Source organism: Abramis brama, assembly GCF_963993115.1.
Source record: "Abramis brama genome assembly, chromosome: 18".
Taxonomy (NCBI): domain Eukaryota; kingdom Metazoa; phylum Chordata; class Actinopteri; order Cypriniformes; family Leuciscidae; genus Abramis; species Abramis brama.
Genome location: NC_139980.1, coordinates 22,416,202 through 22,477,149, shown reverse-complemented (window position 1 = coordinate 22,477,149; position 60,948 = coordinate 22,416,202). Strand labels below are relative to the sequence as shown.

Below are 60,948 nucleotides of genomic sequence, written 5' to 3'. Positions count from 1 at the left end.
TATGATATCATGGTAAAGATGAACTTTAACCACTGATTCTTCACATGCTCATCCTTGGGCAGTGAAAATAAAACTGGCTTTACCTTCACATTGTAGAGCACACCATCTTCTCAACATGATGCTATCCAGCATCCACAGGGATCAGCTGTAGTGTTTGAGGGGTTTCAAGTTTTCCCTGGTGTCGCAATATGCTAATGTTTCGTCTTGACGTCACAACTAAATGGCTTATGACTCGTTTGAAAAACCTCAGAGGCCTTGTTTACACTGCAGGCCTTGATGCCCAATTCTGATTTGTTGGCTATATTCGGACCGTCCGTTTACACGTTCTTTAAATTGTGACCCATATCCGATTCATGTGTTTACAATTGCCATACTATCTGAAACATTGCGCATGCTTAAAGGGTTAAATTATCTTACACAGATGGACAAACATGAAATATGCTTGATGCTAGCTCTGCGATGTATGCAAAGTTCGCCAAACATCACCATGATTATGAGGCGGAGGAGGACGAAAAGTGCCATCATTGCAGCCTGTGCATATGCTTCAGTTATTGTGTGCGAGAGAGATCTCAGGACTGGTGGTAGGAGCATATTGTGGCGAGCTTTAACGAGAAGCAGTGGGTCCGAAATTTTAGGATGAGCAAGCCAACCAGGTATATGACCTGCGTGAAGTTGGCCCCCCACCCAACGCAAAACGTCGTCAAACTATGCTCAATCGTTTGTGCTCCGTTTGTGCTGGTTTGTGCTGTAAAATTTTTCGTTTGTGCTGTTTCGGTTTTTTAGATATTAAAATAATATTTTTAGGTCATTCTGAGGTCACTCAGCCCCCCCACATGCTCCAAATTCACCCAAAATAGTCTCGTTCGTTTGTGCTTCGTTTGTGCCGGTAAAATTTTCGTTTGTGCTGCGTCGGGTTTTAAAATATCAGAAATTAAATTATAGACGATGACGTCACCAGCCCCCCCACATGCTCCAAATTCACCCAAAATAGACGCAATCGTTTGTGCTGGTTTGTGCTGTAAAACGTTTTGTTTGTGCTGCTTCGGTTTTTTAGATATTAAAATAATATTATGTGGTCATTCTGAGGTCACTCAGCCCCCCCACATGCTCCAAATTCACCCAAAATTGTCTTGTTCGTTTGTGCTTCGTTTGTGCTGGTAAAATTTTCGTTTGTGCAGCGTTGGGTTTTAAAATATTATACATTCAATTATTGTTGATGACGTCACCAGCCCCCCCACATGCTTCAAATTCAACCAAACTATACTCAATCGTTTGTGCTTCGTTTGTGCTGGTTTGTGCTGTAAAAAGTTTCGTTTGTGCTGCTTCGGTTTTTTAGATATTAAAATGATATTTTTAGGTCATTCTGAGGTCACTCAGCCCCCCACTGTCATGACGCACTGGAAAAAGGAAGCAAATGCAGGCGATCTCAAGAATGTATGTTTATTAAACACTTAAACACAGAAGTTCAGACTCAGGCAGATGGTGAGGGTCAGACGGCTGAAGCAGGGTGGCGCAGGGACTAGATGGTCGCGATGAATCCGGCGGTGAAATGGCGTGAAGGTGAAGACAGGATCCAGACACGAAGAACACACAGCACAGGACTCCAGGAAGAAACCAACTCACGGGAAACAGGAAACACAGCACAAACATCGACCAACGATCTGACAATGAGAGAAGAATTCAGTGGGTCTTTAAAGGAACTGGAGATGAGTGGCAGCTGGCGCCGAGCTGATTACAGATGAGATGATTGACTGATAATTGATCCCGTGACACCCACACACACACGCACATGGCACACAGACAATAACAAATGCACGAGACAAGCAGGAAGCAGCGCACTCATGAACCGTGACAGTACCCCCCCTCCTAGGGACGCCTCCTGGCGTCCCCAGACTCCCTTACCTGTCGATGGAATTCATCAATAAGGGAGTGATCTAGTATGTCTCTCGCAGGAACCCAACTTCTCGCCTCCGGACCGTAACCTTCCCAGTCCACCAAATACTGGAATCCTCGTCCCCTCCGCCTGGTGTCCAGAATACGGTTAACCGAATACGTCGGTTCCCCATCTACAAGACGCGGCGGTGGGGGAACCGGTACAGGCGGGTTAATTGCTGATCGAAACACAGGCTTAATTTTGGAGACATGGAACACGGGGTGTATCCTCCTGTACGCTGGAGGAAGGTTGAGGCGGACTGCCACCGGACTAATAATCTTGGTGACAGTGAACGGGCCAATGAATTTGGGTGCTAACTTATTCGAGACGGAACGGAGAGGAATGTTCTTAGTAGAAAGCCACACTTTTTGACCGACGACGTAAACGGGAGGCTTAGACCGGTGGCGATCGGCGTTAGCCTTAGTGCGCGCCCCCACCTGGAGTAGAGTCTCACGGGCTCTAGTCCAGGTGCGGTGGCACCTCTGGACAAAAGCGTGTGCGGAGGGAACCGCGACTTCGGATTCCAGACTGGGAAAAACAGGTGGCTGGTATCCTACACTACCTTCAAACGGAGAAAGGCCCGTGGATGACACTGGTAACGTATTGTGGGCGTACTCCACCATAGACAGTTGTTGACACCAGGAAGTCGGATTCTTGGAAACCAAACACCGTAACATTCTCTCTAAATCCTGGTTGGCTCTCTCGGTCTGGCCATTGCTCTGAGGGTGAAACCCAGAGGACAGACTAACAGTCGCGCCCAGTAATTTACAGAACTCTTGCCAGAATTTGGACACAAACTGGGGACCCCTGTCAGAGACCACGTCAATCGGAAGGCCATGTAAACGAAAGACGTGGTCTATGACGGCAACCGCTGTCTCCTTGGCTGACGGCAATTTGGGCAAGGGAATGAAATGAGCCGCCTTCGAGAACCGGTCCACCACGGTCAAAACAACCGTGTTGCCCTGGGAGGGCGGGAGGGCGGTAATAAAATCTAGAGCGATGTGGGACCAGGGTCTCGAAGGGACTGGCAGCGGTTGGAGTAACCCATCTGGCGCGCGATTGGAAGTCTTACCAGTGGCACATACCGAGCAAGCCAATACAAAATCGTGAATGTCGCGGGCCATCCGTGGCCACCAGAATCGCTGCTTAACCAAAAACCTCGTGCGATTGATTCCTGGGTGACAGGCTATGTTGGAACAATGACCCCACTGAATAACCTCAGACCGTAGTTCCTCCGGCACGAATAAACGGTTCGGTGGGCACCCGACCGGGGGCGTTACCCCTTCTAAGGTCTTCTTGACCTTCGATTCGACCTCCCATACGAGTGTGGAGACAAATAGACTCTCCGGTAAAATGCACTCGGGAGTAACCAGGCGTTCGGAACGATCAAAAAGACGCGATAAAGAATCGGGTTTAATATTCTTGGAACCCGGGCGGTACGAGAGAGAAAAATCAAAACGACCGAAAAAAAGTGCCCACCGAGCCTGCCTGGAGTTTAACCTTTTAGCAGTACGAATGTATTCCAGATTCTTATGATCGGTCCAGACAATAAAAGGTACCCCCGACCCTTCCAACCAGTGGCGCCACTCCTCCAACGCTAGTTTGACGGCCAACAACTCTCTGTTACCAATGTCATAATTACGTTCGGCAGGAGACAGACGGTGTGAAAAATACGCGCAAGGATGCATCCTCTCGTCCGTGGGGGAACGCTGGGACAACACTGCTCCTACCCCCACCTCTGACGCGTCGACCTCCACCACGAACTGACGTGAGGAATCAGGGGCAATGAGAATTGGGGCCGAAACAAAGCGGTCCTTGAGTTTGGCAAACGCGGAGCCAGCCGCGTCTGTCCACCTGAACGTAGTTCGGGAGGAGGTCAAGGCGGTCAGAGGTGCGGCTAGTTGGCTGAAATTACGGATGAAACGTCTGTAGAAGTTGGCGAATCCCAGAAACCTCTGCAGGGCCTTGCGGGAATCTGGAATTGGCCACTATCACAGCCTTAACCTTGTCAGGGTCCATGCGAATCCCCTCGGACGAGATAACGTACCCCAAAAATTGAACCGACTGTGCGTGGAATTCGCATTTCTCCGCCTTGACAAAAAGCCCATTCTCTAGCAACCGCTGAAGCACTCGTCGGACGTGCTGCACGTGTTCCTGGAGAGATGAAGAAAAAAATCAATATGTCATCCAGGTAAACATATATGAACTGATCTACCATATCTCGCAGCACGTCGTTGACGAGTGCCTAGAAGACCGCTGGACTGTTGGAAAGCCCGAAGGGCATAACCAAATATTCAAAGTGTCCCCGGGGGGTATTAAAGGCGGTCTTCCATTCATCACCCTCCCTGATGCGGACCAAATGATAAGCATTGCGTAAATCCAGTTTCGTGAAGAGAGTCGCTCCCTGCAACCTCTCGAAGGCTGAAGACATCAACGGCAAAGGATAAGTATTCTTTACCGTGATGTTGTTCAGTCCCCGGTAATCAATGCAAGGTCGCAGGGATCCGTCCTTCTTCCCCACGAAAAAGAACCCCGCCCCTGCAGGAGAAGAGGAAGGGCGAATGAACTTGGTTGCCAGAGAATCAGAAATATATTTCTCCATGGCCTCCCTTTCTGGAGCAGAAAGTGAATACAACTTGCCCTTAGGCGGAGATTTACCTGGCAGTAGATCTATAGCACAGTCGTAGGGACGATGAGGAGGAAGAGAAGCAGCTCGAGACTTACTAAACACCTCCTTCAGGTCGTGGTACTCCTCGGGCACGGTTGACAAGTCCGCTGCTTTCTCCTGTAAGACAGACACGGAAACAGACGAACAGGCAGACAAAAGACAAGACTTATGACATTCAGTGCTCCACTCATTGATAGTTCTGTGTTGCCAGTCTATTTTGGGATTGTGTTGAGAGAGCCAGGGGTGTCCAAGTACTATGGGGGCCAGGGGGGAGTCCATGATGTAGAAGGTGATGGTTTCAGTGTGGTTTCCGGAGGTGGTGAGTGTGAGGGGAGCAGTGGACAGGGTGATAACGGGGAGGTCTTGGCCGTTGAGTGCGTGGACAGAGATGCGTTGGGTGAGTGGTTGTAGAGGAATGTGGTGTTTGATGGCGAAGTGATGATCCAGAAAATTACCTTCGGCCCCTGAGTCCAAGAGTGCATGACAGTGGTGTTGGTGATGCGACCATCTAAGTCTAACCGGGAGGAGAGTAGATGTCGCTGATGGTGTTCCTGAGGTCTTAGCAGCGGAGATCCCACCCGACAGTAGCCTCATAGTTATTGCCGGGCTGGGCCTTTTAACGGACACGTGTTCAGAAAATGTCCAGATCCTCCACAGTACAAAGGCCCAGGGATCTCCGCCTCTCCTTCTCCTCCCGGGAAAGCCGAGCTCTTCCCACCTGCATGGGTTCGGTGTCGTGGATGGGGCTGACCGCGTCGGTGCCGCTGGACCTCGGGAAGTCGAGGAAGTGGACTGGACGTTCGGTTTGCGCGCGTCGACTCATCCGGCCAAGCCTGGAGTCCACCCGCAAAGCCAGCTTTATCAGACCATGGAGGGTCATCGGGAGGTCCAGGGCGTAGATCTCCTGATGTACGCGGTCAGCCAGCCCATGCAGGAACATGTCCCACTGCGCCGTGTCGTTCCATTGGCACTCGGCGGCCAGGGTGCGGAACTCAATGGCGTAGTCCGATACAGAGCGATTACCCTGTCTGAGTTCCGCCAGCCTCCTAGCAGCCTCCTTCCCGGCCGCCGCGCGGTCGAAGACTCTCTTCATGGCTTCCGCGAGTGCCTGGAACGACGTGCAGCAAGGGTCTCTATTCGCCCACACCGCCGTGCCCCAAAGGGCCGCCCTCCCAGTCAGGAGAGTGAGGACAAATGCCACCTTAGAAGTTTCCGTGGCAAACGTGCGTGGCTGTAGGGCGAAATGCATCTCACAACGGGTAATGAAAGCACGACAATAATCAGGTTCTCCAGCATACCTCTCAGGAACTGGCATACGAGGCTCGGACTGGGAGGGCGGATCAGCAGGAACGGGGGGCACGAACGGCGTGGGTGGCGCAGTGGGCATGCGCAGATGTTGAATTTGCTGGGTTAGCTCGGACACCTGCGCCACCAGTGCCTGTATGGCACGTCCGTTGTTGTTAAGGCCCTCCTCTTGAGCGTCCATTCGTTGAATGCTCGTGCCGATGAAAGCTTCCATTGATATCTGGGTCTCGCCTGCTGCTTCCATCGATTGGTCAGATCGTTCTGTCATGACGCACTGGAAAAAGGAAGCAAATGCAGGCGATCTCAAGAATGTATGTTTATTAAACACTTAAACACAGAAGTTCAGACTCAGGCAGATGGTGAGGGTCAGACGGCTGAAGCAGGGTGGCGCAGGGACTAGATGGTCGCGATGAACCCGGCGGTGAAACGGCGTGAAGGTGAAGACAGGATCCAGACACGAAGAACACACAGCACAGGACTCCAGGAAGAAACCAACTCACGGGAAACAGGAAACACAGCACAAACATCGACCAACGATCTGACAATGAGAGAAGAATTCAGTGGGTCTTTAAAGGAACTGGAGATGAGTGGCAGCTGGCGCCGAGCTGATTACAGATGAGATGATTGACTGATAATTGATCCCGTGACACCCACACACACACGCACATGGCACACAGACAACAATAACAAATGCACGAGACAAGCAGGAAGCAGCGCACTCATGAACCGTGACACCCACATGCTCCAAATTCACCCAAAATAGTCTCATTCGTTTGTGCTTCGTTTGTGCTGGTAAAATTTTCGTTTGTGCAACGTTGGGTTTTAAAATATTAGGCTATAGCCTACATTCAATTATTGTTGATGACGTGACCAGCCCCCCCACATGCTTCAAATTCAACCAAAATAGTCTCATTCGTTTGTGCTTCATTTGTGCTGGTTTGTGCCGGTAAAATTTTCGTTTGTGCTGCGTTGGGTTTTAAAATATCAGAAATTTAATTATAGCCGATGACGTCACCAGCCCCCCCACATGCTCCAAATTCACCCAAAATAGTCTCGTTCGTTTGTGCTTCATTTGTGCTGGTTTGTGCCGGTACAATTTTCGTTTGTGCTGCGTCGGCCTTTAAAATATTAGACACTGAATGAAAGCGAATTATAGACGGTGACTTCACCAGCCCATTAAATGACTTCAACCAGCCTGCATCTTCGTGAACGCACCACAGAGAAATGCACATTTCATACATAAGCAGAGAGCACTCTGTTTTCTTTCGTTTTGAATTGTTCTGTTTAAAAGTAGACATGTCTGTGATGCAAGTAGGCCTAGGCGCTGAGTTTCGGTTCATTTATGAGACCAGCTGCAGTTCAGGCGCCGGCGCCTCTATTATCTATTGTCTGATATAGGCCTATTTACTTCTTATTTTGCCTATTAAATCCTGGCATTTGATAGATGAAACAATGATTAAAATTAAGATACAATTAATACAAAACGAATTTCACCTTAAAGAAAGGCTAGTTTTCAGAGCGGTCAGTCCATAACGCAGTTCTCCGTCCGTTACATTGTTTTTTCCTCATAAATGCAAACACGAAAAATTAAATAAAATGAATAATTTATGTTCTGCGGAGAGACAACGCTTCTTCATCCGGTGGGTAGGCTAGTATTACTTTTGGTTTGCGCAGTGTAATTCATAGAATTACTAAAAAAATGTAACGCACATGCTATTTCCCTCATATTAAATATAAACGTATGAGTATATTTTTCTAATGTCTGGACTCCTTTATTAAGGGAGAAGCCTATGGATATATAACAGACCTTTCAATATATTGGTATTAAGTGCATTTTCTGATCATTTATACTTCAAGTTTTGACTTGCAAATGTCACGTCCATAACGCTGGAATTGACCAATTTTAAAGAATTTATCCTCAACTATTTTTGTGGTGTAAATCTATGTATTTTATAATGTTAACTTCAAATAATAGTGATATGAAGATGTAGCATTGGATCTGGACTCTGGAGTTGGAAGGGGTGTGTCGCGTTCTGCCTTCTCACACTGCAACACAGGTTCGTGGACGATGGAGCGTCGGGATTTCGGTTTCATATTGCATATTGTTACACAGCCCTAGTCGTTTGTTTTAGAAATGTTAAGTTCTACTTCTGTAGTTATTTTGGTGAAAGTAACTGGAGTAGCTAATGCATTACAATTCTGAGACAGCCTTTATTGTAAGGTAAATAATTACCTTTAAATAAAAGTAACAAAGTAATCTATAATGTATTACAGTTTGGAAGTGCTGCTGATATTGTGAAAAATGATTAGCCTATAAATAGATATTTTCATATAATTAATATTTTAATGTTTTAATATAATTCAAATGTAATTTATTCCTATAATGTCAAAGCTGAATTTTCTGTATCATTACTCCAGTTTTCAATGTCACATTATTCTTTAGAAATCATAAGATGTTGATTTTGTGCTCAATTATTATTGGTGCTCACTGCTCAGTTAAGAAAGGCTCTTATTTTGTATTGTATTTTGTATCATTGTAATACATATTGCGTGTTTTTTTTTTATGTTTAATATTTTTTGTGGAAAATTAAATTTTTGATAATTTTTTCACTTTTGATTAATTGAATCCGTTTCGGTCTTACCTTGTTACTTCAACTAGCTACTGTAAAAAAATAAAAAATAAAAAATAAATATATATATATATATATATATATATATATATATATATATATATATATATAGGCCTATGTATACACTTTTTGCAGCACACACGAGGACAAACGATTGAGCATGTTTGGGGTGAATTTGGAGCAGGTGGGGGCTGGTGAAGTCACCGTCTATAATTCGCTTTCATTCAGTGTCTAATATTTTAAAGGCCGATGCAGCACAAACGAAAATTGTACCGGCACAAAACAGCACAAACGAAGCACAAACGAACGAGACTATTTTGGGTGCATTTGGAGCATGTGGGGGGGCTGGTGACGTCATCGTCTATAATTCAATTTCTGATATTTTAAAACCCAACGCAGCACAAACGAAAATTTTACCGGCACAAAACAGCACAAACGAAGCACAAACGAATGAGACTATTTTGGGTGAATTTGGAGCATGTGGGGGGGCTGAGTGACCTCAGAATGACCTAAAAATATAATTTTAATATCTAAAAAACCGAAGCAGCACAAACGAAACTTTTTACAGCACAAACCAGCACAAACGAAGCACAAACGATTGAGCATAGTTTGGTTGAATTTGGAGCATGTGGGGGGGCTGGTGACGTCATCGTCTATAATTCAATTTTTGATATTTTAAAACCTGACGCAGCACAAACGAAAATTTTACCGGCACAAACCAGCACAAACGAAGCACAAACGAACAAGACAATTTTGGGTGAATTTGGAGCATGTGGGGGGCTGAGTGACTTCAGAATGACCACATAATATTATTTTAATATCTAAAAAACCGAAGCAGCACAAACGAAACTTTTTACAGCACAGGTTTAGTATGGAACGCCGTTGGGGACAATACTTATTATATGCAACGCGTGAAATTTGGACGCATTAACACGCACAGTTTGTACGCGTAAATACGAAGTATATGTTCGGGTGTCGCGTCAGACCGCACAACAGCCAATAGCGTTGCTCTATTTAGGATTTCATTTGCATTTGTGATGCGATGGCACGTTGCTGTATACATATATAAACATCAGAGGACATTTCTTTCCGTGAGGGATGATGTGCTGTTAGGTAAGCAAATACCTATGCAAACGTCACACGTAACATTTGTTCGTGAATGAGATCGTAATTTTACGTTGGCATGTACATAGGCAAGCGTAAAACTTTAGAGTCAATGATGCATTTATACGTTGGCTGTGATGTCAGTGCTGTGTCATGCTGTGGCATCTCATCCCGTTTGTACTCATGCAGGTTGGTAACGTGGAAAAGTGGATTGCTCTCTACGATGGCTCTTAGAATTTTTTTATTAAACTGTCAAAGAACTTTTACAGACTGCATTCAGTTTGCATCCTCTTATACAGTGGGAGGTCCCGGAGCGCAGATCCGGCGACTCAAAACGGGGGTTGGGATCAAAAAAAATAAAATAAAATAAAAATTACACTGCCTACGTAGCTTCTCTGCAGGGACAGCGCCAGAGAATTTTTAACGCATGTGCTGAGTGGGTGCTAGATTTGACGGAGAGCCGCGCAAAACTTGGCCACTAAATATTTAATATTCAGTTATGTTAATGATCACAATTAAAGTTTTAATTTTATTAAATTGAACAAGGGCAACTTTCAGCATTCAATCAAATAGGCCTATTCTAAAAGATGTAGGCTATTATTAATAATAATGTTATTTCAACACAATATCTCGTTATTTCGAAATAATATGTGTGCGTGCATCTGTAAATCCGGTGATGCCTGTATTGATTTTTATTAATAAACAAGTGTTTTCTCTAAAAGTGTGGACTCGGCTGCAAAGATGAAGTTGACGTTCGCCATCTCCGTGTGAACGCGCTTATAGAGAGAAATGCACATAAATAAGACTAATGGATTACATAATCAGAGAGTAGCCTTTTTCTTTTTTCGTTTTGAATTATTTCGTTTAAAGACATTTCAAGCTTTGTGTATTTGATGTATTTGTCATGTCTGTGTGAGGCATACACTGAGTTTCGTTAAGTTAGGGTGTGCTCTAGTTCACGTGCAATGGAAGTGAGCGCGCGGGCGCCTCCGTTATATTTGTTTCGTAGGCCTATTTATTAAATACAGGCAATTGGTTGATGAAAAATTGATTAAAATTAAGATACAATTTATACAAAACGAAATTCACTTTAAAGAAAGGCTTTCTACAAAACAACTTCAACTTCAACGGTCAAAATCATGTCTGACCCGCTCCATATCTCATATTGCGCATCCTATCTTACTCGGTCCTGCTGTTCACTTTTCATAAATCAACATAAATGAAAAAAAAAAAAAAAAACATTATAATATTTTAACAAATATGAAACTAAATGCACTTTTTTAATGGCTAAAACAGTATAGTAGGCCTACATACTTTCTATGTGTACAAATTTCTGCACATTAATTTAATTCTGAATTTTGCACACACAAGTTGAAAGGCATTTGTTCAAATCAAGTTCACGGATAATTGTGCGTGCATTTATTAATCATTATGATACTAAAATCCTAACAAATAGGCTATGCTATGTACAAAAATCAGAAAAGCCCAAATCAGAAAAACAAATCAAATGAGCCCAGAATGCAATTACACGTTAAGCATTTTCCTCCCATAGAAACCCATTATAAGAACGCTTAATGTGGCTTAATGCAGATTAGAATGTCCCCTTATTATGTCGAAATAACGAGATATTATGTCGATACTAGGCTACTGTGTCCACCGTGGTCTCCTTTTTGATCAGCGGAAACGATTTTTGCTTGTTTGGGATCTGACTGTCCAGCGTATTTGAAAAAGTTAAGCAAACTTTCCTGTCTTTTTGACATTTTTCCCCTGCGTGAAACGATCGAGGCTAACAGCAATCTCAACTCGTACAACAAGCGCGCAAGTCATGTGTCACAAACATTGAACACTACACAAACAGTATTTATTTATTTATTTTTTATTTAGGCAATTAATTTTAGTGACACAGTAGGTGCCGGATCCAATAAAAAAGGTGCCGGATCCAATGTCGGAGGTGACGGAACATGTTCCGGCGTGTTCAGGCTCAAATTAAGCCCTGTGTATAACATATGTTAACGTATACAACATACAACACTCACTGTTAGACCTTACCGGGTTTTTTTACAGTAAAATACTGGCAACACTGTTGCCAGTAAAATACTGTTAATTGTACAGTTCTTTACTGTAATCTAGTTTGTTTCTGTAAAAATGCACTAAATTTATAGTTAACTAATTATACTTGCAGAAACCGACTGCCTTAAATTGACCAACTGTCATTTAAATGTATTAACTTAAATTTATAATGCATTAATAATGTGAGCAAAGTATTACTGTGAACTTCTTTCATTTGAGACCACTAAAAAACTATTGCACATAAAGAGATTTCCACTGGATCAGCAACTACACAATCACCGCCTGTTAAATAAAGCAACATGCAGCAAATCATCAATGTTTGTAGATCTTCTCCTGGACTGAAGCACAGGCTCTACTCTTCTGCACAATGGTGACCCAAAAAATTAATTTTACAGTAAACTACTGGCAACAGTGTTGCCAGTATAAACCTGTTTTATAACTTACAGTTTATTACTGTTAAAATACATTTTGTGGGTGTGTCTTTTTTATCTTACACAGTTAACCCTTTCAACCCCACAGGAAAATCCACACTACGAGTAAAAAGTAACGATGCAGTGAGATAATTAAGGGAATATGTAAGTGATTGCAAGCAGAATCACTGAAGAAAAGAGAAACACAAGAACAGAAAATAGAGAAACACAATTACTACGACTGACTTCCAGCCATTACACATTATTACACTTATTATTAACCAGTATGACTTTATTTCATTCAGTCATACAGAAGTTGTTATTGAGATGTTTAATTGAATGTTTGGTTTGTAGTTACCATTATAGAGATCAGTGCTTGCTTTAGTTGGGATGCTGATGCTAAAACATTAGTTTTTTCCTTTGCTGCTTGAGCTGTGTTTTTGTGCAAGTCACACTTGTGCACACACACAGTTTATGAATGATTGCGGTTATAATGATTATGATGACAAAATCATCATATTGCCTGTTCATTCACTAAGGAATTCATTCTCACTTATTCAGAGTTTAATCCTCAATCGAAAGTGTTACATTACCACCACTGTGAAAACGCAGCAATAAGATACAATGACTCTTTTTTTTTAAACACATGATGCATAACCAGAGAAACAGAGCTACACTGTGTTTTAGAAACACCGAGATATCACAATTTAGCACATGAATCTCAACAATGGTGGCAATATTTCTTTTTTATTATTATTATTATTCATGCAGCAGTGCATGCTGGGAGTTTTATATTATCCTGGAACCCAGCATGCATTGCGACATGAAACTTTTCACCATTGTTGAGATTCATATGCTGATTGTTGATGTCTGTGTGTGTCTGAGCCAAGCAGGAGTAAAATAAAATTGAATGCACTATATGATTACAATATTTTTCAGAAGACTTGATTACAGAAATATTGATTTCATTTTGTAGATTCACAGATATATGCTAAATATGAGATAACTATAATTTCAATGATTATATACAGGAAAAATCTGAAAATCAGGCATGTCCAGGATGATTGTGACATCATCGCAAAAAAATAAAAATCATCTTCCTCTTGACTTTTTCTTGCCATAACAAATGTGTTTTATAAACTCACTGTTACAGCAGCCAGAGAGAGATGAATGGTAAGAAGTCCAGGGACAAGAGACCAACTAAAGCAAATACTGATCTCCATCATGGTGACAACAAACTTTATTAATAACTAAATCTCTGTTAATTCTCAACAAGAACTTTTGTACATGTATGAAAGAAATAATCGTAAACTGGTTTGTAAACTGGTTTCACACTCAGTGTGGCTGGAAGTCAGTTGTAGTTTTTGTGTTTCTCTTTTTTCTGTTCTTGTTTCTCTGTCCTTCAGTGATTCTGCTTATCAGGTGTTCATCAGTGTCTCAATTCACTCACTTCTTTTCATTCAAGTGGACTATATTAGTGAACTAATGTAGGGAATAGTGAATGAGGGTATAGGGTGTGATTGGGAAAACAGCCTCTGAGTGTCGACTTTGAGCACTGTTAATTCACAGTATATTCCTGTAGGCTACTTTTATTTTCTACGGTATATTACTGTTTTAATGGAAAATGGTATAATATTGTCAGAATTTTACAGCAAGGGTTAACAGTGTGTATATGTCAGATAAAAATAATCTAATAACAACAATATATTGTAACAATCACAAATTTAACAATTATATTATAACAATAAGGCAAATACAAAAGCAGAAAACAAAGCACCAGTAGCCTATGACAATTTACAAATCTTTATTCAACATTTAAACACAGACACAATCATACGACACATAAACATTACAGAATCACTACAGCAGGCGGACCACGTAAACTGTGGGGCAGCCAGTCCAAGTCCAAGTGTAAATAGCAACAGTTGTGGATTCAGTAGACATTTAGATGCTATTTACTTATAAATAGTGACAGATAACGTTACTATTTGCTCATCAGTATTGTTGTGCATTAAACATCCTGCAATATAACTGACAGTAGATTATTAGATTTATAAAACAATATTAAAATCATGGTAACTTATTGAGATATTAAAGACTAGAGCTACCCCTAACCTTACCCTAAATGTAACTTTTATGAATTAAAATGAATTTTAAGTCAAATCATTTTTATTGAAAACAATTTTGCGTTTAATAACTGTAAAGTTATAAAAAAAAAGCGCTGTCAGTGGGAATAGAACCCCGGTCTCCCTTTACACGTTACGCCACAGAAACCGCTGACTAAAGAGGTGACTTTTTCCACATATAGGGTAGACTGGCCTAGTGTAATTAGTTCTGCCAACAAGTAGGCTATTTGCAGTGGTCCAAATAGACACCTCGAATGCATTAACCAGAGGGGAAATAGGCTATGGTCGTTGGATCACAGAGACCACTCACTTTTCCTACAGGACAAATTCCTTTAACGTTACAAAAGAATATAATGTTAATTCATCCAGTCATTGAATGTATTTAATCATTGACTCTAAATTATCACCAGTTTAACTAAAACAGAAAAATTTGTATGTCGCACATCAAATAAGACTCAGAAATATTACACATTCAAAAATGTCATGTTTACACGACGAAAACGTTCGTATAGAAACAGTAACAAAAAATACAAGGCCAAAAATGTTGCGTTAAGGCGATACAAACGATCGTGTCTTTAAATAACATGACAAAAAACTTCGCGTTTAGACGTACAAAACGTTCGCGTTTACACGGACCAAAAAGACGCGTACAAACTGTGCGTGTTAATGCGTCCAAATTTCACGCGTTGCATATAATAGGTATTGTCCCCAACGGCGTTCCATAGTTTTGAACCTTGTGTCAATGTTTGTCCACATTCCTCTCCTACGACGACACAACGTTTCGACAGGCCATCCGTCCCTTTGCGGATGCGCATCGGGGTTGCTCTTGTCGGAGAGTTAGGAGAAGTAACCTAATGCCTCAGAAAATCCGATCAGCCTGTTTACATGATTTATATATGATTTATTTCCACATATGAATGAGGCCTGAAACCGATCTCGAAATATCTGAATGCATGTGGGTTTTTTTTCTTCTGTTTACACTATCATAGAACACATCCGATCCGTGTCACATATGAGCAAAACATCAGAATTGGGTTACATTTCACTTGTAAACGAGGCCTTAGAGCTGTTACACACTACATGAAAGGTCATTTTCAAAAATCCATAATCCATAATTGCTTTTATTTTGTGATTATTTTAATTCCTTACTGTGTAAAGCACTTTTAATTCACTCACCAGAGTGAGTGAAGGATTGCCGTTAAGCAGTATCTCTGGTCGTACGATGTGTATGACGTCATTGACACTTTAAAAGACTTTTTAAAGCAAATAAGTGACTCTAAAAAATCGAACACCCCGCAGTGTGTAATTTCTTTGCATCTTCTTTCGAATACAACATTCAAATTACTAGACAAAAAATTATATCCTGAGAAAAGTGGATTTTGATGTGTATAGCGCCATAGACCTCCATTCATTCTGCACTCGTCCTGTGAGCGCCCTCATATGGAATCAGAGTGGAACTGCAACCAGTTCAGAAGCCGGAAGTGTACTGAGAGTGAAACTTCTCGCCTTATTAGACATTCTCTGACCAATCGGATTGCTTGGGTCCTCAGCGCTCCCTCACGCTGTTCGAACCATAGATATCATATATAAACGTTTATATATGATATCTATGGTTCGAACCCGAATGAAGAAGACGTTTTAAAGAATGTCCCATCCGGTGTAATTTACTTCCGGGTAAAGATAGGATCAGTCAAATGAAATACAATAAACGTACAAATAAATATTACAAATTAAAAAACGATCGGAAATGTCATCCAATTTTCTAATACTATTATTTGATGACAACAATACATTTGGAAAACAAAATAGCCTACAGCCATTTCTGCTTTTTTTTCTTTTAAACAAAAAACCAAGCTGCACCCTTTTTTAAATTTCATTCCGAAATAGAATAATGAATGAACGAAAAAGTACATATAATTTTATTTTTATAATATTTCTTCTATTTTTTAATGCTATTTTTTGGAGGGTTTTTTTTTACCTTTAAATGACTATGTTTTATTAATAAATAATAGAATTTAAGCACATTATTCACATTCTTTTCAAATTTAAATTTAAAATTAAATTCAAAATAACTCCAATAGCTTACATGCAACATCCAGCTCAAATCAGCTCAAAATATCTAACATTTTGGTGTCTGTCGACCTCTTGTGGAAATACGTATTCGTGGTTCAAGTGAGACAAAAGTCCTATAGGTCTTGGACCACTGCGTTGAACACCACATTTTTTTAAATTTCAAAATGACCCAAGGTTAGAGTGAAGGTTAAAACACTTCCACCCATGCAGACATGATGCAATTTGTGTATTTACTAGCCATATCAACACTATATATATAGAAAAAACATTAGCCAAAATTCAAAATCTTTGAAAGATATCGCTGAACATTTATTTAAAAATAGTTTATTCAATCTTCAAGTTTAGATACCTCTTTAATGCTTCTAACAAGCAGACGACTAGCCAGATGTACATCCCAGTTGCACAGGTGGGGCGTGTTGTAACACTGCGTTACTGCCCCGCTATTAAAATGACGTTAGCAACAATAATTCACATTTATTACTTTTGAGAAATTTATTGAGAAACCATGAGAAAGATGTAAATAAAAACTGAGAGTCAATGTTCAGAAATCATTATTTAAAGAAATGTGTTCTGGCTCGTCTTTGTCATCTCTTCTTGCGAGCTGTGTTCAGTTATGCGTTTTTCTGAATGTCTGAGTGTTTCGTCATCTTGCTTTTGTTCATTGTCAAAAAGTGAGTCATTTTTAATTATTAAAAATACGATTTGTATATGAAAAATATGTAAATGTATTTTATTGACAGACTATTAGTTTATCTTGTGTATTTTTTTAAATAGATCAGATATATAACATTTTAAGCTGTCATATGTTAACCTACAATTTTTAATTTCTCTGTCACTCTCTCTCTCAGCTATTTGACCATCAACCATTCAATATTTTATGAGTTGTTCCCTCATAGCATATTGCACACGCTTCTCTGGTGAAAATGTGAAATCCTGCCTAGTTTAGCGTTGGATTTCAGATCGCCCCGTTGTTCTCTAACTTGATTGGATGGCTCAGACTTTTCGCTGCGCAATATTTGCATAAAGAGAATGTAGAATTCCCCCAATTTGCATATAAGTGCACGTTTCCTGAACGAACCGAAAGCAGGTGTGACGCTGTCCAGGAAGAGACACGTATAATCTCTGAACAGGTAAGAAACCGACAACCCTGTAATCATTAAACGAGTCTATTCGTGCATATGTTTGATCTTAAAACTATTGATCTATTTAAAATAAAAAGTTGCATTGAACTTTAGAGTATTGTAGGCCTATGTGCTTTGACGATTGTTTCATAAAGAGAGGTCAGAGTTTTCAACTCTGGACTCACAAGAGGCCTCACGAACTATAGGCTAAGTTGTACTCTTTTTTTACTGAAAATGCCTTCTATTGATTCATATCTAATTTTCTGAAGCGTGTTGTGTGGTTTTGTGTTATTTACACCATCAGAAATCACAGTCTGAATTCAAGAATATGGAAAAAGCAATGGAATCTTTTCAAGGTAAATCTGTTTTGAAAAGCTTTGTTTTACACTATTCATTGCAGCAGCATACTGTATCACATGACCAAGCCTGTATTATACTGTATGAATATCCCCAAGCCTTCCAGAACATGCCCGGGTCAAATTTCACCCCAAAATAACAATAAAATATTTCCGATAAAAGAAAACCTGTTTTACAGGAAAATTAGTTTGTTTTACAAGTTCTGTGAAACAAAACTGAGCATAATTGGAACTACAAACAAATGTTAAACATTCAAAATAAAACATTAAAACACAATATGGTTTTGATTTGTTGAGAATTTTGTGGCAAAATATTCTTGAATCTTGATCCTTGTATGGTATTGTAACTGAAACCAGCTTTGTGCAACAAGCCACAGAAGATGTTAGAATCTGGCTCATATTGTAATCGAGATCTCTATGGGACATTGTCGCTTTATGGCATAAAAGGCCAAGCATACTTTATTTCTCCGTTTATTCATGGTGGGGTTAAATTTTCCAGTGGAAGTGATTTTTAGATATAGACATTGCCAATGTTTAATCTCATTTAAAGTCGACATGGAAGAAATAGTATTTTTTTCCCTGGCGAGACTTGATTTTGTCCTTTGGGAATTGATTGGTTTTTAGTTTTTTGTCTTTGTTATTTATATTTATATATATAAGATAAATAAAGACCGATAAATAATTGGCCAATAAAATGGTGTGTGTAATGACGTCAAAAAACCCGCATTGTCGCATTTAGGCCAATACTCACATTGAACTCAGTTCTGATTTTAATTTCTGAAAAGCCGCTTTTTGTGGTTTTCCCCAGCACCAATCCTTTGTATCACCCAGCAGATCTTTGAGTGGGTGTGTGTAGGATGCAAGGTAGAGACTTGCCCAAAGAATTGGCCATCTCTAACTACCCTTATGGAACAGAAATATATGGCAATATACTGCAAAATATAATGCAATATATTACATAATAAATTTCCATATATGGAAAACTAGTGCTTATATTTTTCATATATTAATACATATAAAATATTTATAAATGAAGACAAAAATAGCATCACATGTAATATTCACAAAGTTTTAACCTTTATCGTGTACCTATATTGCACATACATGTTCCCATATACATGTGAATGTATGTACACACATACACTCACCTAAAGGATTATTAGGAACACCATACTAATACTGTGTTTGACCCCCTTTCGCCTTCAGAACTGCCTTAATTCTACGTGGCATTGATTCAACAAGGTGCTGAAAGCATTCTTTAGAAATGTTGGCCCATATTGATAGGATAGCATCTTGCAGTTGATGGAGATTTGTGGGATGCACATCCAGGGCACGAAGCTCCCGTTCCACCACATCCCAAAGATGCTCTATTGGGTTAAGATCTGGTGACTGTAGGGGCCATTTTAGTACAGTGAACTCATTGTCATGTTCAAGAAACCAATTTGAAATGATTCGAGCTTTGTGACATGGTGTATTATCCTGCTGGAAGTAGCCATCAGAGGATGGGTACATGGTGGTCATAAAGGGATGGACATGGTCAGAAACAATGCTCAGGTAGGCCATGGCATTTAAACGATGTCCAATTGGCACTAAGGGGCCTAAAGTGTGCCAAGAAAACATCCCCCACACCATTACACCACCACCACCAGCCTGCACAGTGGTAACAAGGCATGATGGATCCATGTTCTCATTCTGTTTACGCCAAATTCTGACTCTACCATCTGAATGTCTCAACAGAAATCGAGACTCATTAGACCAGGCAACATTTTTCCAGTCTTCAACTGTCCAATTTTGGTGAGCTCGTGCAAATTGTAGCCTCTTTTTCCTATTTGTAGTGGAGATGAGTGGTACCCGGTGGGGTCTTCTGCTGTTGTAGCCCATCCGCCTCAAGGTTGTGCGTGTTGTGGCTTCACAAATGCTTTGCTGCATACCTCGGTTGTAACGAGTGGTTATTTCAGTCAAAGTTGCTCTTCTATCAGCTTGAATCAGTCGGCCCATTCTCCTCTGACCTCTAGCATCAACAAGGCATTTTCGCCCACAGGACTGCCGAATACTGGATGTTTTTCCCTTTTCACACCATTCTTTGTAAACCCTAGAAAAAATCCCAGTAACTGAGAAGATTGTGAAATACTCAGACCGGCCCGTCTGGCACCAACAACCATGCCACGCTCAAAATTGCTTAAATCACCTTTCTTTCCCATTCTGACATTCAGTTTGGAGTTCAGGAGATTGTCTTGACCAGGACCACACCCCTAAATGCATTGAAGCAACTGCCATGTGATTGGTTGATTAGATAATTGCATTAATGAGAAATTGAACAGGTGTTCCTAATAATCCTTTAGGTGAGTGTATATGATATATTATATTCACAGAATGAGTTACGGCAGATTGGGATGGGATCTCTTCAGATATGTCTAAATGAGGCATCATCATCATCATCATTATCATCATCATCATTATTATTGTTGTTATTATTATATGATCTCTCCTATGTATATTTTTAGTGAATTTTTGTTTTTATAGCACTACTGTATATAAATAGAGGTGACTTGACTTGACGTATCAATCTATTTTGGTCACACATCTTCGTGTGATATGAATTTCACCAAATGATATGAAGTTCACCAAACTTAAACTTTGGAAAGTGAAATTCACATGAGCTTGCATGTCCTGTCTCCTGTATTGGCATATGTATGAATGTAAGTCAGTTGATTGAAAAATGTAGTGTGACTGTAACCACCCCTTGACCACGTCAGGGCACATGCGCAGTGGTGAAAGGGTATGCATTACCTGTGCTTCTGTAATGTAGTCTATTTCTGATATTATATCACACAGGATACACATCCTTTAAAGTTACCAACAAAGTGTATGGGAAGGATTTTCTTTTTTAATGTTGATAAGCAAGTTTATTATGCTATTAACAGTGCATCATTATATGGCAGGTTGCGTATTATTTAGCATAGTTTGTCCCTGTTTTCTGTGACACTAGAACAGACATGTCACCTTTTTAGGTCATGGTGCCACCAGTTGAGAACCACTGCATTACAGTACTTATTAATTAAAATAATTAAACAAGTCAATGCCTCTAAAAGTTATTTGTCTGAATCAACCAACTGTATAGACAACATTATTGCTTACTCCTTTCATTCAACATACATAAACCTCTCTCTTTTTTTCTCCATTTGTCCAATTGTTTTGTTTTCACAGATCACTGTCCACATCTTAGTATGCCTGTAGAGACGGATGAGTCTATGACCTCGTCTTCTCTCAATCTGGCCTGGCCAACATGCCAGCAGTGCCAGACACACAACTCTAATGAGGCAGGCAAAAGTGGGAGATTCGGCCCTGAGATATGTGTCTGCAATGTAAGCAGGCAGGATTACCCAGATGGTTGCTGTGGGCTTACTCCTAAAGTTTTAAGGGTTAGTCACTTTACCAAACTTTCCATAAGTGATTCACAACGCACAGTGAGTCCTGCAGGCCTGCCCAGTCTCTACTTGCCTCAAAGTTCTGGAAGACACCTTCAGAGAGACTGTAGAACCCACATAGAAGATCTGAGTGAAGATTTCTCAGGTATCAACATTCAAAACCGCTGCAATTCCCCTGTCCTATATTCACATGCCCGAAACCCTGTGAGTGAGGATGAGGAGAGTCTAGAAAAGCCTAGTCCTCTTCGCTCTGACCTGGGTGAAAATTTCTGCAGATATTCTCCACCAAAACAGCCAGGATTTTACGGTATGTCTGTTATTGGTATGTTAAGGGATCATGATATGAGGAATCAAATTTTCTTTAATCTTTTGACATTTTGACAAGTGGTCATTTTGCTATAAAAATACTATAGGTTTCAGACCTCGAAAATTCCTCTTCACTCCAAAAAGAGCAAGAGAAACCAAGCTGCTAAAATAACTTATTTTATACTTTCCCCACGTTATTCTTCCACACTGTGGTAGACATTTGCATCTGGCCGCCTCCACAACAACACATCAATGCTTACTTTACCTTGTTACTTCTATACCCCATCTAGCAGTGGTGAGGAGTGAGGTGAAAAGGAGAGGGATACAATGTTTGCCAATTATATTATTTATAAACCGTATATATTTACTGATGAGACTGAGGACAGAATGAGGTGGGGAATATTTATGTGTTGCAAATAGGGATGTCCCGATCAGGTTTTTTTGCCCTCGAGTCCGAGTCCGAGTCATTTGATTCTGAGTATCTACCGATACCGAGTCCCGATCCGATACTTCGATAAAAAAGAATAAAGAAGAGCAAAAAAATTTTTTTTATTTAATTCACCTTATTTTAACATTTAACAACTCTTACAAACACTGCAGAGCACTTCTGTGAGGTAGCTTGAACAATCATTTATGTAATAAATAACATAAATTCTTCACCTTTGCAGGGCTTGAATTTTCGGTGCGTGAATGCGGGGGTTGTGCATAATTTAAACCATTCCCGCAAGGTTAGCTTTTATAGTGCGAGAATTTCCCGCACAAATATATTTGCTTCATCTCAGAGCAATTGATTTAAAAAAAAATCACAGATGCGAGAAAAAATGTCAAACTGTCTTTTATTTTCGAATTTAATTCGAATTTAATTCCTCAATCAGCGCTGGACCGGCTTTCTCTGTCTTCCGCTGAGTCCTGGCCGTAGACAGATCATATGTTTCACGCTGTCAATGCAGTGGTCTGCGTTGCGCTGATCTTATTCACACTATCGAGTGTAGGTGCAGCATTCTATCATTTTGAGTCATAATGAGCTGTTTGTGAAGAAATTACAGTATCCGCTTCCAAATTATGCCATTTTAATCAAGAAACTGAAACATTAAAAAACATGTTGCTCTTTATGGTGTGCGAGTGATAGAGCGCGGCAGCAACGAACCAACTGATCAGCTTACAGCGTAACAACATTGAATGCTCGGCCGAACAGCTGATCATAGCTGTACAGGGCGACTTATTATTTTTCATCTCCATAAATATATCTAGTAGTAAAGCTAATGCAAGGGCTAGAAATCTACTTTGCTGATACTTCCTTGTCATCATGGAGAGCGCAGTTCATGGTTGCATAGCAACGACAGACGCCACAGAGAGCAAGCGCTTGAAGGAGACAGCGGTGCGCCCGCGCTTTCACTTGGTTAGTTTACACATCATACGTCTTTGCAACAAAGTGATGTCATGCCGCACGCGTTGCTGTTTCTGTGTGGATTCTAACTCTGTGCCACCGCATAACTATAGATGTGTTAAAAAATAATGAGAATATATACATATATATCCGAGTCCTGATCGGGAGGTAACGTCCGATTCCGATCGAGTCTGAAACCACGTGATCGGGCCCGATTTCCGATCACGTGATCGGATCTGGACATCCCTAGTTGCAAAGATAAGCGAATAAACTTGACTAACATTATAATTGAACTTAAAGGAACATATTAAAATATGTCATGACCCCTTTAACACACGTCTGTTTGCATGTAGATTATAAGCATTTTGTTTTCATCAGATATCATCCATCGGCCAAATTCAGTTTTAATGGTTAAATAAAATTTAATCTAAAGACATGCCTTATGAAATATGTTTTTCCCCCTAAATTATGTTTTCTTTTTTTATAGATTTTTTGTCTTGTTTTTTAATGGTTTAATTAAACTTTAGTAATCAAGCATGCCTAGTGAATTGAATTCATAAAACTTTAAAAACTCAATGATTTATTCAAATGTTTAATATATATATATATATATATATATATATATATACAGAAATTCTATTGTCTGTTTTTTCTGGATTTATCAAATAAAAGCATAAAACTTTAACAATTAAGTTAAAGTCTTCTAAAATGAAATTTGAACAATTCCTTTTATGGCATAACAATATGCTGGATAAAAGGTTTACTGTTAAAATTAAAAAATGGTGGAATTTATTATTATTATTATTATTATCATCTCTTTGAGAAGTACATTATACTGTGCAATAGTAGTCTAATATATTTCTGTCACAATTTCTTCAAGTTAAACCAAACTTTTATTTTGAAGGGGTTTGTTTTGAAGATCTTTAAGTTATTACTCTAGAGCAGTGGTTCCCAAACCTGTCCTGAAGGACCCCCAACACTGCACGTTTTCTTTGTCTCCCTAATCAAACACACCTGATTCAACTCATCAGCTCATTAACCCATGTGATAATGAGCTGATGAGTTGAATCAGGTGTGTTTGATTAGGGAGACAAAGAAAACGTGCAGTGTTGGGGGTCCTTCAGGACAGGTTTGGGAACCACTGCTCTAGAGGTTTTATATTAGAAATAAGGTAAAAGAAATCTCCGTTAAAACTTTCTATGAAGTCTAGGCTTATAATGAATTATAGCCCCATTTATTATAAGTATTACTATTCTATAAATATATTTATTAAGACTTATTAAGATTTATACTGCATTATAAGAACAGTTATAGTTACATTTATATTATTTGTTATAATTACTTATAATTCATGCATTTGCAATGTGCATGCTCATAATGCATTATACACTGATTTATAAATGATCAAATATAAAATAGTTCCAGAGACACTTGTTTGCTGTACCAATTAGTTATCAATTATGTCTTTGATGGCTAATGTTTGCATTAGAGGTCATGCATGATAATTTTGATTTGTTAAAATCTCCTCAGACATACAGTGAGGAAAATAAGTATTTGAACACCCTGCTATTTTGCAAGTTCTCCCACTTGGAAATCATGGAGGGGTCTGAAATTGTCATCGTAGGTGCATGTCCACTGTGAGAGACATAATCTAAAAAAAAAAAATCCAGAAATCACAATATATGATTTTTTAACTATTTATTTGTATGATACAGCTGCAAATAAGTATTTGAACACCTGTATATCAGCTAGAATTCTGACCCTCAAAGACCTGTTAGTCTGCCTTTAAAATGTCCACCTCCACTCCATTTATTATCCTAAATTAGATGCACCTGTTTGAGGTCGTTAGCTGCATAAAGACACCTGTCCACCCCATACAATCAGTAAGAATCCAACTACTAACGTGGCCAAGACCAAAGAGCTGTCCAAAGACACTAGAGACAAAATTGTACACCTCCACAAGGCTGGAAAGGGCTACGGGGAAATTGCCAAGCAGCTTGGTGAAAAAAGGTCCACTGTTGGAGCAATCATTAGAAAATGGAAGAAGCTAAACATGACTGTCAATCTCCCTCGGACTGGGGCTCCATGCAAGATCTCACCTCGTGGGGTCTCAATGATCCTAAGAAAGGTGAGAAATCAGCCCAGAACTACACGGGAGGAGCTGGTCAATGACCTGAAAAGAGCTGGGACCACCGTTTCCAAGGTTACTGTTGGTAATACACTAAGACATCATGGTTTGAAATCATGCATGGCACGGAAGGTTCCCCTGCTTAAACCAGCACATGTCAAGGCCCGTCTTAAGTTTGCCAATGACCATTTGGATGATCCAGAGGAGTCATGGGAGAAAGTCATGTGGTCAGATGAGACCAAAATAGAACTTTTTGGTCATAATTCCACTAAACGTGTTTGGAGGAAGAAGAATGATGAGTACCATCCCAAGAACACCATCCCTACTGTGAAGCATGGGGGTGGTAGCATCATGCTTTAGGGGTGTTTTTCTGCACATGGGACAGGGCGACTGCACTGTATTAAGGAGAGGATGACCGGGGCCATGTATTGCGAGATTTTGGGGAACAACCTCCTTCCCTCAGTTAGAGCATTGAAGATGGGTCGAGGCTGGGTCTTCCAACATGACAATGACCCGAAGCACACAGCCAGGATAACCAAGGAGTGGCTCTGTAAGAAGCATATCAAGGTTCTGGCGTGGCCTAGCCAGTCTCCAGACCTAAACCCAATAGAGAATCTTTGGAGGGAGCTCAAACTCCGTGTTTCTCAGCGACAGCCCAGAAACCTGACTGATCTAGAGAAGATCTGTGTGGAGGAGTGGGCCAAAATCCCTCCTGCAGTGTGTGCAAACCTGGTGAAAAACTACAGGAAACGTTTGACCTCTGGAATTGCAAACAAAGGCTACTATACCAAATATTAACATTGATTTTCTCAGGTGTTCAAATACTTATTTGCAGCTGTATCATACAAATAAATAGTTAAAAAATCATACATTGTGATTTCTGGATTTTTTTTTTTTAGATTATGTCTCTCACAGTGGACATACACCTACGATGACAATTTCAGACCCCTCCATGATTTCTAAGTGGGAGAACTTGCAAAATAGCAGGGTGTTCAAATACTTATTTTCCTCACTGTATGCATAGTATTACTTATAGCAGTTTTAAAATAAATTGCTTATAGCAGCAACTTTAAATGTATAATGAGCACATCTTCGTGATTTCTTAACATTTGCTTAAGGAAAATTGCATTCAATGTTTTCACTTTATGAAAGCCATCAATTATGCACACTGTTAACCCTTGCTGTAAAATTCTGACAATATTATACCATTTTCCATTAAAACAGTAATATACCGTAGAAAATAAAAGTAGCCTACAGGAATATACTGTGAATTAACAGTGCTCAAAGTCGACACTCAGAGGCTGTTTTCCCAATCACACCCTATACCCTCATTCACTATTCCCTACATTAGTTCACTAATATAGTCCACTTGAATGAAAAGAAGTGAGTGAATTGAGACACTGATGAACACCTGATAAGCAGAATCACTGAAGGACAGAGAAACAAGAACAGAAAAAAGAGAAACACAAAAACTACAACTGACTTCCAGCCACACTGAGTGTGAAACCAGTTTACAAACCAGTTTACGATTATTTCTTTCATACATGTACAAAAGTTCTTGTTGAGAATTAACAGAGATTTAGTTATTAATAAAGTTTGTTGTCACCATGATGGAGATCAGTATTTGCTTTAGTTGGTCTCTTGTCCCTGGACTTCTTACCATTCATCTCTCTCTGGCTGCTGTAACAGTGAGTTTATAAAACACATTTGTTATGGCAAGAAAAAGTCAAGAGGAAGATGATTTTTATTTTTTTGCGATGATGTCACAATCATCCTGGACATGCCTGATTTTCAGATTTTTCCTGTATATAATCATTGAAATTATAGTTATCTCATATTTAGCATATATCTGTGAATCTACAAAATGAAATCAATATTTCTGTAATCAAGTCTTCTGAAAAATATTGTAATCATATAGTGCATTCAATTTTATTTTACTCCTGCTTGGCTCAGACACACACAGACATCAACAATCAGCATATGAATCTCAACAATGGTGAAAAGTTTCATGTCGCAATGCATGCTGGGTTCCAGGATAATATAAAACTCCCAGCATGCACTGCTGCATGAATAATAATAATAATAAAAAAGAAATATTGCCACCATTGTTGAGATTCATGTGCTAAATTGTGATATCTCGGTGTTTCTAAAACACAGTGTAGCTCTGTTTCTCTGGTTATGCATCATGTGTTTAAAAAAAAAGAGTCATTGTATCTTATTGCTGCGTTTTCACAGTGGTGGTAATGTAACACTTTCGATTGAGGATTAAACTCTGAATAAGTGAGAATGAATTCCTTAGTGAATGAACAGGCAATATGATGATTTTGTCATCATAATCATTATAACCGCAATCATTCATAAACTGTGTGTGTGCACAAGTGTGACTTGCACAAAAACACAGCTCAAGCAGCAAAGGAAAAAACTAATGTTTTAGCATCAGCATCCCAACTAAAGCAAGCACTGATCTCTATAATGGTAACTACAAACCAAACATTCAATTAAACATCTCAATAACAACTTCTGTATGACTGAATGAAATAAAGTCATACTGGTTAATAATAAGTGTAATAATGTGTAATGGCTGGAAGTCAGTCGTAGTAATTGTGTTTCTCTATTTTCTGTTCTTGTGTTTCTCTTTTCTTCAGTGATTCTGCTTGCAATCACTTACATATTCCCTTAATTATCTCACTGCATCGTTACTTTTTACTCGTAGTGTGGATTTTCCTGTGGGGTTGAAAGGGTTAACTGTGTAAGATAAAAAAGACACACCCACAAAATGTATTTTAACAGTAATAAACTGTAAGTTATAAAACAGGTTTATACTGGCAACACTGTTGCCAGTAGTTTACTGTAAAATTAATTTTTTGGGTCACCGTTGTGCAGAAGAGTAGAGCCTGTGCTTCAGTCCAGGAGAAGATCTACAAACATTGATGATTTGCTGCATGTTGCTTTATTTAACAGGCGGTGACTGTGTAGTTGCTGATCCAGTGGAAATCTCTTTATGTGCAATAGTTTTTTAGTGGTCTCAAATGAAAGAAGTTCACAGTAATACTTTGCTCACATTATTAATGCATTATAAATGTAAGTTAATACATTTAAATGACAGTTGGTCAATTTAAGGCAGTCGGTTTCTGCAAGTGTAATTAGTTAACTATAAATTTAGTGCATTTTTACAGAAACAAACTAGATTACAGTAAAGAACTGTACAATTAACAGTATTTTACTGGCAACAGTGTTGCCAGTATTTTACTGTAAAAAAACCCGGTAAGGTCTAACAGTGCATGTATAGAGCTTAGTAACTATATTATCATACAATAAGTATTTATAAGAACACAACACAGCCATTAATAACAATATATTCAATTATTTGACAGAAATACATCTGAATTACTAAAAAAGTCTATGTAACTATAATAGGCAAGGCAAATCAAGTTTATTTTATATAGCACATTTCATACACAATGGCAATTCAAAGTGCTTTACAGAAAGGAATTAAAATAATCACAAAATAAAAGGTAGGAAAATTAAAACACTTATAAAATAAATTAAATGAGATATATGAGTTATAAAATAAATTAAAAGAGTATAATAGATTATCAGTATGCACATTGAAAAAGCAAATGCATAACTTATTAGTAGTTATAAAAATAATATAAATGTAACTATACATTTTCTTATAATGCAGTATAAGTCTTAATGAGTCTTTATAAATATATTTATAGAATAGTAATGTCACAGAATCGCCAAGCTCCACCTTCACTTCATCTCCCACCTGGTCTGTAATCAATCATCTCATTCACCACACTGCATAAAAGCCTGCACCACACACACCTCCAATGTCTGGTCTTCGTCATAAGACGCCTACACAGCAAAATCCCCAGAGTAAAATTAACTCTGATCAGAGATCATTTGATCCCACTCTAAAGAGTGTTAAAGTAACTGAATCAGAGTTAAAGTTAATGACATAATTTAGTGAATAATTAAGTGATGATTGAGCATTAGTGATGAACACCTGCTGATAACAAGCAGAATAACTGAAGGAAAGAGAAACACAAGAATGACAACTGACTTCCAGCCTCAGTCTTAGATTAAATCAACTGAAGGTAAAGAAGACAATACATCTCTCAAGATCTCAGCAGAGGAGGATTAAACAACTCCACAAACAGCATTACCAGCAGCTTCACTTATTACTAACCAGATTGTCTTTATTTCTGTCATACGGCAAAATAAGTTTTCTTGAGAATTAACAGAGGTTTAGATTTTGATGTTTTATTGAAATGTTTTGGTCACCATAATGGTGATCAGCGTTTCCTTTATGCTAGGTACACACCAAAAGATAATCGGGCTGATTTTGGGCCGATTTCCCCCCTTCCGACAATCCTAGCTATGTCCCGATTATCTTATCAGATTTTCCCTTGGTGTGAGGTGTGTTAAGAGTGTCCGAACCTGCTCAGAAGAACGTTGAAGCCGCCCCGATCGCGAATCGTAAATATTCAACATGTTTAATATTTACGATCAGAAATCCTGATGTGTGGGGGGAACTCCGAGGACAAACACGCGCACGTTCTGGAGATTATTATGTGAAACAAAACAATATCCAATCAGAAAGCGAGATGATGGAAGACACGGTCATTCTCACACACACACACTTGCAGGAAGCTGAGTGTTAAGGGTTCGGTGAGGTTCTATAGAGGGATTAAATAACTTTTTCTAAAGAGACAATAAATCCAATAAAGAATAAATAAAGACAATAAAGAATGAATATATTTCTGTATAAAAGGTTATATATAATGGTGGGTACAATGTTTTTTTTCACGTGAATTTTCTGTGAAAATCATTCCAAACACTATCATCGCAATTTCTTCCTGCATATCATCCGCCATGCTGATTCTGAAGTCTCGGGAGATTTTGCGAGATTTCCTGTGTTCACAGTCGAGACTCTGGTTGAAAATCTGTTCGTGTGTGGTGTGCTGTCTTTGTCACATCATGGCACACCACACACTATAGGAGCAAAACGCTTAAATCTAGGATTTTTTGTCCTCATGTTTGTGGTCTATCACATTTTGAAAATCTTTTGGTGTGTACCCAGCATTATTTGGGCAGTTTGACTCTTGGCTTTTTATGTGAATTTGTGGTCTTTGTAACAGTGTTTACCAAAACACATAATTTGTTGCAAAGATAGCCAGAAACAAAGATGTTTAGGTGATGTAGTTTTCAGCATCGTACAGTAAAATAATTCATAAAAAAGTTTCCTGACCAAAAATGGTTAGGGTTAGCACGTTGTTGAGATTCATATGCTGATTCGTGTTGTCTGTGGATGTCTTAGAAAACAAATTCCTACAATATATTTAAAAATCTTTTTTCAGGATGTCTGATCTGTGGCGAGAAATTATTGATGGTGAATATAATCATTAATAACCACTTTTGGTCAGGGATAAGATAAGTGACTTATTGTTTCCAGCTTTCTTTGCAACAAATTTTGTGTTTTTGTAAACACTGTTACAAAAACCACAAACTCACATCAAAAGCCAAGTCAAACTGCCAAACTAAAGACACACTGATCACCATAACGGTAACCAAACATTTTCAATGAAACATCAACACCTAAACCTTTTTAATTCTCAATAAGACCTTCTATAACCGTTTGACTGAAACAAAGTCAATCTGGTTAGTAATAAGTGAAGCTGGTAATGCTGTTTGTGGAGTTGTTTAATCCTTCTCTGCTAAGATCTTGAGAGATTGAATGTCTTTTATCTTCAGTTGATTTCATCTAAGGCTGTGGCTGGAAGTCAGTTGTAGTTCTTCTGTTTCTCTTTTCAAATGTTCTCTGAGCAGAGCTAACTTAACTCTGGGGATTGCTGTGTATGTGCTATTTATCTGTGGATACTTACCTCTGTGTCTACCTTTTATCTTCCACTCCTGCGATCTCCATCTCCTGGCTCCGTTATCCTCCGGTTCCTCCTGAATACACCTTTAAGATAAGAGAACAATATCATCCCTTGAATATCAACTTGTCCCTTGAATCTGATTGGTTGATTGGAATGTTGTTCCTGGACCAACAAAGATGTTGATTCGGGAACATGTAGTACTTGGTGTAATCACATTCTATATTGACTTATTGTGGGAAGAGATTGAGAAATTTATCAATGGAAATTTCAGTGTTCAAGATCTCTCACTTATATGGGATTTCTTTTTTTCTTTTTTTTGCTTCACTTAATATTTTAAAAAGGATGAAAAGTGCCTTTATTCGATTAATTTACTTATATTTTTGACCAAATGTCACATTCATAATTACAAGTTTACTGATAAAAGACTCAACTTTATGGCCCTACAAAGTATTTTCATATTTTTATACCCCAATGTACCCTTATGCGGATATTTATATTTTATATTTAGCTTGGCTGATAAGCCAAATATTTAGCAAATACTGAAACCATAGTTAGCTAACAATGAAGTGAAATAAAGAAAAATGTCCAGTAGATGTTTGTTTTTTTTAATTTAGAAGAAAAAATGTTTGTGTGACTCATCAAGATTTTTCATTTTGGTGGATCAAAATGAGACTATTTTGAAGAGACTATTTTGGAAGAGACTATTTTGAAAGCCTGTATTCTTTTGTTCGGTTTGCCAAAATATTTAACAAAGACTAAATGGGGCAGGGGAGGTGTAGAACTTTTAGAATGACTGGTGTTCCAATTCTATGGAAATCTGCAGAACTCTGTGCACAAAGATTCCAGGTGGGCCTGAATGAGTAGCCTCTGCAGATAATGTAGCCATAACTTAACTGCATAGAAATTGAATTCTGTGTTTTGTCTTTATAGATGAGTACCCACCAGAGGTTTTATATCACTGGCATAAGCAACCTGCAAATTATCCACGGCCCAACTATCCGCTACATCAGCCCCTACCTGAGCATGCAAGATATTATGCTCAGAACAGGTGACTGCATAAATCTTTTTTTATTTTTAATTTAATGTGCCAACTACCAATCAATTCTAGTTTTAAACAACAAAAATTAAAGTAGTCATATCCTAAAGTAGCCAAAACTAATTTGCCTTGCTTTTTTAACATAAAAAAAGCTTGATGCAAAAACAACTTGTGGAGTTGGGATGTCAGACAGATGGATACATCAATGCCACTGTTGTCTTTAGCTTGCTCAGCTAGGGTTTAAAAAGACAATTAATATATAATAATATAATTAATATATATATATATAAAAGTTTAATTTTGCAACATTAAAACTATTATTTTCCTGTTTATTAGTGTGAAGCTGCTTTGAAACAGTCTGTATTATATAAAGCGGAATATAATGTAACTTGACTGTTGAGGAAGTACCCTGTAAACAAGGCCTGTTTCATACTGTATATGCAAGCAGAGCTTGAGCAGCGCATATTTTTTTCGCCGCACATGTTAACAAATTAGAGGATTCATTCCCACTACACACAGAGGCGCACGGCAGGAACAGAGCAGAAGCAGCATTGCCTTATACATATTAAGACTGATATATTACGCCATCGCTTCGGTGCAGAGTCAATGTTTGCTGCGCTGCTCACTCTGAATTAAAGCCACAGTGCATTGTTTTTGGTCAAAATACACCTGAATTAACACAAAAAATAACAAATTTCACCATAAAATCATATAAGTGAGGTGTTCCATGTTCCACAGTAACCATGACATTCAGCGCTGTGGAAAGAATACTGAAAACACATTATTGCCAGGAGTTTTTTGTTACAAATGCTTTCTAAATGTACATGCTATAACTCAGAGACAACCACAGTATGTATAGCAATAACATATGTAACATAACGTATGTATAGCAATTACTGTAGCAATAAGTCAGTAAAATAAAAAATATCATTGTCCATTTAATTAAGGAAGCTAAAGCCCTGCCCCGAAAAACCTTCTTTTTTTTTTATTGTCAATATTTTGACAGTAAGTTAAGTGCATTCATTCTATTTGTGAATATAAAGTTGTACTAATTTAAAACTTGAGTTAATTAACTTTCCCAGAAGGTCACCCATTCACTTGGCTTCACTGGGTAACTGGTCAAGCACTACAGGTTGCCAGCCCTGTGATCGTCATCATCACAAACAAAACAAAAACCTTTAACTTAATATAAATTTACAGGGACAGGTTTATTTAACTCAAAGCAGTAAAACAATTCTGATTACTTAAAATGGATCCGTTTTATAAACTCAAAAGGAATAATAGAAAGTTTGAAATAATCATCACGTTTAATTTAAGTTATGACACACTGAACTGTACATATCTCAACGTTTTGCTTCCCTTTGGAGACCCATCTCTAGACAAGCGGCTGTTGTGAGGCCTCCTCACGTTACATCCCATCAGAGCACAGCTCCTGTGAGAGAGCTCATGTCAGAAGTGTCTGTCCAGCCATCCCAACCAGCTGCTGTCGGCCACCTTCAAACACTGAAGCGCAACATCAGTCTTCCCGATGATTGCAGTGAGTCATGCTTCAAAGACAGATTTTCAGATCACCTTGAACTCTGACATATAACTCTTATGATTTTCAGGAGATGTTTTCATAACATACTCTGTGGACACTGCAGCAGAGTTGATGCCCTTCGTGAGTTTTTTGAATAATCAAGGATTCAGACCGGCTGTAAGATTGCCTACTTTTTGCTTATTTACAGTGTCTATTATTTAAACATTTATTGTTTGTCACATGTGTATACTAGATATAATAAACAACAAAAACCATTTTCTTTTTTTTAGATTGATATATTTGAAGACAGAGTTAGAGAAATGGATATCAACAAATGGATGGACAGTTTTTTAAAAAATGTAAGAATTTATGTATTATTATTATTATTATTATTACAGTGGCAGGAAAAGAGCTGAAATGTTTTTGAAAAGTGATGTGTGTGTAATATAAAAAGAAAAACAGCTTAATATATAAATACATGTAAATACTGTAAGCATTCATAGATTGTTTCTTCCAAAAAGTGTAAATACCGTGACTTTTGATGCTATTAAAACATTGCTCTTTTTGTTTAAACATCATTTGTAACTCTACCCCTGGTACTCCACCTTTAATTGAGTTTTTGTTTACTCTGGGTGCTTCATTTAGATTTTAAAACAAGAAAAAAAAAAGTTTGAAATTGATTTCTTGAACAACACTGAATGTAGTATTGTAGTCAATCTTGGGCTGTAGTTAAATTGAGCAATATCACCTGTGCAGGAGTGCTGTTATGAAAATTATCACACACATTCTATAAATAATGAATTAATATTAAGCAATTTCAGGCAAAATTTGCCAGTATGTTTATATTCTCTGCTTTCTGTTGGAATCTGATTTTATTATTATTATTTTTTATGCAGAAGTCAGTGCTAATCATTGTAGTGATCAGTCCAAAGTATAAGATGGATGTTGAAGGAGATGGATCTGATCAGCATGGACTACATACCAAATACATACACACTCAGGTGAGAGTTGACAGCTGTCTTTTCAGATCCTTCTATATAGATCTGTGTGAAAGCTTCTTAAATTTATTTTATTGATAAGGTTGATCTTGTAAGATCTACAATCTTAGATTGTCAAGATCTACAGAGTTATTGTAGAGACATAAACTTTACATTTTTACACACCTAAACTTATAAATTTATAGATTTATAAATTAAAATGACTGGCTCCTTATGGCATAAGTGGCATAAAATTAGATTTTTCTGTTTTCTGATGTAAAGATAGATTACTACATGATTTTTACAAATGTCATATAGCCTATAAATTAAATATTCTAAGTGTGAAGATCAGTGTTGATTAATGACAATGTATTTCTGATGACTTCAGTCATTTGATCTTTCACTGAATTTGATGTGGTTACCTGGATTAATGCATAAGGTTTTTTAATTTGTCCATGGTTATATTTTTATTTTATTTTTTATTGTGGGATCCTCTGTTATTGTGCTTAGTGTAAATGTATGTCTTGTGATTCATGAGGATTGTAGGTGAATGTGTTAAACAAGATCATATTGTATGTCAAGTCAAGTCAAGTGTATTTATATAGCGCTTTTCACAATACAGATTGCATCAAAGCAGCTTCACAGCATTAAACCAAAATAACACAACAAGGTTGTTTCTAATGTAAATTTATTGATTGATAAAATTAAATTAATATCCCCAAAATATCCCCAACTGAGCAAGCCAAAGGCAACAGTGGCAAGGAACCGAAAACTCCATCAAGTGACCTAATGGTGTCCTAAAACTCCATCAGGTGACCCAATGGAGAAAAAAAACCTTGGGAGAACCCAGGCTCAGTCGGGGGCCAGTTCTCCTCTGGCATTTATGAACTAGAGGCCAGATTGTAGTTTGAACAGTAAGATTTAAAATGTTATATGAATGCCTGGCTGAAGAGATGCGTCTTTAATCTAGTTTTAAACTGGGAGAGCGAGTCTGAGCAACGAACAGTATCAGGAAGGCTATTCCAGAGTTTCGGAGCTAAATGTGAAAATGCTCTCCCTCCTTTGGTGGATCTGGATATCCTAGGTATGACCAAAAGCCTAGAATTTAGTGATCTTAAAGAGCGCGATGGATTATAGGGCGATAGAAGATCCGTTAAATAGACTGGAGCTAAGCCGTTTAGGGCTTTATAAGTCAGTAGCAATACCTTGTAATTGATACGGAACTTTATAGGTAACCAATGCAGTGATGATAAAATCGGTGTTATATGATCATACTTTCTTGATCTAGTAAGAACTCTAGCGGCTGCATTTTGGACTAACTGTAGCTTGTTTATTGAGGATGCAGGACAACCAGCTAATAAAGCATTACAGTAATCTAGTCTCGAGGTCATGAATGCATGAACTAACTTTTCTGCATCGGAAACTGATAGCATATTACGTAGCTTAGCAATGTTTCTAAGGTGGAAAAAGGCTGTTCTTGTAACATATGAAATATGATTTTCAAAAGACAGGTTGCAATCGAGTATAACACCCAGGTCTTTTACTGTAGAGGATAAAGTAACAGGACATCCTACGATGTTAAAATTGTATTTGGTATGAGGTTTTGTGGGCGGTTTTTTGAACCGATAAGTATTACCTCTGTCTTGTCTGGATTTAATAAAAGAAAATTACGCATCATCCAATCTTTGATATCTTTAACACATTCTGTCAATTTGGATAATTTAGCGTTTTCATCCGGCCGTGATGAAATATATATTTGAGTGTCATCAGCATAACAATGGAAACTAATTCCATGTTTCCTTATAATATTTCCAAGTGGCAGCATATATATTGAGAATAACAGAGGGCCTAACACAGATCCCTGCGGCACTCCATAGTTTACTGGAGTTATGATCGATTTTTCTCCATTTAAAGAGACAAAATGGTAGCGGTCAGATAGGTATGATTTGAACCAGCTTAATGCTTGTCCTTGAACACCAGTATAATTTTGTAGTCGATCTAAGAGTATTGTGTGATCTATAGTATCGAACGCAGCACTTAGATCAAGTAAAACTAGTATTGAGAAACAGCCTTGGTCAGAAGCTAAAAGTAAATCATTTGTGATTTTAACGAGCGCAGTTTCAGTGCTGTGATGCGGTCTGAATCCAGACTGAAACTTTTGTGGATAATTGCTATTGAACAGCTATAGAGCTGATTTTTTATTAATTGCTATAGAGTGATTTTTAACACTGGTCAATTTTGATTACTTCAGTGTAATTAAGTTTGAGTTTTAAATGAGTTTTAATATGAGTTTAAATAGTGGTTGAAAGGATTGGAGCATTCAACACACTAAAGAAGGCCTGCAAGCCTAAACGTCTGTTGTATTATAACACTGTGGAAAAAAAATGAAATAAACAAGTGACTAAAAGGATTTCGAATTTTGACTGGGGATCACAGCTATATTCCAATGCCATACAGGCTTGGAACGACTTAAAGAAGAGTAAATGATGAGAGAATTTTTATTTTTGGCTGAACTATCCTTTTAAGCCAAGATAAGTCTGCATGTGTAAAATTATATTTTTATATTATAATTTATATTCTTACAGTATATGTAAGATATTTTATACTCTTATAGTTTTGGTATCTAATAAATTCACTTCCCCTCTGGGTTCGCTGTGCATGTTTTTGATTGATTCCGGGGTTTTTTTCAGATCCAAAATGAATTTATTCTGCAGAGATGTTTGAACTTCAGATTGGTACCAGTGCTGTTTCCCAATGCTAATCAGGTAAGTCTCCAAAAACAAAATGTATGTGCTAAGGGCATGAGACGAAATACATGTTTGAAAGGAAATAAATATATATAGCCTATATATATATATATATATATATATATATATATATATATATATATATATATATATATATATATATATATATATATATATATATATATATATATGAAGATGGCCGTAAGTTTACAATCTGTTGCTTTCTCTGCAGAGTCATGTTCCACTGTGGCTGCAGAGCACTCGTCTGTACCGGTGGCCTGAAGATGCTAAAGACCTGTTACTGCGTTTACTCAGAGAAGAGAAATACATTGTCCCTCCGCTGGGCAAAGAGCTGACGCTCACTATCAAACCCCTATAAGAGTTTATCTCATTACAGCATGTTTCACCTCAAAATCAAAAGAAAAAATAGGAAAGCCTATTTTAGGACTATTTCATGAGAATTAAGGACATTGTCCCCAAAAAATATTACAAAAAAGACCCAAAAAAACAAACAAGATCACTCTAAATAATGATTCTTATTACCGCAGTGTAATTTTACTGGATTACAGTGGTTTCTAAACTTCTTCATAAACACGTTCATGAAGACACTCTCAGACATGTCTGAGAGTGACTTTACTTGCAAAAATCCTATAGGATTTCTTTGAAACATTGTAATTAATACAGTACTACAACTAATCAACTTCAGTGGGCTTCTCTTTGTGTTTGTGATGTTTAGTCTCTTATAAGTGGCATCTTAACTTGTTTGGCTTCATACTGTCAGAAGCTTTATATTTTGAGGCACACATAAGACTGTGGTCTCTCTTCATTACCCACCGTTGTACTGGTAATCTGATGGTGAGATATGCCTTGTCATATTTTCTTGTCTTTAAAATCATAGTGTCTACACCGGACGCAAGGCTTTCTATACTGGACACAACAGACAGCATAATTTAATTGTGTTCTATTATTTTGCAGTGGTTTCTTGTATCACCCTGAAGATGTTTCTTTTCCATACCAATCTGCTGACTGTACAGCAGATGACTGTGCATTCTCCCCCTTTTTATAACTTTTTTTAGGTAGGAGCACTACAACTGAAAAGAGTACAGAATGACTGTTAGATCATATGTTCTGTAGACGCTCTTAATGAATGCTGTAAACGTGGTGAAAAATACACATAGCAGTTAATTAAACATGGCCTACTCCTAGACATATTTGGACATTTGTAATTGTGTAATTTAGATGAATGCTCCTGTAGCATTTCTCATTTGTAAAACATTGTTTGGATTAAAGCATCTACTATATGCCAAGTGATGTCTGGTGACTAGATTAAAGTTTTTTTTTTTTTTGATTTGGTCAGAACATCTTTATTCAAAGTTACTTAAACACTCTGTAGAGTGTGACCATATGTACTCTGAGCAGAGTTAATTTAACTCTGGGGATTTTTCTGTGTATGATTTAATTTGTTGGTTAATGATTTAATACACTGAGCACTGCTGTAGTTTATATCACAACACTCTCCAACAACAGAATGCTACTTTTAATTATAATTAGAATCAAATTAGAATTATATCTTAGTTTTACCAGAAATATATCATTTGTGATTGCATTTTCTAAAGATATGGCCAGATGTGGAGTCTACTAATAACAGCAGTCGATCAGCAGGAGTAGGATTGGGCACCCCTGATATACACATTGGAAATGAAAGATAGACACGGTTTCCACCATCTGTGTGCTGTTAACTGACCTGCCTACACTCTATCTTTTTGCTCTCAAGGCCCCCCTATAAGGAAATATTCCAGGGCCCACATGAGACTCTTATGGTTCTACATAACACCATTTGACAAAGATTCTGTATAGCACCTTTAGAGATAGGTGCTATATAGCACTTAAAGTGGTTCCCCTATGATTACAGCCAATGAACCACTTTTAGTGCTATTCAGCACCATTTTTGTTTGAGATTACCATTGTGCTGAAGAGCAGAGCCTGTGCTTCAGTCTATGAAAAGAAGAAACACTGATGATATGCTGCATGTTGCTTTATTTAAAGGCATTAACTGTGTAGTTGCTGATGCAGTGATAGTTACATTGGAGTTTTACAGAGAGTGTTTCACAAAATTAATCCAGGAAATTCTAGTAAAATTACTGTTTTGTTTTTTTTGTAAAACATTGTTAAAAAAATTATAATATAAATTATAGTATTTATATGATATGATGGTGGATTTCAAAAGAAAACCGAACTGGTGGGAGGAATAAGTGCTACTGCTTGGTGAATTAGTCGAACAGTGAAAACATGTTATAAAAGGTTCAGCTCAACATTAACCAGCGCATTAACCAAATTTAAAAAAAAACATCAATGACTACCAAACAGATGCCAAACAAATAAAATATCCTAATTTAAATAAAGTGCAAAGAACTTTTACAGAAATTTTCAATGAACTATTTACAAAGAAACACTATTTTTACAGGTATTTCCTGAATTATTACTAACAAACACATTCACTGTAAAATGCAAATCTCTTGCAGTTAACTACATGCACAAATTAATGCAACTATATGTCACTGCATCAGCAACTTCACAGTTACATCCTCTTAAATAAAGCAACTGTAAGAAAAAATGATGTGGACGTCGAAGATCTCAAAAATGAAGTTTATTACAGCATAGCAGTGGCAAGGTACACAAAGCACCTTGGGTTCACCGGCGTCAGAATGAACCCAGAACATCCAAATCTTAAACCTTTTATCCTGTTACAGTTTACAACTCTTAATGTAAATTAAGTTGCCCTTGTTGTTACAGCTGTGGTCTGTATGTTAATGAAGTTGAGACACCCCATTGTCTGAGAAGATTCTCTGTGTCCCACACCCATTCCCATTCTACAATTGATTACCATTTGTTCAAGATGTGATCAACCCAAATGGTCAAGAAACAATATAACTTGACTGCCTTAATCTCTATGATAATTAAGCCATTTTGGGGATGAGCTCATTCTAAAATATATTTTGGAGTGGAATCTGGGTCGAGGCAGACTACAATTTCTTACAGTCCCCTCTCTGATGCTCTTGGCCCAAAAGAAGCATCACATCCACTCCCTTCTCACAGATTACACCTCCCTTCCCTAGTGGGCAGGTGCCCAGTGGCGGTGAAGCCCTGCCTTAGGTTGTCCCCCTCTGGCCACCGGAGAATCTTACCCGTCTTTGGGTCGACACCTCATACACACTGGTTACAGCTCCATCCAATTGGGCAGAATTATCAAAGAGATTCATCTAAAATTTGGCAATATGATGTACAAACATTTTCTTGGGTGTGGGTGAGAAGACATTCAAGAACCATCACAGCCAGTAGGAGTGTCTTAAAGCGAAAGATACATACACATACAGCCATTTTAAAGGTTACATTCCAAATTAAACAAGAATAGGCCATATCTCCATCATGCATTTGTTTTGCAAAAATCTTGTCTTTCTTCAAGGCCTTGTTGGGCTCTCACAATGTCAGATGTGCAGTGATGTTCACATCAGTGATGTTAGCATATTGTTTAGTTTTGATAACTCAAATAATCAACAATCAATAGACAATATAGTGTGTGTGTGTGTGTGTGTGTGTGTGTGTGTGTGTGTGTGTGTGTGTGTGTGTGTGTGTGTGTGTGTGTGTGTGTGTGTCATTTTGTGTCCCTTTTCTCAGTGTGGACATCCTTTATCCACTTGTTTTCCCTCTATGTTGAAAAACTGCTGTCCATAGTCTCTGAAATGGTTTGTTTCTGAAATCTCCTCTTGTTTCACTTCTCATTGTCCATTTTTTTCCACTTGGAGCGCAAGTCCTTCTAGAAGAAGCAGTCACTGGTGTTGTTCGAGTCTGTGCCTCTTCATCAGTTCCATCCATCCCATGGTGGGTCTCAAGGGTTTCTAGGTCTTTTAGGCCTGGAGTTCTGGATCTTGCAGGTCTGGAAATCTCTATTCTTTTCTTTTTCTTGAGAAAATCCCCCTGGCTCCACTTTCTTCTCGTCCTTCAAACGACCAGATCATCTTTCTCCAGGAGGTTACACATTTCAGACAAACATCTCGATGCTTATATCTGAAACTATAATCAAAAGAAGAGGTTGCCCCCCTTTCCCCCACAAGCATCTTTTCACATTCAAACATCAAAGTCACAGAAGTTTCATCTCAAAACATCAAACATCGCCATAATGGTGATCATTGTTTTGCTTTAGTTGGTCTCTGGACCCTTGACACTTTTTTCTCTAGCTCCTGTAGCTGTGTGTCTCTGACACACATTTGTTATGGCAGAACATTCAAGAGAAACTCTGATCAGGTGTTCTGATCATTGACTCTGACTCTGATCATTTAGTGGCCTGATTCACTGATACCAGTCTAATCTCTGATTTGAATTGTTCAAAACGTGTTGTTAATTTCACATGCCAATACTGCAGAAATTCCTACAAAACCGTGATACTCTGAAAAATTTTATGAAATCATTATGCAGAAAATGTTTTGACAGGATAACGTCGACTCACACAGACATCAAGAATCAGTGTATGAATCTTAACAATGGTGACAATCAAAAAATATTCAGATCAACTCTGAATCTGAACATCACAAAACACGCTTATAAAGTCACAAAAAAGCTTTGTTGATTGTCACCATTGTTGAGATTCATATGTTGATTCTTAATGTTTGTACACCAACCCCCACCCCCCAAAAAAAACAATCTCAAAACATTTTCTGTATAATGTAAAAAAATTTAAAAAAAAATTTAAAAAAAATACCAGATTGTTATTATTCAGATGCCACAATATCACAAGGCTACTGTAAATCATGTGAAGTTATACATGCTCAATACATTTGACATTTTATTTATTGAAGATGAATAACCCCTTGAGATGAACCATCTCGTTTTCGAGGGGGTCCTCGAGTCCAGGTACAGAAATTGACATTGACCTTACATAATACATAAAATTAAATATTCTATATATATTTTACATAAACTCAGCTATACTTTACGTGGTATCAAATAGACCACTAAATGATGACCATAACATCACCAATAAGTGGCCAACATCTTCTGATGGGATTTTGTCCTGCATTTTTTTTTTTTTTGCCATTACAAACATGTATCAGAGACACATGGTTATAGCAGCAAAAGAAAAAGTAATATTAAAAAGTCAAGGGTAAAGAGCCCAACTAAAGCAAACACTGATCACTGATTTTTTAATAAGACATTAGCATCTAAACCTCAAAGAACTTTAGTATGAGAGAAATAAAGTCAAACTGGACTGTAATTGAAGGTGCTGACATCTTGAGACATCTGGAGTGTATAATGTTCTGTTGCTGCCAGTCTTTTGAATTAATTCAGGAAAAACCTCTAAAACAACAGTGTTTTTCTATAATACATTTAAGGAAATGTTCTATTAAAGGTTTTTGCACTTTATTTGTTTGCAGCCGCTGCTGTCAGTCATTTGACATTTGACAACCATCTGCGCGTCCACGTTGAACGTTCTTCTTGTGTATCCTGCTGGTAGCAAATGAAAATATTATACATCTCAAGCTATAACTTAATACTGAGTATTATATTTTTATTATTTTAAATGGTGCTCACTGCTCACTCATTTCTCGTTTTCTGGAATAGTCTTCCTAACATTGTTTGAGAAGCAGACACACTGTCAGTTTAAAGGTGCTGTATGTAACTTTTTTACTCTACTAAAGCATAAAAATACCGTATGTTTGCAGATATTTAGTAAACATGCTAAGTTCACATACTCGTTTCTCTAAAAAACACTTCTACAGCCAGTTCCCTTTCGAGAACGGTCACTTCGTATGGCGTAGCTATACGCAGTGGGGAAACTCCTTTTCCTCGATAATACTGAAGCCTAAAATGTAAAACGCATTTGCAGCTTCACAGCTAGCACAGTGAGTGTCTGGCTCACTCATTGGCTGTGCTGCGGCAACTTCACGTCTCTGACTCCTCTGCAAGCCTTTGCCGTTGAATCAAGCCTTTACAGCCTGAGCGAGCTGCTTAACAGCAGACTACGCCTTCAACTCCAGAAGTCGTTTTTCTCCTGTCGCCATTCTCCTGTGGCCATCCGGCGATCAACGCATATCCTTTTCAAAATTATTGCTATTGTGTGTTCGCCGCTGCATTTACATAGCCTAAGAGAGCTGCAAGCATTGTTTCAAATGCCTCGCTCTACATGCGCCTTGGCGGATGCCATCTGCACGAGGCCGACGGGCACACGAGGTGCGTCTCATGCCTGGGAGTCGTCCATGCTGAAGCTGCACTCTCTGCCGGCGGCTGCTCGGTCTGCGAGAGCATGCCTATCTCTGTGCTGCGGACGCGGCTAGCTCTCTCCAAAGATGGCGAGAGCTAGCCGCGTCCTCCTGCTCTTCCTTTCCCTGCTCTACTTCTGCCGAGGAAAAAGAAGCGCCGCAGCCAACGGCAGCCCGAGAGTATGAATGTTAGCGAGCCCACGCCGGCCACGTCCCCGCGTGCCTCGCTTTCTCCTGCTCACACACCGGTCCTGTTCGCGGGGGCCGACGAACATGACGACAGCCTCTCCATCGCTGCATCTGAGGAGGAATGGCCGGGCTCCGACGACACCACCATCGCTTCCCAGTCTGGCACCAGCGTCTCAGCCACCAGGACTAACTCTGACGCGGAGATGCTTCGGATCCTCACCAAGGCCGTCTCGGACCTCAAGCTCGAGTGGGCCTCGCCCAAAGAGCCTCCTCAAAGTCGGCTGGACGGCTGTTTTTTGACGGGTCACCAGCAGGCCCCTCGTCACAGGCCTGCGCCGTTCTTCCCTGAGGCACACGAAGAACTGACGAAAGCGTGGCGCGCTCCTTACTCTGCACGCGTGGGTTCTTCGATTTCTTGCTCTCCTCTGTGGATGGCGCGGCGGAAAAGGGCTGCAAGTCGTTGCCGCCCCTCGAAGAGGCTGTGGCTGCTCATCTTTGCCCACACACCGCTGCTAGCTGAAGAACTAGAGCTGTTCACCCAACTAAGCCGAACACTTCAGCCCTCGCTGGACGCGCTTACTCCGGCTAGGCTGCTTCGGCCCTGTACACGATGGCTGTGCTGCAGGTTTACCAGGCCAAACTCCTCCAGTCGATGGACGAGGCTGGCCCGGACCCTGAGGCCTTTTGGGACCTTCGAAGCGCCACGGACTTAGCTTTGCGTGCTACCAAAGCTACAGCGCAGGCTATCGGGAGGAGTATGGCTAGCCTGGTCATGCTCGAGCGCCACCTCTGGCTGAACCTCACCGAGATAAAGGATGCAGACAGAACTGTGTTCCTCGACGCCCCCGTCTCCAGCTCCGGCCTCTTCGGTCTGGCGGTGAATGGATTTTCGGAGAGGTACACCGAAGCGCATAAGTCGTCCCAAGCTATGCAACACTTCCTGCCGAAACGCGCCAGCTCCACTTCGAGCAGGCCCAAGACCGCCGCACCTTCTCCTCAGCCAGCGAAACCAGCGAAGCAGGTCTCTCAGCCCCGTCCTGCGGCTGATACCCGCCGCCAATCGCGACCAGCTAAACGCTGCCCCGGCGCCAGGGCCCACGACACTGCTCAGTGTTCTCAGGCATCCGAAGACTTCCTAACATCGGGGGTGAAAAGAGAGGGCTCGTGTCTCGCGCTAGCCGGACCACCCTCAAAAAGGCCAATGAAACTTCTCGCAGCTCCCTGTTCAGCTCAGGCAGCTGGAGATTTTATTATTGTAAACAGGCCCGCTGCACTGTGCGTGCCTCTACAAACAAACGCCGTTTTCACGGCGACCCAAATAAAGCACAAAAAGAGTATGTTTCAAACACACAACACACAGGTTCACGGTCCCCCTTCGCTAGGTGGCTCCCTCCCAGTTGTTTCACTGACTTTGCCCCAGGCGAAAGCCTTTACAGTCAGCCCAACACTCAGTATGTGCACAAATCACAATATAAGGTCCCCCTGTGTTAGGCGGCCCGTCCCAAAACATGTGTCAAACCCTAGCCACACAAGCCTTAGCCTGGCAAGCCATCCCCAGTGTGTCGAGTTGGGTTATAAACACAATAAAGCGAGGCTACTCGCTCCAATTCGCTCGCAGACCCTCAAAGTTTCAGCCGGTTGTCGAGACTTCGGTGAGAAGCGGCGCGTGTCATGTGCTTCGCTCCGAAATACAGAATCTATTAGCAAAAGGGGTGATAGAATTAGTCCCCCCTGCGCTAAAACACTCTGGGTCTTACAGCCGCTATTTTCTAGTTCTGAAAAAAGATTTGAGGCATCTGAACAAGGCTCTCATGAGACGGCCATTCAAAATGTTAACTACCAAACATATCCTCACGCAAGTTCGCCCGGGGGATTGTTTTTTTTACGGTGGATCTGAAAGATGCATACTTTCACATTCAGATAGCCCCTCATCACAGGCCATTCTTGAGATTCGCCTTCGAGGGGCAGACTTATCAGTACACCGTTCTGCCGTTCGGTCTGTCCCTAGCACCCCAATCGTTTACGAAGTGCATGGACGCGAGAACCGACACACTGAGCTTTGATTCTCAGCCGTTTGGAATGCCTGGGTCTCAAAATCAACTTATCCAAGAGCAAACTGAACCCCAGCCAGAGTGTGATCTCTCTGGGCACAGTTATCGACTCTACAATGATGAGACCGCGGCTTACACAAGAGTACGCGCTCTCTATACAGAAGCTGGCAGCCTCCTTCAAGGCAGGCGAGTGCACACCTCTAAAGAAGTTTCAAAAACTTCGCGGTCTCATGGCAGCCACATCGTCAGTACTCCGTATGGGATTACTGTGCATGCGCCCGCTGCAGCACTGGCTCAAACGCCGTGTGCCAGCCCATGCATGGCAGTCAGGCAGCCTGCGCATCATGGTGAATCACGGTTGTTTACGGACCCTGATTCCCTGGCGGGCTCAGGACTGGTACCATGAGGGGTGACTATGGGGGTGAGGGACTATGGGGGTGATTTCCAGGAGGAAAGGGGTTTTCACAGACGCTTCCAACCTAGGTTTGGGCAAGAGGGCAAGCCTGCCTCCGACCTCTGGTCGAGCATGGAGCAGAGCTTACATATCAACTGCCTGGAAATGAAAGCAGTTTGTTTGGCCCTCAAAGCATTTCTGTCAAACCTCAAAGGACACCACATCATAGTCCGCACGGACAACATAACTCGTCAGGTCGGGCAACCTGTACGCCATGGCGAGAGACCTCCTCTTCTGGGCACAAACCAATCTGAGCTCTCTGAGGGCAGCACATATCCCTGGCATTCAGAATCTGGGTGCGGATATGCTTTCACGGGGCAACACTCCCCTAGGCGAGTGGTCCCTGAACCCTCAGACGGTCAGTCTGATATGGAGTGTCTTCAGCGAGGCCAAAGTCGACCTTTTCGTCTCAAAAACCAACACTCACTGCGCAATGTTCTTCTCGAAGAACGGGGACGCGTTGGCCCATCTCTGGCCCAGCCGCCCCCTTTATGCGTTTCCCCCTGTTTCAATGATCCCCCAGGTCATCACACGGGTCAGGGAGAGCGGATGCCAAGTCCTCCTAGTGGCCCCCCTCTGGAAATCCAGACCGTGGTTTCCAGAGCTGGTTCAGGTGACGGACAAAGTCCCCTGGCCTGTCCCGCTGAGGAAAGATCTCCTCACGCAGGCGAACAGGACGATATGGCATCCGCGACCCGACTTATGGGCACTCCATGTTTGGCCCCTCAACAGGTACTCAGGGACCTCCCTGAGAAGGTCCTGAACACAATCACTGAGGCTAGGGCCCCGTCTACCAGGCACCTCTATGCTCTGAAGTGATCAGTGTTCTCCAGCTGGTGCTCGGACAAACTCTTTGAACCCAGGTCATGCGAGGTATCAGTGGTACTCTCCTTCCTACAGCTCATCATGCTCTGGTGGCTGGCTAATCGCTAGAAAGAAACGACTTGGTGGTACAGTTTCTAAAAGGAGCCAGGAGGATGAACCCCTCCAGACCTCCGTCTGTGCTGTCATGGGACTTCTCCACGGTCCTTGGGGCCCTGAAGAGACCACCATTTGAACCGCTCCAGTCGGTTGATCTTAAACCTCTCTCGCTAAAGACTGCTCTCCTGCTGGCACTGGCATCTACCAAGTGAGTGGGGGATCTGCAGGCGCTCTCTGTGAGCCCCTCCTGTTTGCAGTTTGGATTTGGTGACTCTTGAGTCACCCTCAAACCCAGACATGGCTATGTACCCAAAGTGCTCTCAACGTTGTTTAGAGCACAGGTTATCACATTATTAGCTCTTCCCCCTTCTGCAGAGGATGGGGAGGCTAATTTGCTCTGCCCTGTCAGAGCACTTAGAATCTATCTGGAGTGTTCTGCGTCTTTTAGACAATCAGAACAGCTCTTTGTCTGCTTTGGTGGCCGATCCAAGGGATATCCAGTCACGAAGCAAAGACTGTCCAGATGGATAGTGGATGCCATATCTCTGGCGTACACCTCAGTGGGTCAGGTTTGCCCTATAGGTATTAGAGCCCATTCGACTAGAGGCATGGCTTCATCATGGGCTTGGTCCTCTGGGTTTCCTATTCAGGACATCTGTGCCGCGGCCGGCTGGTCCTCGCCTTCCACATTTATGAGGTTCTATAACATGGAAGTACCTTCCCTGCAGGCGAAGGTCCTTTCAGTATGATTAAGACCCGACGGTGTCTGGTCTTATCTACGTGTCATGTCACTGTTCATAAGCACATTATCCATTATTATTATAAAACCCGCCTTTGGCCGGTTCTGATATCCCCCATACTTAACAGACCCGACGGTGTCCGGTCTTATTGGTATATTATGTTGTTTTTGCGCTTACTGACATTATATATATTATTAGACCCGATGGTGTCTGGTCTTTTCCAATATATATACTTAGGGTTCTGGCTTGTTTCTGTGAGCTCAGGAGTCCTGAGCTGCAGTAGGCAACCAGTTACTTATAGTGCGGCGTTTTACATGGCGTCCCCACAGAGATGGCATTAGTCTTATTAGTCTTTCTGTTTATCCCAAGATTTACTGTAATCAGATGGATCCGGGCCATATCCAGATCAGATGGTGGACCTGCGCCTAGACATGACCACAACGCATGATGTAGTCAGCCGGATCCGGGCCGTATCCAGATCAGATGGTGGACATGCACCTAGACACGACCACAACGCATGATGTAGTCAGCCGGATCCAGACCGTATCCAGATCAAATGGAGGACCTGCACCTAGACACGACCACAACGCATCCCTGAAGTGTCAGCAGAGATTGTGTCAACTACCCAGTGGGCATTTGATGTCAATTTAACATCAATATGACATCAACATTGATGTCAAAATTACGTCACGAAATAGGTAAAAAATGAAAGTCATATTGACGTCAAAGATTTTGACCTCTGCCGATGTCATTTTGATGTCATGCTTTGTTGGCATTTGATGTCAATTCAACATTTATTTGACGTCAAGATGTCATAATGTTGCTGTCATTACAATGTCAAGCTTTGTTAGCATTTGATGTCAATTCTACACCCAGCAAACACAGTACGTCAATGTGACGTCAGGAAGACGTTGGACTCCAACTAATCCAACGCCAGTCAGACGTCATATTTTGGTTGAAAATGAAAGTCAGGTTGACGTCTAAACCCAACGATTGTTTGGCATCAAGCTCCAACGTCAGACAGATGTTGAATTTTGGTTGGAATAAGCACCGCAAAAAAATGTGACATGCATGGCAGCACATTAAATCTGTGAAGATCTCAGCAGATCTCAGAGGAGGATTAAACAACTCCACAAATTACTATTACAATTACTAACCAGATTTACTTTATTTAATTTCCGTTTTAATGAAATCAATAGTTGTATTTTAAGTTACCATGATGGTGGTTAGCGTTTGCTTTAGTTGGACTCTTGACCCATGACTTTTTAGTATAAAATTTTCTCTGGCTGCTATAATTGTGTGTTTTTAAAGCACATTTGTTGTGGCAAAAAAACCTAGAGAATATTAGATCAGGTGATGTTGGCTGTTTATTGATGATGACGACAACTATATCATCATGTAATTGCCTGAATACCTGATCTTATTCAGAGTCTAATGTTTTGATTATATAGGACTTGTGTTTTTAATGTTGTTTTATAATATAAGCCATTTAATTTTACAGCATGAGAGCAATGTTGTTTATCAAATAATATATAGGATTTTAAAAACGTTATTCCAACCAAAATTCAACGACTGCCCAACATTGGAGCTTGACGTCAAACAAACATTGGATTTAGACATCAACCCGACTTTCATTTCCAACCAAAATCCAACTTCTGACCGACGTTGTAGTCTATATGCTGGGCATCTATTTGACGTCAGGATGTCATGATGTTGATGTCATTTTAATGCTATTTTGATATCATTCAATATCAAGCTTCAATATCAGATTAAATTTACCTTTTATAGAATATGCAATTATAGTGTCTGCTGTCATTTTAAACGTGAACAAAATGTAAATATGCTAGGATTTAAATAAATAAAAATACACATGCAAAATACATAGACCTAGGCCTAGGCCTACAACTTTCAAGATCATTCAGAATAGGTCTTTTAGATGTTGAAAATGAGTCACATTGACTTACAATGAGTAATAAATATACTGATTCAGACATTTCAGACATTGTTTTAACATAAATTTCACATCAATTTGACGTCTTATTTCCTGACATCAAATCAACATCGATTTAATGTCAATGATATTGACCTGAGATGTAGGGACCAGAAAAAACATGTCAGATTGATACCTTTGTTGGGCATCTTTACAACCACAAGGAAATAATTACAAAATATAATGAAAATATGCATCCATGTCATACATGGTGGTCAAAATCTTGACTATTTGTTGATGTCAAATTGACGTCAAGGTGCCCGCTGGGTAGACTCTCCCCTGTGAAGGCCTCATCAACACGACAGCCATCAGCACTGATCCTCCACAAACTCGTCTCCATACCGGCGTGACTGTTTACCGGTTTAACTGGATAAACATTCTGAATGTTCCGATCCAATCTGACTTTTGACCTATAATGCTGCCTGAATCATAATCATACACTGTTCGTTCATTAGCCAGAGGAGAACTGAGCGACTGAGCCTGGTTTCTCCCAAGGTTTTTTGCTCCATCCTGCCACCTGATGGAGTTTTGGTTCCTTGCCACTGTCACTTCACAATTATAAACCAGATTTATTTCTGTCATATGCGTACAAAAATCCTTATAGAGAGATTTAGACGTTGATGATTTATTAAAAATAATAGTTTGATGTTGCCATTTGGTTGATTAGTGTAAAACAAACATTTTGAACTAGACACACTGAAACCTCAAGAATCAGTGCATGAATCTCAATAACGGTGATATGCTTCATGCCACAATGCATTCTGGGACCCACTGAGGAGTTTTGTATGATGCACCCAGAATGAACTGCGGCATGAAATGATTCTTGAGGTTTGTGTTTGTCTCAATGAAGGAATTTAAAACTTATTATACACATATTTTCAAAACCAATACCATCAAATCACCTTTTCTCTTTGTACATCTGGCTGTTTTAACTGAATTACAGCAGCCAAACTAAATCTAAAGTTAAAAAAGGGTCAAAATAGGCATAAATCTAGCTCACACATTTACCAAAATGATTATACGCCTGTTTAACCTAAGCTTACTGTGGTGGGTTTCTCCCATCCCCATACAATGTCACGTCTCTATTTGAGCCGGTCTCATCGGCTGTGAACCGCTCCTGGCATGCGCCTGGCAAATCCACCATGGAACAAGCACGCCTGCTCTTAAAGGGAATGTGGGATGATGCTCTGATTGGTTTATTTCACGTTACGCCCAAACCACACCAATGAGTAATGTAGCTATTTCAGACCAACCCATTTTAGATTTGCGTCTGGCACAAGAGTCATTTATCCCGCCGGTATAATAGCAACAGTGCCCGAGATCCGCCCACAAAGTTACTTGCGTTTCGCGTTTGATATTTGCGTTTCAGATCGTTAAAATAGGGCCCTATGAGTATCTATAGAAAGTTCAAGTTCAAGGACTCTGGCCAGAAATATGTTCAAAAGGTCAAAATTTAACTACTGATGAAACATCAGAAGGAGTTTGAGTATGTATAGACAGTTCAAAATCGAGGACAGCAATGTCTTCAATAGGTCAAAAATTGAAAAATACAGTATATGGCCGATGAAGCATCAGGAGGAGTCTATGGGTATGTCTAGAAAGTTCAAGTTCAAGATCGAGGACTCTTTGGCCCGAAATTTATTCAATAGGTCAAATTTTGGAATACTGTATGGCTTTTGTAACATCAGGAGTCAATAATAGGTTCAATAGGTCAAATGTGGACTACTGTCTGTCTGATGTAACATCAGAAGGAGTCTATAAATATGTATAGAAAGTTCGAAATCAAGGACTCTTTGCCCAGAAATGTGTTCAATGGGTCAAATATGGTCTAATCTATGGTTGATGTAACATCAAAGAAGCTTATGAGAACACATTAAGACAGCCTTTGATGACTCTTTGGCCAGAAATATGTTCAATAGGTCAAATTTGAATTACTCATGAAACATCAGAAGGAGTCAGTATGAAAAATCAGAAGGAGATATGTATCGAAAGCTTAAGATCGAGGACTCTTTGGCCAGAAAATTTTTCAGCAAGTCATATTTGGACTACTGTCTGGCTGATGAAACATCAGGAATCTATGAGTATTGAAAGTTCAAGTTAATAATGAAACATCAGAAGGAGTCTATAAGTATTTATAGAAAGTTCAAAATCGAAGACTCTTTGGCCAGAATTGTGTTCAATAGGTCAAATGTGGTCTAATCTATGGTTGATGTAACATCAAAGAAGCTTGTGAGAACGCATAGTAAGATAGCCTTTAATGACTCATGGGCCAGAAATAAGTTTAAAAGGTCAAATTTGAACTACTGATGAAACATCAGAAGGAGTTTATAAGTATATATAGAAAGTTCAAAATCGAGGACTCTTTGGCCAGAAATGTCTTTAATAGGTAAAATATTCACTAATATATGGCTGATGAAACATCAGATAGAAATGTATAAATATGAATAGAAATTAAAGTTAATTAAAGGACTCTCTGGCCAGAAATATGTTCAAAAGGTCAAATATGGTGTCATATTTAGTTGCTGTAACATAAAAAGAAGTTTATGAGAACACATAGCCCTTTGATGACTCTTTGGACAGAAATATCTGATGATCAGAAGGAAACTACAAGTATTTATAGAAAGGTCAAGTTCAAGATCAAGGATTCATTGGCCTGAAATGGGTTCAATAGGTCAAATATGGATTAAAATATGGCTGATGAAACATCAGGAGTCTGTGAGTATTTTTAGAAAGTTCAAGGTCTCTCAGGCCAGAAAAATGTTTAGTTGGTCAAGTTTGGACTAATGAAAGGAGTCTGACAAGTACTTATAGAAAGCACGGACACTGTGGCCAGAAATATGTTCAATTGGTCAATTTTGAATTACTGATGAAACATCATAAGAGTCTATTTGAAAAATCAGAAGGAGATACAGTATGAGTATGAATCGAAAGTTTAAGGCCGGTGACACACTGGCTGCGTGGCGTGAGCGTGGCGTTTCTGTTGCGTGTCAGCTGCGTGGCGTGTGCGTGGCGTTTTCCATGTCTTTGCACACCAGAAGCGTGTCTGACGCGGCGCTGCTGCTGCTAGGTGACATATGATAAGCCTCATTGGTGATATATTTGACATATGGGAAGAGAGTTGTGGAAGGATACTTCATGTTAAACATAAATATATAGCAGCAAAGACAACGTCGGCAGTGTTGACGGCAAAATAGGCTACAGAATATTTCGTTCTGTATTGACAGGTGCAGTATTTGAAAATCAATAATATTTTTTTAAATTGCATTTATATTTGCATTTATGTCAAACCCTAGACACTTTCAAACATCAAAATGACATTTATTAATATGTATTCGTGTCAAAATGTCATATAAATATCTTTTCCTATTCAATTTTGCTTGGAAACGCTTCCAAGACGCTTGCGTGTCGCGTGAAAAATAGGCGTCGGTTCTATTTCTAGCATGCACGCGTTTTCCGCGCGGCTCATGCCGCGCCTGAGACGCGCGTGTCACGCAGGCAGTGTGCAAGCTCTAACCTGTTAACATGGGAGCCGAAATAAAAACGGACACGCCATGCAGCTGAGACGCTTACGCCACGCATCCAGTGTGTCACCGGCCTAAGATTGAGGACTCCTTGGCCAGAACAATTTTCAGTGGGTCAAATATGGACTACTATCTGGCTGATGAAACATCAGGAATCTATGAGCAATACTGTATGGCTCTTGTAACATCAGGAGTCAATAATAGGTTCAGTAGATCAAATATGGACTACTGTCTGGCTGATGAAACATCAAAAGGATTCTATGAGTATGTATTGAATGTTCAAGTTCAAGGACTATTTGGTCAGAAATATGTTCAAATTTGAATTACTGATGAAACATCAGAAGGAGTCTATAACAATATATAGGAAGTTCAATTTCAAGGACTTTTTGGCCAGAAATGTGTTCAATAGGTCAAATGTGGTCTAATCTATGGCTGATATAACATCAAAGAAGCTTATGAGAACTAATAGTAAGATAGCCTTTTGACTCTTGGGCCAGAAATATGTTCAATAGGTAAAATATGGACTGACTGATGAAACATCAGAAGTATGGTATGAGTTTGTATAGAAAGTTGAATATCGAAGACTGGCCAGAAATATGTTCAATAGGTCAAATATTCATGAATATATGGCTGATGAAACATCAGAAGGAATGTATAAGTATGAATAGAAAGTTAAAGTTCAAGGACTCTCTGGTAAAATCTGGAGTCATATTTGGTTGCTGTAACATCCAAAGAAGTTTATGAGAACACATAGCCCTTTGATGACTCTTTGGCCAGAAATATCTGATGATCAGAAGGAGTCTACGAGTATTTAAAGAAAGTCCAATTTCAAGATCAAGCATTCTTTGGCCTGAAATGGGTTCAATAGGTCAAATATGGATTAATATATGGCTGATGAAACATCAGGAGTCTATGAGTATTTATAGAAAGTTCAAGGACTCTCGGGCCAGAAAGATGTTTAGTTGGTCAAGTTTGGACTACTGTCTGGCTAATGTCTGGATGTTACGGATAGTGTAACATCTAAGGGAGTCAATATGTATTGAAAGTTAATGTTCAAAGACTCTTTGGCCAAATGTATGTTCAGTAGTTCAAAAAGGAACATTGTATTGCTGATTTACCATCAGAAGGAGTCTCTAAGTTTAAATGGTTTAAAATCATTTGAGGACCCTTTGTCCAGAAATAAGTTCAATAGGTCAGATATGGACTTAAAGGACAAGTTCGGTATTTTACACTTAAAGCCCTGTTTTCAGATCGTTTCTGATGAAATAGAACGGTTAAGATTGAAATTTGGACACATGCTGCTGGCCCGAGAATTTTCGGTTTCTGTGGTAGCACCCCCCCCCCCCACCTCCACAATGGTTGCATAGGTGCACTGGAACAATCCTTCCTAAAACGCATTAAACTTTCGTTTACAAAGACGTGAAACTCACCGAGTGGTCAGGGGTGTTCACTGATATGCTCACACAAAAATCGCTGCAAAAGATGCTTTCCAACAGGTTTTATCGTAGTTTTTGTCCAACTCCATTGACTTGTATTGGATGTGCTGTGAGGTACGGTATTACTGCCGCCGCCGGAAACGGAAATTGGGTTGTTTGTGGGCTGGAGTGTCTATTATTCAAGCTCTCAACGGAAGAATGTACGGGTGTGAGGCGTTTGGAAAAATAGGTCCACAGTTTTACAACGAATGGTAAAACACCTGTTGAAAAGCATCTTTTGCAGCGATTTTTGTGTGAGCATATCAGTGAACACCCCTGACCATGAGTTTCACGTCTTTGTAAACGAAAGTTTAATGCGTTTTAGGAAGGATTGTTCCAGTGCACCTATGCAGCCATTGTGGAGGTGGGGGGGTGCTACCACAGAAACCGAAAATTCTCGGGCCAGCAGCATGTGTCCAAATTTCAATCTTAACCGTTCTATTTCATCAGAAACGATCTGAAAACAGGGCTTTAAGTGTAAAATACCGAACTTGTCCTTTAAATATGGCTTTTGAAGCATCAGAAGGAGTTTATGATTATGTATAGAAAGTTCAATATTGAGGACTCTTTGCCCAGAAATGTGCTCCTTAGGTCAAATATGAACTTCTGTATGGCTGACGTAATATGAGAAGGAGACAACAAGAATGTATAGAAAGTTCAAGTTTCGAATACTCTTTGGCCAGAAATATGTTTAGTAGTTCAAATTTTGACTGCCATCTGGTTGATATAACATCAAAAGAAATCAATCTGAATGTATAGTGTTAATATTTAAGGAATCTTTGGCCAGAAATATTTTCAGCAGGTTAAATGTGGACTTTTGTATGGCTAATGTCTCATCAAAAGGATTCAATATGTACAGAAATTTAATGTTCAAAGACTCTTTGGTTAAAAGTATGTTCAGTAGTTCAAAAAGGAACATCTGTATGGCTGATTTAACATCAGAGGGAGTCAACGAGTATGTATAGAAAGTTCATGTTTCGATGAACTCTTTGTCCAGAAAAATTTTCAGTGTCAAATATGGACTTTTGTCAGGCTGGTATACCATCAGAAGAAATAAATCTGAATGTATAGTTTTAATCTTTAAGGACTCTTAAGGCAGTAATATGTTCAGTAGGTCAAATTTGGAATTCTGTATGGCTGATTTAACATCAGAAACAGTCTCTTAATTTATATAGTTTAAAACCATTTGAGGACCCTTTGACCAGAAACATGGACCTCTATATTGCTTATGAAGAATCAGAAGGGGTCTATAAGTATGTATAAGAAAGTTCAAGATCGAGGATTCTTTGGCCAGAAATATGTTCTTTGGGTCAAATATGAACTTCTGTATGGCTCACGTAAATCAGGAGTCAACAAGTATGTGTAGAAAGTTCAAGTTTTGAGTCCTTTTTGGCCAGAAATATGTTTAGGTCAAATATGGACTGCGTATGGCTGATTTAACATTAAAAGGAGTCTTTAAGTTTATAATAGTAAAAACATTTTGAGGACTCTTTTTCAACTAATATGTTCAGTAGGTCAAATATAGACTACAGTCTGCCTGATATAACATTACAACAATATTTGCTGGGTCAAAAATTGACTTTTTTATGGCTGATTAACATCAAAAGGAGTCAATATGTATAGAAAGTTAATGTTCAAGTTCTCTTTGGCCAAAAATATATTCAGAGGGTTACATATTGACACCTGTTTAGCTGATGTTATCATCAGAAGTCTATGAGTATTTAGTAAGTTAACTTTTGAGGACCCTTTGGCCAAAAAAAATGTTCAATAGGTCAAATATGGACAATTTTCTGGCTGATATAACATCACAAGCAGTCAATCTGTTATGTATAGTAACTTAAAGGTGCAGTATGTAATTTTTAGCGGCATCTAGTGGTGAGGTTTGCGAATTGCAAACAGCCAGTCACTCACGGCCTATCCCTGAAATTGCAAACTCGAAGGAGAAGCTACGGTGGCCGACATAGGTTCGGAAGATGTCGTCGTCTGAGTCTGAGTCAGAGTCAGCAGAGAGTAGCAAGTCAAGCAATGAGGTTTCTTTATATTATATTTTATATTCAATTATATTTACTTAATTATTCAGTATAACCACATGTTATTGCAATTGTTATTTTTACTTGTTCATCATTGTGTTAGTCTTTTATTCACTGACTTTACTAGGGATGGGAATTGATAAGATTTTATCAATATCAATGCCACTGATGATTCTGCATATCGATCCGATTCTTTAACGATTCTCTTATCGATTATTGATAGCACTGTGCGGAAAAATGTAGTCATATGCTTTTCAAAAAAACAAGTGGGTTTATTTATTTTAAAGAATTTTATTTATTTTTTTATTTATTTTATTTTAATTATTTTAATTTACACATTAATTGGCTGTGGTGGTTAACCTGCAACTTACACTTTAAACATGCACCGTCACAAGCGCAGCAGTTCATCTACATTACTCATTACTCGATCAAATAAGACAAATAAGGCGGGCACTAAAACAAGTTCAATGCAGGAAAACCCCTGTTATTGCAAACGGCATAATTTGTCTCGTTTAGTAAAATAAAGCCAAGCTTTAGATCGCCTCTTCCTCTTCATGATTACCTCCTCTGCTCAAATCAAATCGAAATAGCTAACGTTACGATGTCCGAGGCGTCGTTCAGACAGCATGTTTTTCTCCACGTTTGCAGAGAACAGTGTCGTTATCTTAGCCTGGCAAGCCAGACCTACATCAAGATGTTAGGTCTGGCAACTTACCATAGACACGCACAATCCGAGGGGCGGGATAAACAGCTGTCTTTCAAATTCCCTTTGCACGCAATAGGACAGCGCTTCAACCAACCAGAGCGTTTTCCCAACAGTGGAGCTAGTTGATAGATTCAACTTTTGCCATATATGGCCGGCAAAACTACGAACACATCTTCCTTTTTTTAAGAATGACTTAAGTGCCGTTCTTTGCTCTTTTCTCAAAGAAAAACTTAACTCCAAGTCCTCCAGAGTCGCGGCCAAAGCCGATTCGAAAGACTGTTCTCCAGCAGCCGTCATTCTTTGTTTTCAAGTGGCAGCCAGGTAACCGTCGCAACTCTGTCGTCATATGTTAAGCCCGCCCCGCATACTCTATATGCGACGTGATTGGCCTGACCCAATTTAGGTTTTTGCAGCTCGAAAGTCTATGAAGAGTTGCTAGACTGCCCTGGCTGCAAAATACATTTTGCTGCCGCTAGGGTGCGTCTAGATTTCTAGGCTATCGTTATCTTTGATTGTTGAGTGACGTAATGTGAGACTGAATGTAAGTAAGTAAGTAAAAATTATTTGTATAGCACCTTTCACAGACAGAAGGGTCACAAAGTGCTGCACAGTAATGAAAATAAACAATAAAATAAAATAAAAACAGCACAAGTACAAACCTAGTACAACTCCACAACTGTACTACCATCAGATTCATAAAAATCCACTAATAAACATGTCAAATTGTTAATTAAAAGCTTATCCAAAAAGATGAGTCTTTAGGTGTTTTTTAAAAGATTCTACAGAACTCATAGTTCTCAGAGCTAAAGGGAGCGATGCATTGAAAAGCCCTCGCATGAAGCGCAGCGCTACTCATATGCTGAGAGAGAGAGATAAGACAGTAAAGCTGCACGATTCAGCTTTAAATTGTGGCTGTTTGACTGTTCGAGTCAAACAGCCACAAAATCTTCTTCCATTTCGTCTGTCTATTAAACCTTTGACAAAATCATATCACAACATGCAATGCAAAAAGTGCATAGCCTATGTTATTCTTCAATGCACAACGCTAGATCATTTGTGCAATGGCAATGCAACAACACACGTTTTCTCTTTAATGAACATGGGAATGAGTTATTTCTGGTGTGCAATGCGAAAAGTGCATAACAATAGGTTACTATCGTAACCCCGGTTCTCTGAAACATCGAGTGGAGAGATCCACCTATGGGAAGGGCATCCGTACCTGACCTCTGCAGAAGCATCCAATTGCACCAAGTCTGGCTAGACAGACAGAAGCGCGCAGCCAATGCCAGGTAAGGCCACACCCCCTTACCTAGACATATAACTTCTCCACGCGCTTCTATTCCTCAGTAAGTATATTCGCTTCTCGTGCGGCAAGCGGGGCAAAGCTGGTGGATCTCTCCACTCGATGTTACAGAGAACCGGGGTTACGATAGTAACTTATTGTTCTCTTTCATCATCTCGTGTTCGAGAGGGAGAGACATGGACAGCTCCCCGATTGCCCAATACACTCACAGTGAGGTTCTGAAGCCAGAGAAGGACGGTCGCCTCAGGAAGGCGGTGCCTGACACGTCCCATAATCATGAACCTGCAAAGGTGACGCCACACCTAACTGCTGTGGACAAGCACGACATGAAACATGCATGTGACACATACATGATAATAACCGCAGCAACACCAATGCATATAATTACACCCATGAATGAATAAAAAATGCTTGGTGACAGGAATGAGCATGGCCAACCGGCCCATTTATTCCTTATTGGTTTTACCCAACGAGGTTACAGGAAAGGGTTAAGAAGACCCCACCCCTAAAACCGAATGTGCTACCAAGGTTCTGGTGACATCCAGCCGGTAGTAACGCACAAAGGTATGAGGGGAGGCCCAACTAGCAGCGGAGCAAATATCCTGCAGTGACACTCCCCTAAACAAAGCCCAAGAGGCGGCTAAGCCCCTTGTGGAATGAGCCCTGATGCCCCTAGGGGGCTGCACTCCCTTTGCTTCATAAGCCATAGTTATAGCGCCCACAAGCCAATGTGAGAGGCGTTGCTTCGATATGGGACTCCCTCTGTGCGGGGGGGCCCATGAAACAAAGAGCTGGTCGCTCTTCTGGAAAGCACTGGTCCTGGTCACATATGTCTGTAAAGCACGGACTGGACACAGAGCATTCAGCCTCTGATCCTCCGAGGAGGCAAAGGGTGGAGGGTGAAAAGCGGACAGCTCCAACACCTCCGAAGTGAACGCAGGGAAGCACTTCGGCATGAAGGCCGGGTTAGGCTTAAGGGAAACCTTATCTCCACTGAGGGAGAATTTAGTGCACGAGGGATGAACCGAGAGTGCATGCAGCTCACTGACACGTTTAGCAGATGCCATGGCCAAGAGCAAAGCTGTCTTGAAGGACAGCGACTTAAGGGAAATACTCCCTAGAGGCTCAAAAGGATGTTGAGACAGAGCTTCCAGCACCATAGAGAGGTCCCACTCCGGAACAGTTCTCCTGATGACTGGCAGAGAGCGGCGCGCACCCTTCATAAATCTGCGGATTAGAGGGTGCTGCCCGACAGTAGAGCCGTCAAAACCCACATGACAGGCTGAAATAGCAGCTAGGTAGACCTTAATAGTGGAAAAAGACCTCCCTTTTTCCATGAGGTCTTGAAGGAAATACAAAATATCAGGCACAGAGCACTGATAAGATGTGAGACCACGCCCATCGCACCACCCTTCGAACACTTGCCACTTACAGCCATATAAGGACCGTGTAGAAACGGCCCTGGCATTCTCAATAGTGGCAACGACACTCAGTGAAAGCCCCAGTGCATTCAAGTTCGTCCTCTCACAGGCCAGGCCCAGAGAGCCACCCTGTCCGGGTGGGGGTGGAAAATCTCCCCGTTGGCTTGGGACAGTAGGTCCGTGCGAGGGGGGAGGCGCCACGGCTCGGCGTGTAACAGAGTAATTATCTCCGCCAGCCATGGAGCTTTGGGCCACCTGGGTGCTATCAGAATGAGAGACAGGCCCTGCTCTCTCACCCTGGCCAGTGTGGGCATTATCAGGCACAGGGGAGGAAAGGCATACAGGAGCACTCTGGGCCATGGGTGGGCCAGTGCATCTATCCCGAGGGGGGCGTCCACGTCCCTTAGCGAGAAGAACATAGGACACTGGTAGTTTTCCCGCGAGGCGAATAGATCTACGGTCGCCTGTCCGAATCTCATCCATAGCATCTCCACTATCTGCGGGTGAAGACGCCAATCTCCGTAGATTGGGTTTCCCCTCGATAGAAGATCCGCACCTCTGTTCAGAATGCCCGGAACATGAGTTGCGCGTAACGACAGGAAAACTCGTCTGCTCCACACCAAAAGCTTGTAGGCTAGAGCGTGAAGTTTCGACGAGCGTAAACCGCCCTGGCGGTTGATA

General features: G+C 40.0%; 1 protein-coding gene across 1 annotated transcript; it reads left to right on the top strand.

The window, feature by feature from the left end:
* Positions 1-17,374: 17,374 nt before the first annotated feature.
* On the top strand, positions 17,375-38,559 carry traf3ip2a (TRAF3 interacting protein 2a). The gene is made up of 10 exons (XM_084091111.1): positions 17,375-17,449; positions 17,745-17,796; positions 21,004-21,531; positions 31,864-31,981; positions 33,337-33,506; positions 33,577-33,665; positions 33,779-33,847; positions 34,385-34,489; positions 37,156-37,230; positions 37,445-38,559. The coding sequence occupies exons 2-10, from the start codon at positions 17,769-17,771 to the stop codon at positions 37,589-37,591; spliced, it is 1,329 nt and encodes a 442-aa protein (XP_083947237.1). The 5' UTR covers positions 17,375-17,449; positions 17,745-17,768; the 3' UTR covers positions 37,592-38,559.
* Positions 38,560-60,948: the final 22,389 nt, after the last annotated feature.

What these genes read in the sequence shown, in the direction of transcription:
- traf3ip2a (XM_084091111.1), top strand. Translation starts at nt 17,769, where the DNA reads ATGGAAAAAGCAATGGAATCTTTTCAAG. An exon ending in AAAACAGCCAGGATTTTACG is followed by an intron (nt 21,532 to 31,863) that starts GTATGTCTGTTA and finishes TTGTCTTTATAG; the next exon opens with ATGAGTACCCACCAGAGGTT. An exon ending in CAGTCTTCCCGATGATTGCA is followed by an intron (nt 33,507 to 33,576) that starts GTGAGTCATGCT and finishes TATGATTTTCAG; the next exon opens with GAGATGTTTTCATAACATAC.